Source organism: Scleropages formosus, chromosome 4 (assembly GCF_900964775.1).
Source record: "Scleropages formosus chromosome 4, fSclFor1.1, whole genome shotgun sequence".
Taxonomy (NCBI): domain Eukaryota; kingdom Metazoa; phylum Chordata; class Actinopteri; order Osteoglossiformes; family Osteoglossidae; genus Scleropages; species Scleropages formosus.
In genome coordinates, this window is record NC_041809.1 from 20,932,879 (window position 1) to 20,993,826 (window position 60,948).

A 60,948-nucleotide genomic window follows, 5' to 3' on the forward strand; every position below is an offset into this window, starting at 1 on the left:
AGTGAGACCAATGACAGAACCCTCTGACTGATTCCTTGCAAAGGCCAGATGTTATCAGCAACGTCAGTGGTAGAACCTCAAGGGAACGGAACTGGAACCAGACCAGTGAGCCAGATGACCTTTCGCATGTGGCAAAGGGGTGTGTGTGTGTGAGAGATGCTGCGAGGAGGCTGGATTATCACACTGCTGCCAACCAGGTGTTCATTTCATTAACAATGGTGGCCTGCACGTCACCGTGCTACCCAGGCAGCTTGGCCCTCTCATCGTGCGCAATTAGGATCCCCTCCATTCATGTGTCACTGGAGGAGGGTGGGGAATGATGGTGGAGGTGGGGGGGTTCATTAATGCTCTTTTTGTTTAAGCTTTTGCTTTGTATGCACAATCAAAGATGTTCTGTGTTTGAAGTGGGAGTGAATCACACAAAGGTGCTGGGTGGACCAGAGGAAGCTGGATGGGGGTGGGGCACAGTGGCAGGTATCGCAGTGGCAGAAGCCTGGAAGGGTATGAAAATCTGATTTCAGAGCTCACTGGGTTGGGAAACTCAAGTACTGAACTACGTTCAGCTCAAAATTAATTTGTATATTCTTTCTTTTGTATTCCCCCCCTTCCACAGTAGAGTGTTAACACAGTTCATTTACAAGCTGTGTTCATTCTGGGAGCTGCAAATATTAGATACACTATTTGATGACTGAGAGGAGCACAAAGTGAAACACACAGGATTGCTCAGTCACCAGGGAAATCAATCATTTTTGCTGAGCGTGTGGATAATGTAGAAGTCCCATTCCAAACACACAAGTGTATTTCATCCAATTTCTGCAAAAACCAGCACAAAAACACATTGTCTGAAACTGCTTGTTCCACGCAGGGTCGCGGGGAGTCGGAGCCTAACCCGGCAACACAGGGCGTAAGGCCGGAGGAGGAGGGGACGCACCCAGGACGGGACGCCAGTCCATCGCAAGGCACCCCAAGGGGGACTCGAACTCCAGACCCACTGGAGAGCAGGACCCGGTCAAACCCGCTGTGCCACTGTGCCCCCCAGCACAAAAAAAAGCCACTTCATAAAATTCTGTCCCTGACATTTGCTATGACGGCGTGCTTGATGAGGGCATGATAATCGTTCTCTTTTGTGAACCCGATCTCTTTTCAGTAGAAGGTTTCCACAGGATTACATTTACATGTGCATTTATTCATTTAGCAGACATTTTTCTCCAAAGTCACATACATCTCACAAAAAATACATTGCGTGCATTACATTAGCAGAAAGAGAGCCTTGGATGCAGATGTGTGATTCTAAAGTACAGTTAGTTTGACTCTTTCCACTATATGAACTAACGTACCTCACATGAGTAGCTGCATAAAAGTTTATCCGAGTAATCGACAATTCATAATCACATTCCTAATTAATTTTTTAAATTAAACATTTACATTGCATGAGTAACTATTTGACAGTTACGATCTCAAAGTTACAGCGTGTGAACATTTACACATTCCATGAACTTAAGAGAAGTGGGTGCGGTGGTGCAGTGGGTTGGCCTTGGTCCTGCTCTTTGGTGGGTTTGGGGTTGGGGGTTCGAGTCCCCCTTGGGGTGCCTTGCAACAGACTGGTGTCCTGTCTTGGGGGTGTCCTCTGGCCCTACACCCTGTGTTGCCAGGTTAGGCTCTGGCTCCCTCTGTAGAATAAGCAGTTTGGACAATGACATGAACTTAAGAGATCATAGAAGAAGTGAGTTTTAAGACCCTCTTTAAATGCAGACTAAGGTTCAGCAGCCTAGTTGGGGTGTAGCGGATGATCAGCTCTTGTAGCTATCTGGGAGCAGTTCCATTTATGCTTTTGTAGGTTCCATTTATGCTTTTATGCTTTTAATCACAACAAACTTGTGTTCTCTTGGATCTCATTGACTTACTGTCCAGCCTCAGCGCGAGGGTTCATTTCAGCCAATGCTGTCTGTGGGAAATAAATAGATCAGCAATATTGTGAAGGCATTTCCTGTGCTTCTTACTGTCTGGAACACAAGTTGCCTTCAGGAAAGAGAAGTCTGTGGGACGATTAAAGGAGATGAAGCTTAAGGGTAAGCGCAAGAATGGGATGCAATATCGGATGCTGAAACAAAAGAAAGACCATTTTAATTCATACAAAATGCCCCTCTGTCTCAGTCCTAAGAGAAATCAGTTTGAAAACTGGTTTACGGGAGCAGATGATCACGTGGTACATCTGAATAGCTGCTGTGGAAGATTTTGTGAATGCTACTTTTTAAAATATATTTCTGTTTTTTGCTCAGGGCTGCATTTAATCCTTTGAAAAGCTAACATAGCCTTTTTTCAGGTGACACTATGTATTTAAATAACAAAAATTATATTGTATGCTTAATTATAATGTATGTCTGTAATTTTCTCCACAATGGAAAAATATCCTACAGTCTGACATTAACTCATAACCCATGCACTGTAGTTATGATACACAAATTACTCTGATTTTTTTCTACTGAACATAATCTTGCATAACCTTACAGGTATACTTGCAATATTTAATTTAATGTTCAGTATTTTCAAAACCTGAAATCCATCCATCCATCCATCCATCCATCATCAACAATCGCTTGTCCCAAGCGGGGCTGCAGTGACCCAGAGCCGTACCCGCAACACAGGGCACAAGGCTGAAGAGGGAGGGGCTGCACCCTGGATGGGACGCCAGTCCATCGCAAGGCACCCCAAGCAGTGTTCGAACCCTGGACCTGCCACACAGCAGGCACCGGCTGCACCTGCCACGTCACCACGTCTCTCTCAAAACCGAAAATGAATTATTTATTTTAAAAAAAGGCATATCTCAATGACATTATAACCATTATGAAAAATCCAAGTAGAGAAAAAATCCAACCTGAAGTAAAACTCTCACAAATGGGTCAACCGGGAAATTGTGTAGGTGCAGCTGAGAATGGCGGCCAGTGACATGTCCACTTAAGAGCTGACCATTCACCTACTTGTTTTGATTCCCTGAAATGCTGTTTTTTTTTTTAGATGACCATGGTCTTGTACTAGCTGTGAAAAGGTAATGAGCTGAAAATGTTTTCCAGTATATATATTAGAATATTTTTAACTAATCCCCTAAGGAGCAACATAAAAAATGACACACTGTAAGACCTTGATCATAATGTTCTTAAACATGGTTAATTAAATATAGAATTAAGGTTTCATTTTTTTCTCTGAGATATTAGGATGGTCTCTGGTGGATGTCGTTATGAAAAACATGTCACTAAATTTTGATTACTGCATTAGGAACATGATTCCATTTCTTCTGAAAACAGAGCATGAATAAAACAACTAGCCTCTTTCATTGCTGTCAAAAGCTCATTTGATCATTTCAGCTTGAGTGCAGATAACAAGTTTGTTTATTGGGTGTAATTGCCAGTTTTTTTTTTGTGAATAGCAAAGTGCTTTCTTTGTAATGATGCAACCGAAGTTAAATAAACATACCTTGTAAACAGGGGGTGCAGTGGTGCAGTGGGTTGGACCGGGTCCTGCTCTCTGGTGGTTCTGGGGTTCAAGTCCCGCTTGGGGTGCCTTGCGATGGACTGGCGTCCCATCCTGGGTGTGTCCCCTCCCCCTCCAGCCTTACGCCCTGTGTTGCCGGGTAGACTCCGGTCCCCCGCGACCCCGTATGGGACAAGCGGTTCAGAAAATGTGTGTGTGTGTGTGTGTACCTTGTAAACAAAAACAGAGATAGTCATAATGGTTATTAGTACACAAATTAAAAACCAATAAAACATGATATTGCTGTTATACATAAGACTCAGTGTTCCTTGTGCCTGAGTTTATTACCTGTATATGTTTCAGTGAAACTGCATTAATTAAAGTTATGTTAGCAGCAGTGTCATTAAAATAATTGAAAGTTTTTAGATTAATATAAATGTTGTTTAGATAAAGTTCATAGAATAGCACAGCAGGTAGGGCTGCTGCTTCACAGTGCCTGGGCTGTTTGGGTATAGGTTTGTACCCAGGTATTTGCATTAGTTTCCTCCAAGTGCTCTGGTTTCCTCCCACAGTCCAAAGCCATGTGTTTCAAGTGAGTTATTGAAGAATTTAAATAGCCTGTTTTACGTGTGTGCGTGTAGCTACCCTGTGATGGACTGCTGTCCTGTCCAGGGTGTACTCTAATTGAGCCCTGTGTCTCCTGGATAGGCTCCAGATCACCATGACTCAGACTTGGACAAGCGGTTAATGTTCGTGAGAAAGGATGTATACATAATGTTTTTAATAATATTTATTTCAAATATAAGGTGAACGAAAAGGTATACATTTGGATCAGGCAGTGACATAAGACCACTTTCTGTTTGGAAGAAGATTAGCACTAAATCAATATCTAACTCAGTTGTCATGGACAAGCCAAAAGTAGTTTGTGTAACATATCGCCTAATTAGAAGGTCGATGATTTATATAACGTCCTGCTTACTCATTAGCTTCTAAACAACAAGAACTACACCAGAGCAAAAAAAAAAAAAAAAAAAAAAAAATTAACACATTTTAGAGTGAATATTTTTACTGCAAAGGCACCTTCACAAAAGAATGGAAATATGCATTGTGGGAGGCAAAATCAGTACAGTGTTGAACACTTTAATTTCAATCATTTTAAACTCTTGAGTCATTTACAATGGTATTATCGTAAGATTCTGGGCAGGCCACAGACTTTGACATCAGCAGAATTCGGCAAAATTAAAATTTCATTTGTTTCTCCATTATTCTGTTTTGTTCGTGAACAAGCTTTCGCCTTTGCACTGGGAACTGAATATTTATTCAAAGCACCTCTCCATCGGTGGGGGAATTTTTGCCTGCCAATTATGTGGATTTATTGTTTTATTTTTAAAGGTGCTCTAGGGAAAGTAATAATGAATTCAATTTTAAGGGGGGAGGCAATGTCCATATGTGGTTTGCATCATTAGGGGAGGATATCCTCAGAATTTTAAATAACCTTCAGCCATAACATACCAACAGGACATTCCTATTTTACAGCACCATCAGCTTCACATTTGTGATCAGATTTGCACCAGTCTGTAGCCAGCGGTACTTTTAATGGTTTACAAAAAGTGTCACAACTTCAGGATTTCAGAGGCTTCGCACACTGGCTACTCCATTAAGGCCAAGGATCTGGTGACGATGCCATTGACAGCTTTGTTCATTTTTAAACATCATAATTTTTTTTTACCTTGTTCTTATTTTGTCAGTTGAACTATCCAATCAGCTTGTGCGGTGGAACTTTGGAAATTCATTATTTTGCTCATAATGTGTGGATCATTTCTGGACACACTCTGTGAGACACATGTCCGTACAGACATATTGAATACATTTACATCTATTAATTTAGCAGACGCTTTTCTCCAAAGCGACGTACATCTCAGAGAAATACAATTTGTGCGTTACATTAGGAGAAAGAGAGACACAGTTGCAGATGTGTGATTCTTAAATAAACTTAGTTTGTTAGAATACAGTTAAAACACATTCATACAATAGAAAAGTTAGAATACATTCATCGTGTTTTCATTTGTCACTGTTTTGCATACCTCATATATAGCATGTTCTCTGCATAGAATGTGTTATGAACAGTAAGTGGCCAGCATGCACAAAAGCTAATATTTAATCACTTTACTTTTCAAAGAATACATTTAGGGATCTATATATATAATATATATATATATATATATATATATATATATATATATATGATAGAGTGCCTCAAAGGTGACAAAAAATGATCCTATTATAGTCATATTCGCATGATACTTGATTCCATGTTCCAGCACCAAATGCAGTGATGCTTGTTATTTCTGTCCACCTTAAGATTATTCTCCATGTATAGTAGCCTATAGCTCTATATGGAGTACATTTTCCTTATTTCCTTCTAAGTAACTCTCTTGGTTGTCACAAATGTGTGTGTAGCTCCTCCACCACCCCTTCTGTTTCCCCTCCACTCTATGAGTTGTTCACAATAATTTTCCCCAGAAAAGGGTAAATGGCCAGTTTTGGTATTTGATTTTTTACACTGATTTGCCCTAAATTTTCAGTGGAAAGGTGTGTTCACTTCAAATATTACAGTAGGCAATGTGTCTAGGGTGGATGAGGAAATTGTGGTTACATTAAACTGCATATGGAGTAGCTGGTAGTGTAGTGGTTACAGCTGCTGCCTTTGGACCCCAAGGTCACAGGATTGAATTCCACCTCCAACTGTAGTACCCTTCAGCAAGGTACTTACCCTAATTTACTCCAGTAATAGTAGAGTTGTATAAATGGGTGAATAATTGAAGGTAGCTTAACATGGCAAGTTTCTTTGGAGAAAAATGTCAGCTAAATTAATAAATGCAAAGCTGTGGAGAGTGCACTACTGATACCTAATTTATTCATTGTGACTTTATTTGAAACTCAAACTTCACAGTCCTTTATGTGAACAAATTTAGAACACACACATCTGAATTGCAGCCTCCTTTCTTAAAGGTTAAGTTATGCCATCACTGACTACGCATCAAACATGTGCATTGATGACCTTTTTTCTAAAGTAAAACTATGTGAAGTAATATGGAATGTAAGGCAGATATCTGAAAGAACATCACTGTTACGGTGTGTTATGAGATCTCTTTGCAAGCCTGGCGTGCATTTGAAGGTTTCCCAGAGCGTATACTCATTAATGTTATGAAGTCATTTTTCAAGGGAACTGCTCTCCCCCAAATAAATGAGCAAACTTCATCCAGATGTATTTTATGGACCAGAAAAGCAGCATGACCTCTCAATTTCAATGGGCATCCCTTTGAAATAAAACATGGCATGATATAGGTTTTATTGCTGGTGTGAGAGATTATCTGCTTTACAACTGTGTTGATACTCAGGATAAAGGGATACATGGCGTTACAGCAAGGCAAACATCCATTTAGGGGATTACTAGATCCCTCAAACTGTTCTGATTGATTTTTGAGATGCTTTTCAGTCCAAGACTTTCATCTGAAAACTTGGTGACCATTACAGGCCTTTTTGGTGATCCCTGCCATGAATTCCTCTGTTTGTTGGGAATCGTTGGATCTCTGTTTCTTTACAGGGATCATTATTGATTTCAGTAAGAAAAGCCTGGATGTTGTTTGTAGGTTGAATGTGTAGCACTCTAAAAGAAAATGCTTACTGCTCGTATTTCCCAGAATGCTTTCTTCCCGGTGTAGATGTATGCCTTATTACGTTCCCAATATGCTTTACTCTACTGACACCGAATACTGTATCTTGGGAGGACAAACACATTGATTGCTGGCCACATCTTCAAACTGCCATACTTTAAATAGTCAGAAATGGCTGATTCAAAATCCGAATGAACATAGCTGTTCTAAAGAATCAGGTCTACTGTGGACGTCCTTGTTAATCTCTGTCTCCCATTAGCCGGATTTGAACCTACGTGCAAAGGCGCAGGTCAGGAGTTGGGTGCAACTATCATTAATCCCTATGCCCCTATGTCGGAAGGCAGAGCATAGTTTAACTTTACAATGAACACTAGGAGCCGTTTCAGCCTCATTAATATGCATTCACTCATAAAATGCAGCTCATATCACTTTGTCACATATGCAGTTATTATTTGACCTTCTACATTGTTCTGTAAATGTTTTCCTTGCGGAGGTGTTTTCATAAATCAGCTGTGGTTCTTTCATCTGTGTGTTTAACCTGTGTTTGTGCCTTCATTACAATACTGTTACTGCAAAAATTCTTAACATGACTGTGAAATGGATGAGAACCCCGTTGGAACATGAAATCTTGCACCATGTGCTGAGTCACACTGTCGCTAGGAACTGTGAGTAATGCCATTCTTTAATTATTCTCATCATTGCTGACCGTGATACAACTCTTGTGCATTCTGTTTATACCACTAAGCATGCTATTGTACAGATTACTGTCATGATTCATTAGAAAAATTCTTAGCATGATCATCGCTGTAAAATTCAATTTGTGTGGTTGCTGCAAATAACAATTTATAGAAAGAAATGTATGGAAAAGTGTTTTGAAGACGAAGCTTTTCATTTGCTGTTCATTAAAAATCGTGTTATTATTATATTGATAACATAGTAGTCAGATCTGTATGGCCATGAGAATTAATGAAATCGTTATTATTATTTGTGTTTTTTGTATATGTGCTTAACAGAGTCAAGCAATTTCCAGTTTCAGTATCATTTGTGATTACTGTCATCTTCCTCCTTTTGTTACACCCTAATCCACTTTATTTGGTACCCACACCAGTTCCGTTGTTGGAAGTGGCCTTTATTGGCCTGTCTGTGGTCTTTTGGGGAAGGTATGAGCATCGATCGGTTACGCTTACGCCGCACACACACACACACACACCTGAGCGAGCCAGAGAAAAGCAGCTGCGTTCAATTAGGAAGCACAATTGTGTCTAAATTACCAAATGAAATAGAGCCAGGGTTCGGTGTTTGTAAAGCACCTATCAAATTACAATATAATTTCCTCATTCCCAGTCTGCTTCTGTACACCTCAGACAAACTGTTTAGCCACTGAATATGTCACACTCTGCACTGCTTCGGAAAACATGAAGACCACTTCAGGGACTGTAATGAATTCTGTTACGAAAATAATTGCATCAGGAAAGAAACCTCAAGCCAAATTTCAAAGGCATAGACTACCTTCCGACTTAGAAAATAAATAGATAAATCTTGTACGTCATTCGACGTACACAGGGTAAGATTTTACTTTCCGTGCACTTATATGAAGGGCTGCACACTAGACCTCAGCACATTGCATGTGAAGCCCCAGAGAAAACATCTCACAATGCCCTCATAAATTTCCATGACTCGGGATCTCCTCCCCAAACACCACATCGATCCATAGAGTGCCAATATGGGCATTTCATTGGGGTTTTCAAGTGGCCCCCAGCACCCCGCCCAGTGATCGGTGTTTCGTCCATGACAACTTAAGAAGGCTCAACAATGATCAGCCCATTAGCCAGCAGCTTTAACCTTTTTTTGGCTTTCTCTACAGAAGGTAGCCTGTTCAATTCCCAGAACGGAGCAAATCTATTCCACACTCAACTTTGAACTGCTTCTGTAAACATCAAATTGTACAGTTTATGCTGTCATTAGGTTCCCTTTCAAACTTTTTACGTGAAGCATTAGTTGCAAAAGAAGTCATCTCCCTTCAGAGAATTCAGAGTGTATTATATTTACCTTTTATTTTGTAACCGAGAAGCATATTTTAAAAGGAAGCCAACCTTATACATTCAAGAAGACCTTAAAATAGCAGATTTATGGATCGTAGGTGCCTGGTGAGGGAGTTATTAAAAGAATCAAGATACCCCCAGGACCCTGAAACTTATTCATATTGCTACATAATGACGGCATAATCAAATCAGTCAGTCAAATTGAGGTGATTTTTCTTCTATCATTAGCACCTCATCAGAATGAATGGGAGCCGAAGAATGTATGAGGAATACAAATTGAATTTTTCTCCGAGAGAAAAAACCTGTTTGTGCTAATCTATTTGTGCAAATGGCTTTTTGGAGCTTCCTGCAGAGTGACAGAGGCTGGAATGAGCTCAGCTTAAAGCTCTCATTACAAGGAAAAAAGGGCCAATAAACACAACAGATACTTCGGAGAAACAAGGTGAGAAAACATATTATTATTTTTTTTTTCCTTGGCTCATTCTCCTCACTGTTGGTTGGTTGGTTGGCATAGCAGCGGCCACGTGCCGAGCAACACGAGTGAAGAAAAGTCAAGACGGAGACAGGAAACAATAAATCTCAGGGGTGAGGCTTTCAATTGGATCACACAAACCCGATGCAATCACACCAGCGCAATATGTGGTAAAAGACAAGCAACTAAAACACATCGATGCACACGGTGTTGACTGATGGGTAATATTGCGAGCCTCATTATTGATATTCTGTGATGTGCTGGATGTCATGTTGCTCAAAGGGGTTTGGTTAGGCTGTGATTTTATTGCTTCTCCAATGTTTTCATCCTAAATGGCTTCCTTCTATTGCCCATTTAGACATTTGTATTTTTAGCGAAGCAATCCCTCTCGGAAAACCTGGAGCTGGGAACCTTGTGCTCTCTATTTTCAAACACCACAGCACTTAGCTACCTAATGCTTTATGCCACGCACCATGTTTTTCATTTGTTACATTAAATTGATCAAATTTGGGGTTTTATCGCAGACCATAACATGGAGTTTTATTTGAGGGGGAAGTATGAGCGAAGCAATTTTGATTTATGATTTTTCTTTTGTTTTCAGAAATTCAGTTCACTGGGACTATACATTTATATTTGAGGTAGTTAAGTGTCCCATAAATTCTACGCGCACACACACACACACACACACACCATCTAAAACAGTTTGTCCCATACGGGTTCGCGGGGAGCCAGAGCCTAACCCGGCAACACAGGACGCAAGGCTGGAGGGGGAGGGGACACACCCAGGACGGGACGCCAGTCCATCGCAAGGCACCCCAAGCGGGACTTGAACCCCAGACCCCCTAGAGAGCAGGTCCTTAACTTTTTATAAACAAACTGTCAAAGTGTGAAAAATAATTTCAGATGTGTGTGTGTTTCTGTACATGTCCATTACACATCTGCTTAGCAATGGAATAATGTACTGATTTTTTTTTTGTACTTCTGCAGTAATACCAAACAGCTACATATATGTATTCCTCACAGTTTATGTTACAGATTGCTGAACAAGAGTACCAAAATAGATTGAAATTACTTTTTCTAGTGCAGCATACACAATTTCGTAGAATAATTCAATCTGTAAAACAGGTGGGAGTTTCAAAGATTGTGTGACAATACCATGAGGACGAGAAGAAGTTAACAAACCTCATGCATATATGATTAATCAGTTGTGGAATCTCAAAAATGTTTGCATCAACAACAGAGCATAGTTCTAAACAAAACAGCTTTTTCAGTTTAGCTCTTACTAATAACTTTTTAGTATTCTATGCCATTCAAAGGAGTGAAGTTTGATGATACTCTTTTCTGGTGCTTGCAGAAAATTGTACAAAAAAAAAGTCACAGTGCCGCAAGGTGGCAGCTCAAATTTGAAACGAAAAAATTCTCATTGCATTAAAATAAGAGAAAAATTGGATACAGTTCAGCATTTCAGAAAAAACACTGGAACTGCGCAGGACAATGATCCCATTGCAACCATCGCCATGGCAACCACAGTGCAACGTGGCCTCACAGAAAGTCCTTTTTAGTGAGCTCACCACTAGTACAATGGGGACGAACAGCAAATCCCCCCTCTTGCTTGCCTCTGCATTTCCTCTAATTAGGTATTTCATCAATGCCTCATGTGCTGTTGACATGTTGATAATGTGGTGTCCCATTATCATTAGCGCACAAGACTGGGATGTAATTCACCGTTGACTGTCTCTGTCTTATTTTCCACAGATAAAATGCAAGTGCTGACTCAACAGACGATAATTCAATTAGAAGTAATGGAGGAAGCTTCGGACTCAGCCTGCAAGAGAAGCGATATCGACTTCCAAGTCCATCCACATGGAGTCCCAACTTTGGAGTCATTAAAGACCACTTTTCCAGAATTCACGAGACCAACAGAAAGGCATGACTGCATTCTTTTTGCTCTCTTCCAGTGAGACACAAAGGAAAACATAGTAAACACTACATTTCCACCTCTCTGACTTTATTAGTGTGGTCCAGATAACAAATTACATACACACACACACACACACATTTTCAGAACCGCTTGTCCCATACAGGGCCGCGGGGAACCGGAGCCTAACCCGGCAACACAGGGCGCAAGGCTGGAGGGGGAGGGGACACACCCAGGACGGGACGCCAATCCATCGCAAGGCACCCCAAGTGGGACTCAAACCCCAGACCCACTGGAGAGCAGGACCCTGGTCCAACCCACTGCGCCAACGCGCCCCCAAATTACATACATTTCCTCCAATATAGCCATGGGATTCTTATTAATAAGAAGTATTTTATTTTCATGAGGCTGTTTAAAGAATTATACTATATTATACTATATTATATTATATTATATTACATTGGGGGGGCGTAGTGGCGCAGTGGGTTGGACTGGGTCCTGCTCTCCGGTGGATCTGGGGTTTGAGCCCCGCTTGGGGTGCCTTGTGACGGACTGGCGTCCCGTCCTGGGTGTGTCCCTTCCCCCTCCAGCCTTACGCCCTGTGTTGCCGGGTAGGCTCCGGTTCCCTGTGACCCTGCATGTGACAAGCGGTTTCAGACGACGATATATTATATTACATTATATTAGGCAGGGGGGCACGATGGCGCAGCAGGTTTGGCCAGGGCCTGCTCTCTGGCAGGTCTGGGTGTTCGAGCCCTGCTTGGGCTGGCGTCCCGTTCTGGGTGTGTCCCCTCCCCCTCCAGCCTTGCACCCTGTGTTGCTGAGTTAGGCTCCGGCTCGCCGCGGCCCCATTCAGGACAAACAGCTTCAACCAGCGTGTGTGTATTATATTATATATTGGAAACATAAAGCATTAATAAAAGAATGAGTTAAAAAAAGAAAATTTCACAGCTGACAGCTACTGACCAAAATGATGAAGTTTCTTGTGCAGGTCTGACAACAGGTCTTTCTCTGTGTTCCAGCCTTAAAATTAAATTCAGTTTTAAAAAGAAACCATCCAGGTGGTAAGTACTACTTTTCATCCATCAGTGACATGAGAGAAAACACTTAGCACACACACACTGGCTGAAACCACTTTACACAAGCAGGATCATGGCGAACAAGAGCCTAACCCAGAAACACAAGGCGCAAGGCTGGAGGGGACACACCCAAGACGGGACACCAGTCCATCGCAAGGCACCCCAAGCAGGACTTGAACCCCAGACCTGCGAGAGCACGGGAACAGGCCATACCCACCGCACCCCCGACAGAACACTTAGCAGTGACACATAATGTACTAGTCATTTATTTATTCATATGGGCTTTTCACCTTCTCTCAAGGTATTCCATGTTGCAAAATCCTGTTGGCATGAAGATATCCTGTTCAAGTTCACCCACAGTGTGTGAGTGACACAGAGAGAGTGTGTTCCACCGATGTATAGATGAGCGACCCATTGTAAGTAGTGTATCTAGCAGTGTAAGTCACCTTGGTGAATAAGGTGTGTGGGCTGATAACACTACATAGTGTTCACTGGAAGTCGCTTTGGACAAAAGCGTCTGCCAAATAAACAAATGTAAACCAGAACTAGGACTAGAATGAAACTAGAATGAAACTGGACTGAAAAAGTAAGACGACAAACAAAGTGAGAATTTAAGTAAACAGGAGCAGCAGTGTTTTTTTTAATTGATTGATTCACCCCTAGTATATGCAATTATGTAATATGAATATAATATCTTTTTTTAGTACAGGCTACTTTCGCTATCAGATGTGGCGTTCAGAGAACGTATGAAGAATCTTATTCATCGTGACAGTGATAGCTCTAATTTGTGTGCAGTGATTTTACTGTGCTTTTATCTTATTCTTACACAAGGCTTTTATGTTAAATTTACACAGGGCTAGAGGGCGTTCTAAAATACAGCGAGGGGACATCGCATCCCAAAGCTAACTTTAATCCAGCTGCTTAGATGGGTACAAGGAGTACGTATCAGCCAGCAGACTCTGACTCACACATCCCTTCCCCGAATCCGAATCAATACTACGTAACACAAGGCTGAATGGCATTTCACAATGAGCGCCATCAGACATCACTTGCGGCACTTCCCCCTTGGTTTTTACTCTGTCACGCTGCTTTTGTGTCGCTGAGCACAATATGATGTGCACCACTCCAAAATCCAGCTGTAGCCACAGGGCCACTTCCTTCTACCCTTGTGTTGACATCACCTGTGACCACTCAGTAGCCCAGGTGCAAGTACAGGGGTGACAAAAAAGCGCTCTTGGACAATGTCCACCATACCAGCCTTGCCACCACCTGGACACTCTATCATCAGCAGGCGTCAGGGAGGTGTGAAGATGCTCTCATGTTGTGTTCCTTGTTAATTCCGTCGAAGCACCGAATTTTGAAGCAGGCCTGCCAAAAAATTCATTGAGCGCCAGGTCTAATGCCTCATGACAATTTATCTGTGATATGCCTAAATAGAAAGAATCTGAAGAAAGATTGTTACATTAATTTTGCATAGGAGGTATTATCCTGAGCAGATGCTGTCTCTATTAGACACAAAAGTAGCTGAAGCAGCCGGGGATCCAACGCGCTCATGTCAAAGGGTCCCACTCGCTAATGTGTGAGGGTAGAGCGCCTCCTAGAGGCCGCACATGAGTACGACAGCTGCGCTGAGCGGCGCGTCTCTCCTTGCGAAGGGTTACTGTGGGTATTGTGGGTATCCAAACAAGTGAATAAATAATGAAATTAATCAAGTCAAATAATTTTGGACAAAAAAAGTAACACTGTAAAAATGTTCATGTTTTACAGCCATGATTTAGCTGAGTCTCAAGGAAAACACGTTTCCGCGTGGAACATGAAAAAGATCATGCTGTGTTATTCCATCGTATTAATGTTTACACATCCGTAACTTCTTTTTAAATCACTTATATTGAAGTACAAGGATTTACTTACGCTGTGCGCCTCACGTTCAACAGAAGGCACAGCGAGGACGGACAATCGATCGCCGCCGATGCACAGTGCGCATGCGCGATTTTCTTCCGCCCACTACGCGTTATACGCTTGTTCGCACATACGACGATTCTCATGTACGACCAGCCCTGTTAAGACGCTTGAAACCTACAGATACGTTATTAGAGTCAGTAAGGGATACATTTGAACCTTATTTAAAATTTAATTGCACCAAAGAAATTATTTATTTTTCTGTCTATAAAAAGTGTTTTTTAATAAAAAAATCTACCAGTACATAACGTTTACGCTGTCCTGATGGTGTTTCCTCTTGCTCTTTATAACACTGCTTGCTACCAAAACGCACGTACATCAGACAACCTATATCTATTACGTCTTATTATGCTGCTAAAATAACTAAGAAGAAAAGTGGAAAGTTAGATACACAGTAAAGGCTGGACGAGGGGTAAGATAAATATGACAGTAATGTCCCATGTTTCTCGTCTCCATACTCTTTGCTGTTTTCATTTTTTTTTTTTTTTTGTTCCCGATGATGTGGATTGATAATGTTTTATGTGTCCTCTCTTTATTTTCATCCCAATTAGAAGTCCCCCAGAGAAACAAGAAAGCACAGTTGCACGTGCTCGTGACTTTTTAATTACGTCACATCGGTCCACATTTTTGCTTTTTTTTTTTTAATGGATTTTTAATTATACTATACGGGGGAAATAATCACACTACTCGTTTCCCTATAAGAAACACATTTTGGTCCAGAGTGATCATCATCTGTACAATCACTTTCTCCTCAGTTATAAATGAAACTATGTATCAAGAGTATATAATAATATATTTAAAATATGTCTGCTTCAACATTCCAAACAATTTTTAAAAATTACTTAAAAGTGCATAGCATACAGACAGTTGTACATGCATGGAAAAGCTCCATACTGGATCCTAGTATCACTATTTTTTTAAGCCTACCATATACTTGTTTTCTATTTCCCTTAATATCTTGGAAAAAAATTATGAATACTCAGGTGTAATTTTACTTTGCAGGTTAAGGTGTAAGAAACTGAAATCTTTAAAAAATGCTTTTCAAAAAGTATTGAGTGTCAAGGGCAAGTAAAATTCTTTCTGAGTGAAGGTTATTGAAGACCAGCTCATACATACACATCCGTTGAAGATGTAGTTGTATTGCCCAGAAAAGAAATTAATACAGTTGCAGTGTGCAGTAATAAGTGTGTCACCTTAAATTAAGTAATGAGAAGGAAATTAAGGAAAGGCTGTTTTGAGTTTGTTTATAATGTCTAACTTGTTCTTAAAATGGCTTGATATTTGGTCTGTAAGAAATCTTTGAATCACTTCTTTTTAAGTAGTGTGACATATCTTTGCAGATGAGCTCTCTGTGAGCCTCTTTATGTGAAATCGCATTGTAAGGATTAACCATTCACTCACTGAACTCCAGCTTTAGATTCTGCCCTTTAACATCGACCGTATGTTCAGTTCCACCCCATGGGGTTCTCTTCTTTAGCCGTCCAGCCACTGAATGACACTGGCCAGTGTAAGGTCACTCGGTCACACACATGATTCACACCTGTTCGGACGGGAACCCCTGAAAACACCCATTCAGCTTCATTGCTGGACTGCTCTTCCAAATCATCAACTGCAGGTTTTTGTTTGAGCTCATGTCAGTGTACCAGCCAAGTGTTAAATATCAGCACCTGAAAAACAAAGGGACATTTTTTATTTTTTTTAAAAAAAAAACAATCAACAAATAAATAAGTAAGTAAATAAATTAGTAAAAACATACAGAAACCTGGATTACAGCACATCGGCATCAGGGCTTCTGAGGATATTCAGGAGTCAAGACGACAGCAGGCAACAGAGAAGTGAAAATGGAAATTATAAGAAAATTAAAAATCAAATTTGAGAAATTAATCACAGTTTAAGAAACAGCACATTTTTCCCCATCTAGAGAGCTGGATTATAAATGTCATTGACAGAAGGACAGCACCGTGTGGGAGAAGGATGAAATGAGGGTATTTTGTCTTTTGGATGGTAAAATTAAAACAAAATAATGACCTGAGAATTAAATTCAATTATGAATCGTGAATTATGAGTCATGAATCCACATCTATTATTACACAGAAGATGGATGTGGTAGGTAAGACATGTTTGTAACCAGGATGTTAGTGATAAAATTAAGAATACCGTATCCAGGTGGGATTTATTTAATGTGATCCTGGGACAGCCTTGTTTGACCTGTGTTTAGTTGGAATGGCTAGGTAGTCAGTCCTGTGGGCGAACAGGTACACAGACGCAGATTAAGGAACCAATACCATTTCCCTGTGCAATGCACTAGGGCTTAAATTCAAGACATTCAGAACACTTTTGGAGAAATCCTCTTATCTGTAAAAGGATTCCTAAAAGAATGAATACAGTTGTGTTTAAATGCCACTTTTATATGGGATTTTTGTATTCTTCTCAGAAGAGAAGTAAATGAAAAGGTTAGAAAAGAATCCATCACAAGCCAGTTATGTGGGTGAAAGAAAAAGGTCAGAGAAAGTTCAGATACAGATGAATAGCCAAAGTATTTCATGACTCCGTAAAAAGTATAAAGTGGAGAATATAGTGCAGGTAAGTAGACATTATGCATCGAACTGTGGGTGCAATACAGCCTTGAGCAGGGGGTCCTGAAATTCTCAAAGACTGTGTGAACAGCATTATCTCATGGTGGGTAACAGTAATCAATTATAGAAAAAGAGACATTTTATTTGTAAGCCTAAGGATATTGACCTCCTGTGGAGTATAGAAATGAGTACCACTGGTGTGGAAGGACTCGTCACAACAAAGATCCTTAGTTCAAAACGCATAAAGGCAGTTGCTGTTTCACCCCAGTAAAAAAACCATATGAGAGTGTAACTATATGATAATTGTAAATCACTTTAGACAAGAGATGTAAAATAAAATGGCAAAACATAAGTTTTTTTTTCTCCTTCAAGCATTTTTTTCTGAAAGGACCCATATCAGCTTTGCTACAAAGACCACCAATCTTCTCGATAATTTCCAGCTTTGCTATAGTCCAGTTTTAACTGGACAAAAATGGATATCATGCAGTCAGGAAAAAAATATCTTTGCTCTTGTCTGCTTTGCCGTCAGCAACGTTGCATTCAATACCCACCCCAAACAAAAGCACTAATGCATCCCACACGTCTATAAAAAGGTGCATTATTCCCCAGTATCTATCCATTTATTGCTCCTCTTCCATACAGGTAGGGCGGCTTTAAATAGGCCCTTTTACGTTTAATGGATTTTTATACAGTGCCATACAATACGTCTCGCTTGTGTATTCCATTAAAAATCACCGAACATGACCTGAAGGCTGGGCTCTACAAATAACTGCAAATGGATGAGGCTTTATAAAGCATTAGGGTTACCCGCAACAAATCAGAAAGCCTTCTGAAAGAATAGTTGTGTGCCACTGAATAGATGCACGTTTATTAAATGCACTTCGATCCCTTTTTACTGCTGCTTAGTTTTCTTGAACCTTCTACAACAAAAAGTAGCACCCATGCACAAGTAATCCGAAAGCTCTGTGCACTTCGGTTTGGAGGGAAACGATTTGACTGTATATCAGCAGGTGGCAGCTTTTCCCACATAATAGTAAACCATAAAGACATGTACATGCTCAGTACAATTAAATTATGTTAATCCATAATATGGTTCTGTAAATGAAAGACATAGCCTTCTACAATTAAAACCGCTCCTAATTTTTTTAAGAAAAATGTTTATGTACAAGAGTTGTTCTACGGAGCTGATGCATGCAGTACAAGAATCAGTGTCTATATCAATGCAGGTATTTTATTCTGTACAGTGGAACTGCTGTTTGTACCATGTTTTGGAACAGATACACACTTGAGGTCCTGAATTCCAAAAAACTTCTGTCCCTCAGTGGTGTCAGTCTGACTTTTTTTTCTGTCTCAACTCAGTGCATTAACATACATGTTACCCTGGATACAATGATTGCTATTGTATAAGAAGGGTTCAAATGGTGGTGTTTGGACACCTCTTTTTTAATAAAAGGGCTGGATGGAGACGGACATTCCTTCAAGCAGCTTTTTAACAGTCACACTTCTTCCACAGCAAAACTAATTACATATACTTCCTTCTTATTCTCTATCACAGTGAAAATCTCAGCCAACCACAATCATCCATTAAGGTAAATCTAAATCACAGTTAAAATCACATCATCAATACAATAATAATTATTTATGCATTTAGCTAATGCTTTTCTTTAAAGTAATTTTCAATGTTAAGCTGATTTACAACGATTTGCCTATTTATAAATTTTACTGGAACAATACAGGGTAAGTACCTTGCTCGAGGGTTCTAGAGCTGAAGCAAGATTTGATGCCAGGTGCTTTCGGTGCAGAATTCTACTCACCTATGCTACCTGGTACTCCATAACACTAACCTTAGAAATAAAGTACATACATGTAACTATTCACTCAATAATTAAAACCATACAAACAACTTTAATATCATGAATACTTTTATACTAGCTTCATACTTTAAACATCCGGATATGGCACGAACATGGATGTGTTTTACTGTAATGTCTGGACATGGACAAAATTAGTGAGAATTCAAAGGCAAAGTGTAAATAAAATTGCTCAGTGGAGATTAACAAGCACACACACACACACACATTGTCTGCACCGCTTGTCCCACACGGGGTTGCAGGGAGCCGGGGCCTAACCCGGCAACACAGGGCGTAAGGCTGGAGGGGGAGGGGACACACCCAGGACGGGACGCCAGTCCGTCACAAGGCACCCCAGGCCCACTGTGCCCCCAAGATTAACAAGCACACACACACACACACACACACACACACACATCTTCAGAACCGCTTGTCCCATACGGGGTCACGGGGAACCGGAGCCTACCCGGTAACACAGGGCGTAAAGCCGGAGGGGGAGGGGACACACCCAGGACGGGACGCCAGTCCGCCGCAAGGCACCCCAAGCGGGACTTGAACCCCAGACCCACCGGAGAGCAGGACTGCGGTCCAACCCACTGCACCACCGTGCCCCCTGATTAACAAGCAAATTGCTCAAATTATACAATAAACGTGAGACAAAGAGAGACACACAGTGTTGTTACGTGCACAATAAGTGGAACAGGCGTACGGGACCAGAGCAGGTGCACAGAGGTGTGACAGAGACAGAGCTTGAACACGGGACGAGGACAGAGGCACAAAGGACTGGTTCTGGCAAGACAGGAACAGAAATACACAGAGAATGAGACTTCAAAGAAACAGGTAATAAACAAAGATCTTTTGCTGAATGCAGGAAAGGCAATGTAATGCTGATTAATAATCTGCAACCTGAAAGTACTCCTTAAACTTTTTACTGGGCTGGTCAGTAATTTGGGATCAGATGTGCTGATGGGGCTTCCTGGGTGGAGCGGGAGAGGTGTCGCTCGTAATCATTCGAATTGTTCTTTAGGGTCGCGATAATACTACATAAAAACTTAATTTTGCAATCAAATGACCATCTAATGTCAAACATTTGTTGGTAATGCTACACAACGCCTCTAACAGCGAAGTCTCCATGTGCTTTGAAGAGTGAAAAACATGGGCAGTGATGTTTTTGAACTTTTTTCCTTTATGTCATACATAACTGAGCCCAGGGGCATATCCACGTGGTGGCCATGGGTGGCCGGTGCCACCCCTGACTGAAGCTCGGCCACCCCTCTGGCCACCCCTGTTGTGCAAAGCACTCTGACCACACTGACAGGTGACTTTTTTCGCCGCTCAAACTTGTATGACGCACATAGTGTTCCGTGCGGCGCTATTAGGCTGAAGAGCTGTGAACCGTCCACACGGAACAAACCTCTGCGTGTACGAGGGAGGAGTAGGAGCGGTAAAATTCAATTTCGGTACCGTTACTGGAGCCAAGTCCAGCGCAAGTGAGCAACGCAAGGGGATACGGTGATGAGGAGAGTAAAATCAGTGTTGTTTACCTACATTTCATTTTGTGAAAGTTTGTTTAAAGTTGAGGTACTGCAATGTTTCATTATGAGAAACAAATCTTAGCTTACCATTAAATATCGCATAACTTACTGCAACTGCTAGCTAGCTAATTTTTAAAAATAATGTTACCGCACATAAACGTTACCACATCATGATACGCTTACATTATGAGTCTGTCACTGTTTTTTGGAAGTAACCATTCAATTTAATGATAACAGAAGTGTTTCTTGATCGGTGTGTTTGTCTCAACTGTAGAGAGCATGAAAAGGAAAGCAGGGGAAGATAGGAAGATTCTTTCCTTTTTTTGTCCAAGTTGAGGACTAGTAGCAGTAAAACTGAAAATGACAAAGAAGCAGGGAAATTAATGCTACAGAGGGGGAAGAAGCAGGGGAAATGTGTGCTCCTAAGAGAGACAAGGAGGAAGCAGAGATACAGTCCGAGAGGGAGCTTGTGGAGAAGCTCTACAGAGACAACACACATCAGACCAGAATCAGAGATGAGCAAAAACACTTGTGTAGTCAGTCGTTGCCCACCAGGTACGTAGGTTACATCAGTTGTATCTGCAAACATATAAAAATAATTTCCAATACCTAATTTGCATCATTAGCATCTAAATATACAAATAATGTAGAACAGGATCGTATCAAATGATATTATAATGTTTTTACAGACATTTCTAAGTACTGTCACTAATTTCATGTATACATTTGTAATAAATTCTGTAGAATTTATAGAATTTCTGTCCCTAGAATTTGCTTTTGATACAGCATGTCACGGTCAGCTGTGATTTTTTTTTTTGGCCACCCCAATGAAATCACTGGGTCTTACCTGGCCACCCCTGAAAAAAAGTTCTGGCTACACCCCTGACTGAGCCGAATTATCAACATTTCTCTATCCAGGGTACATCTTGTGTCACACCCTGTGCTTCCTGCTTTGGCTCCAGACCTCTGCAGTCTTCATGGAGCCTTGAAGAGTGTGCACAAGTTGCTCACCCCTCCTGCAAGTCCAATGGGATTCTATGGGGCGCCTTTCTATTCCAGAAGGGGCAGTTCAACCGGCCGATAAAGAAGCGGAGTCAGAGTGTACAGTAACCATGATCCTGTGTTGTCAGGCAGCACATCTGTCGCAAGATGCGCACTGCTTTAGAAAAAAGATATGCTAAATGAATACATGTAAACACGAATGTGCGTTCATGAAAATTATTCCTTCCTCTCAGCAAACTGCATTTTTCGTCTTCTTTTGCGATATCTCTTGGATCAAGAAAAGGTACACACCGAAGATCAGAATGTTAACACCTATTAGTCTGAATTGATTACGCTGTAAAGGTACAGAACAAGGACATTCTTTTGTTCTAGTTGTTTGTTTTCCCAAAGAAAAGAAGCAGCACTTATATAATTCCAGCCTACTGTATAAGGAAACTACTTTGAAAAGTTTGCTTTACCAGAGCTTGTTATCCCTAAAATCCTCACATCATCATCTAACCATTGTTCCCCTTCTCATCCTCCTACCTCTCATCTGACCCTGCTGCTGGGATGATGCAGCTAAAGCTAATTTGTAGAGCACAGTTGGATGGGATCTTGTCCATGCCCTCCGTGGTTTTCCACACTCGGTGGCAGGACATCCTTGACCTTTTCCTCTTACAGCCCTGGCTTCTGGGAAACCTAGGATATTATAATGCTTTTGGTCATTTCTGACATGCAGCAGCACTATGCTGTGGCAGGGCAATTCCCTGTGACTCTGTGAGGGGTATGTAGTTTGGTGCAAGGGGTGAGGGGAGTGTGCTGGGTAGGGACCACTGAGTAACACTGAGCTGAGATCAGCAACACATTCATATTAATTCACTTGGGTGACACCTTTCTCAAAAGTGACTTATAATTTTAAGTTATTTTGCTCATGTACCCATTTATACAGCGGGGTAATTTTTAATGGAACAATTCAGGGTAAGCACCTTTCTCCAGGGTACAACAGCAGGAAGTACGATTTGAACCTGCAACCTTTGAACCTCCAAGACAATGTCTCTCAGCCAGGGGTCTTAAACTCAAAGTCTCAAAACTCTCATGCTCGGCATGGGGGCCAACACAGTCCTTCTGCTTGGCAGTAATATAACAGGGAAACAGAACTTTATTATTAAAGAACAATTTTAAACCCTCCTCTTTCACATAGTGACATCTGTGCATTACATTGTAGCGCTTGGAGCAATCTATATCCACAGACAATTAGCATCCACACATGTGCGTCTCTCTGATCACCTTGGTGTTTCGTGATGTGTGAAAATGCTTTATTGTACAGGGACGCCTAATGTTATATTCTTTCAAAACTGATATTTTTTCTTTGCAAATCAAGCAGGTGGCATTTCCATTATACTTGACAAAAAATACTTGGGTCAATTTTTTTTACTTAATAGTCTCTGATCAAGATTAACCTTTCTTTTTGGTTTCAAAAAGACCACACGGGGGGGAAACTGCAGCTAGCTGTTAATTTCCGGAAGGTGCGCAGTTGAGAAAATTCGCTTGCTTGCTAAGTTTTAAGAGCAGAACAAAAATCAGCACTGAAAGTACATGCGGCAAAGCACTTTAATTGAATGTGGGTGTGCTTTCAAGCGAATGAGATGCAAAGCGGAATGCATTGACACTGTGTAACGTAATGATGACTGTATTACAACATCTTGTTGGCTGGTATTGGCCCATGGGCAAGTAGTTTGAGACCCCTGTTCTAACCACTAGGTGGGTGCTGCAGAGGGAAAGACAGAAAACAGTTTGCTTCTATACAGAAAACACAACTGCAGAAAGAAGTCATTACTCTCTTAGTCAGGAATGTATTGTTGTGTCAGAAAGTTACCCTGTCAGCACAGTATTGCAGCTGTAACACACCCTTCGCCTTTTCAGGAATCCACACAGCAGAAGACGGGGAACTCACACGTTGCTCTGCACGCGTTCGTCAGCCTTGGAGACTTTTCTGTAGCAGTAGATCATCTCTACCAGGAGCCAGAGGGTCAGAAATATCAGCACTGCGTACATGGTCATCTCAGAGTACATGGACGTGATGTCTCGACTGACTGTCCCACAGCACAACAAACATGACATAACATCAGCACACAGTGCAGTTAAACATGCACCTAACAGCAGCTTTGTCATTTATCTTCACAAAAATCAAAGTGTTTTAAATGACACATTCAATGTTAATTATAGCCATGACTGTTCATAGCTTTGGATTCTTTCTCAGTGTTGATTAAGCGCATGTGGTTATTTTAGTTTACCTCCTTCAACATTAATTTGTGTTCCTTAGTCAGAAAAATAGTACTCAGCAAAACTGCCATTATGAATATTTGCAGGTGTTTAATAAAGTCTGTCTCCCAGCGACACCCCCCCCATTATGAAACTAACACCAAAGTACTGTTTTTGAGATTATGCTAGTACTAATGAGGGGGCCGCGGGGGCGCAGCGGGTTTGGCCGGGTCCTGCTCTCTGGTGTATGTGGGGTTCGAGTCCCGCTTGGGGTGCCTTGTGATGGACTGGCATCCCGTCCTGGGTGTGTCCCCTCCTCCTCCAGCCCTACGCCCTGTGTTGCCGGGTTAGGCTCCGGCTTGCCGTGACCCCACTTGGGAGGAGTGGCTTCGGCCAGTGTGTGTGTGTGGTATTAATAGTGGATAAGGTACATTTCTTTTTCATAATATTGTTAACTGCATGTCACTTCTAAACAATTTAAGGCTGGGTAATTAAAGCAAGGTAGATTTTACTGTCTTACCTTGCTTTTTCACCTGCACTGTGATTTCCTTGCTGAGAGTGAACACAGGTTCATAGTTGTCAAATTTAAACTGGCGGTACACGTTGCACAGGTAAGTTCCACTGTCATTTAGTGTGGTGCTGATAATCCTGATGGACAGATCCTGAAGGTCCTTGGTGCCATTCCATGCCAGTCGGCCCTTCCATCGGGTGTCCGGCTCCTGAGGTAGCCCATCGAATTTAAAGATCTGGAGCAGGTAAGACACAGAGCACATTGTGGACTAACCCATATTACTAGGATTACTTGTGATGCCTTTGAATTCGAAGTTTATAATGGACTTGCTGTACTTGTCACATATCCAGTATTTGTTTCTATCTCATAGAGTGGTAAATTGGTTTAATTTTATTTTTGTTACATATCTTCAGCTCCACTGGACTGAATTTTAGTCCAGGCTTTTACAGGCTAACTTCACCACTTCAGGCAATGGATAACTGGGTGGAAAGAAGGGTGGCAGATGACTATATAAAGAATTGCAGACATGCCACATAAACAAATTAGGGATGCACCAGATGGCAAGAGAAAACTGCCTTGCAATAGAAGACATTTTTGTTTAGATATCTGATTTTTCATATTATGCAATGCATTTTCAAGTGATATTCACTCAGGTTGCTGCTGCCTTTTTTCTCAGGAAAAAAAATATTACAGAGACAGAGAAAACAATGAGAAAACATCTTTTGATTCTGGGAATCATTTACAATTAGAGGAGACCCACTAGAATTCTCTCTTTATCTGGTGTGACGTAGAACCAGTTCACTTGTGTCTTGGCATTGACCTCCTCCCTCTTCATGCAGGAGATGCAGGTCAGTTTGATGGGTTTGCCCAGGACCACCTCAGTGTTCGGTGGCATATCTACACACACCGGGCTGCTCACCTGCACTGGAGACAACCAGCAGCCAACAGGGCAAAGTCATGCTTCTGAGCCAAAGCTGGGCATTATTTCACAAGCACAGACACTGAGACAGTAATTTTTTGAACGGTCATACAGAACTCTGGAGCTGAAACACAGAGGCTATTGGGTTTAAATCCCAGGTAAAGAAATTAAGCAAAAAATTCTAAGCAAATTAAGCAAAGATTATATCTATATTATTCTGATAACTGTTTATTCGCTGATAGGTAAAATATGAGCTGAAGAAATCGCCTGGTATTAGGAAATCCAGTAGGCAAGTGAATAATTTAATGCCATAATTTGCTCCTCATGATAGCTGGAAAGAATATTCTGGCTTTTAAATTATCTTTTCAAAACTGACAACAGCCAGTAACCATGAGGCAACAGTAGGAAATACAAAATGTAGGTTCATACCAAGTTAACTGTGAAAAACTGATATTTTTTATCTGGAGATGCATGGTGGTTAGAGCTGTCACTTGGTAATCATGAAGTATTGGGTTTAAATCCCATTCCTGCTGCTTTTGTAAGACTTATTTGGCTTTTTAAATAGCTAAGTAAATTAACTTAGTGGACAAATCTAACATTGTAAGTTGCCTTGGACAAAAATGCCTAATAAATACAAATATAAAATGATATTCCAGGAGCCCCCATAAATACAGACTGAAAGCAAACTAGTGTGAAACATTTTTCCCCCAATTTATTGAAACAACTGAATTTATTGCAAAATCAGATGATGAAAAACCCTTTTATAAATGTTTAATGTAATATCCAGCCAAAAACATGACTTTTACCATCATTTATGAAATCGGTGTTTTGCATTCCTTTTTCCCATTAAAGCCACACACACACACACTTTCCAAACCGCTTGTCTCATACAGGGTCGCGGAGAACCGGAGCCTACCCGGCAACACAGGGTGCAAGGTCGGAGGGGGAGGGGACACACCCAGGACGGGACGCCAGTCTATCGCAAAGCACCCGAAGCGGGACTCGAACCCCAGACCAGCTGGAGAGCAGAACCGTGGGCCACCCCACTGCGCCACCCCACTGCGCCACTGCACCCCCCATTAAAGCCACCTTGACTAAATTTGAAGCACTGGGCTTTAAATGAAACATTAATAGACCTCGGGAAAGGATTCCTATTTAAATGTCTCAATTTGACACCCAGCAGCTTCTACTCACGCATTTATCTGATCCACAGATAAGTTGTGATTTCTCTAATAAATCAGAGATAGGGAGAAAAAAATTTTTTGTTGTTTGTGAGACATGTGAGGCTGTCCATCCAAAGATGCTACACATTCCATAGAAAAAGAGCTCCTTTGACTTTTTTGCACACTTTTCAGATCTGTAATGGTAAACCATGTGAGCGCTTTTTTCTCACTAGTTTATTGGGAATTATGTCAGGCCTGACATATACAGAACTGCTTGAAAATACATGAACCCCTTATGTCCCCTTAGTTTTACCACAAAATGGTTATTTAATCAAAACCAGAGTTTCTCATCTAACGTAATAGGCGTGTTATTACTCATTCCATATGTTGCTTTGGAGGAAATCATCCAAACCAAGTAGGTAAGTAGAACCAGGTATCTAAATCATAACATTTACTCATTTTATAAGTTTAAGATTTAGACTACTTTAATATTTTACATAAGAATAATGACCATCCCTACAGGGTTCACATACTTTCCTCAAACACAGTGAGAGTGTACAGACATTTAGCTTTCTACTGTCAATTATGGCACTAACTCCATTAATGTAGAGTAACAGCAATACATTCTATGAGATGTATAATTTATGAGATTTACCTAAGGGGATTATCTAAAATATCAGTAAGACATTTTCATAGACAAAATATGTATCAGCAATATATTATATATATATATATATGATTTTTTCCCCCCCCAATACATTATCTTATTATTACTAGGGTTCAATTGTGTTAATTATGGAGTGAGTACTCAGCAACTAGTTAAGCTTTATGGGTCACACATACATTCATTGGACATTAAAATATCATGACAGTATTTATTAACAGTTTAGTCGGGACTCACCAGCGAGAACCAGCAGGGCTACGGAGACCAGAAACTTCTTCACTGCGAGGTGCATCTTCTTCAGATGTGTTGGCTGAAGAAATTCTGGTATTGAAAAAAAAAAAAACTGCTTCCCGAAAGATACAGCTTTAGTGTAAAAAAAAAAAAAGAAAAAAGAAACAATGAAAAAAAATCCTTAAGTAAGGCTATGAACGGAAATCCGATATCGAGAAGCGAAGGTTGTTCCTCAACACCACGGACAGCGGCTCAGTGCCTCCGGGTACCATAGCGCTTCCTTTCATCAAAATTGTGCCTTGGATGGATGGAAATCACGTGCCTACATGTTTTATTAAGAATAACAATAAATAATAATAATAAAGAATGAGGAGCAAAACGTTATGGCTGAGTTAAAACTAACTAAAAAGCTGTTCAGCACGAGGCAACAAGAATCAATAGCCTTCGACGACAGTTTGCCAGCTGTTTCATCGCGGTTCTTAATGAGAAATGATGATGATGGGTCCTTTAGTTTTCGCCCGTGACGTGACGTGTGTAACTTCGTGTCCCGTTTAGCAGAGCTTTCCTGGACAGTCGAGTAAATGGTTCAGAACAGAATTTCCACGGACTCGCACTGCGAGTCGCAGTCTGAAAAGTGGAAGTAAGTGAGCTCTTTCCCTAAGGCTTAACTACGCGGTACTCCGAAAAGATGAGACCAGAAAAGAAGTTTATTTTTTTTGAGAAGAATAGTCCCTGCGCAGATCTCTGAACCCCACAGCAGAGTACGTCAGTAGTCTGCTTTTCGAGTGCTGGCGTTTGTTTTCTCAGTGTACCGTGTTTGCACATTTTATTAATGCGCATGCGCAACAACTCCCCCACCCTTCTCAATTGCACACTTCTCCGAAACACTCTGCTACAGTACATTAAGCATAAGGGTATGCTTACAGTGTACACACAGTACACTCACACTGTACAGTAGCTATAGAGAGCACCAATACTGTTCATTATGCACAGTACATATACACACACACATTTTCAGAACCACTTGTCCCATACAGGGTCGGAGGGAACAGGAGCCTACCTGGCAACACAGGGCATAAGGCCGGAGGGGAAGGGGACACACCCAGGATGGGACACCAGTCCGGCGCAAGGCACCCCAAGTGGGACTCGAACCCCAGACCCACCGGGGAGCAGGACTGTGGTCCAACCCACCATGCCACCCGTTACAGTACATATATATGTTTCTTATTTCATTTATACACACCTAAACATCACTTTCAACATCACTGGATTTTGCATGTTCTCCCTGTGTCTGTGTGGGTTTTCTCCAGGTGCTCTGGTTTCCTCCCACAGTTCAAAAACATGCTATTTGGGTTCACCCATAGTGTGTAAGTGTCAGAGAGTGTGTTTCACTGATGTATGGATGAGTGACCCATTGTAAGTGGTATCTAGCAGTGTAAGTCACCTTGGTGAATAAGGTGTGTGGGCTGATAACACTACAGAGTGTTTATTGGAAGTCGCTTTGGACAAAAGCGTCTGCTAAATAAATAAATGTAAATGTAAATGTAAATTTTAACTTTTACAGGCAGAACGGAGGTGCAGTGGGCAGCCTGGGTGACTCCCAGTTCCTGAGCTGCCCGATTGGTTTGATCCCTGGTTAGTCTGCACGAAATTTGCTCTTTGCCCCAGTGCTGGTGAGGGTTTGTGTTCCGGTTTCCTTTTGCGGTTTAAACATGTGTTTTACGTTGATTGGTTGTTCTAATTTGCCTGTTGTGTGTGCGTGTGTGTTTCTGTGTGACCTTTGTGTGTGTGTGGGGCTACCATGCCATGAAATGTCCAGGATGTTCCCAGGCTAGACTTGAGATCCTGGCTGATGTGATGCAAAATTATAGAGCTGTTAGGAGATCAAGAGAGAACTGGGCCCAAAAAAAATTCACTTTGACACTCTTCATCAGTACTAAAAGAGGTCCCATAGAGAGCGAGAGAGACAGTGCTCAGTTCACCACATTGTAATCAAAATAAATTTGGACCTCTCATGAGTTGTACCACCAAGCAGCCAAAAACTGAGGAGCATAGTGTTCTTCCTGGGGTATAAGGAGGTGGTCATGTTCTCTAGGCACCACTGTGCGGATGCTTTGATTGTCTTGTAGGCCACAACCAAAGTGTTGGACCTGGTATGGGCAGCTGCACAAGAGAGATGTGCAGGGGAGGGACATGGGAACAATTTGGCAGGCTGAACACAACTTGTGCCATGGCATTCTGGGTAGGCTAAAATGGTCTTGTGACAGAGGCTGGAAGACCAGACAGGAGTCAGTTGCAGTAGTCCAGATGGGATATTACCATGGTCTGGACCAGGACCTGCATACAGTGTGGTGCAAGAAAAAGGTGGATCCTGTTGATGTTATACAGGGGGTATCTACAGGATTGGGTTATGGTTTCAATATGTTTGCACTAACATGGTGAACTTAATTGCAAATCACCGAGTAACTCAGTGAAAGAGCAAAAAATCGAAAGTAATGAACAGTGATTGATAGAAATGTGATAGATTAAAAGTACATGTCTTTCTTTGCAAATGCGCTGGAGTAAAATTAGAAAGTAGAAATACCAGAAACTACTGCAAAAAGTATAATCCTTCCTGAGGTTTACTTAAATGCAAGAAACGGGGCAACGGTGTATTTCTTAAGCATAAAGTCCATGGGAGACTGAAATGTGAGATGCAAAATTCAGATTGGAACAGAGAGGAGGACAGACACAAGGAGTAGTAATCAGCCTTTTGACTTGGAACTCTGAATGATAACCAGGCCTTTCCTTCTGCCTGGGGTTTTGAGTTAATTAACCAGCAGGGATTTCTGACTAAAGAAAAAGCACAGCAATAACAAACGTTTCATCTTCCCCCTCCTTCCGTGCTGTTTTAATAATTTGTGTTAAACTGCACATTTTCAGCAGAATAATCTCTAATTAAATGGACATCAGTACAGAGATTCAAATTTCAAACACTGTTTTCCTCTGTGCTGAAGACAGCTTTGCACTTCATGAGCTGTGTTTGCTTTTCATATTGTCATTATTTACAGGCTTGTCCTGATAATCCATTCCCAATATTTACCTACTTAAATTACCAGCATCACCTGGATGACTTTTTCTTATTGTTGAGTTTTCATATATGTTTGAATAATTCTTCACAAGAAGTGACTTAATGGCCTCTTCCCATGAGCATATTTTGAGGTCTAATCAATAACCTTTTCATTCCCTCCAAATGGAGAGAGCACATTTCTTAATAATAGTATTCCACTTAGAATTTAGGAAAGCAGACTTTAACAAAGAGTGATGTCACCTCTGCGCTAAGCAGAACCTCTGAACAGAAAAACCAATTTTCATCATTTAAGGCAGCGACTACTGTTGTGTGCATGGCTGTCACTTTAACACCTGAAGGTTGCTAGTTTAAATCCACCTCCTGCTGTATTACCCTTGATCATAGAACTGACCCGAAACTGATACAGATTACCATTCTTTAAAAGTGTTTAAATTCCTGTAAAAATGGATTATAGAACATAGATTGTCACAGCAGACAAAAAAATTAGCTATGTGAACATTAATAAAAGGGTCTTGTGTGGCTGGGTTGTTAGTGGTCACTTGTTGGGTTCAGTTATACTACACTCAAAAGTGCAACATTGTCTCTGATTGTTTAAAAAAATGAGAACAATTTTATGTAATAACTACCTCCATCTCTGAGTTTTAGATTCTTAGAAATAAGCTAGGTGTTCCAAATACTGTAGAAACATTTCAAAAAGCGCTCTGCACCTTAGATTCGTTAACCTCACGATCACTATGTGCTGCACTGACACTGCCGATCAATTTCTGTACAAATAGTTTTAAAAAAATCTATCACTGCAGCTTCATTGCCACTTACAGACAGTTTTTTTAGGGCATGTCATGTACTTTGGAATAGTTTTTAATGGAATGTGATGGTATACCACATTCCACTTGTGTCCCATTTGTAAACTTGCAGCTGCTGCCACTAGGAGAATGCACAAGATGTTCACTCCCTTAGTCGTGTCAGAGATGGGTTCAGCGATGTGACTAAGTGATGAGAAGGGCATGATGATGATTAAAGCGAGCAATTGCAGCATTCGCCACTTCTCCATGGGGCCGTAGCGGGGCCCAAAACACAGAGGACGAATGGAAGTCCTAGGGGCTGGTTCCTCCAGGAGACGAGGGATCCATGGTAACAGCTACGTAAAGTAACAAGACTACTGAAACCTACTAGCCCTGAAGTTCTGCCTGTGAAAGAACTGGGGGTGGGAGAACCATCTGCTGAGAAAAGATAAGCACCTAGGTCATTTAGTGGCTTGTTCACTGAAAATGTACCATCTTACAAAAGTGTTCCTTTTTCCTGCAGCTGTGGAAACATTGATTAGACACTGGACATCTTGAATTACGCATTAGATTTGATGCAAATGTCATGTAATGGCACTAAAAGAAAAATTATTGCTGTTTTTCCATCACTTTGGCTTTATTTCTGTTGGTTCTGTTTAGGTAATTTGTTTTAGTGACATAGGTTGGAATCCTGAGAGCCAGATTTAGATGTAGAATGTTCATTTAGGCACCAGGGTGTGATGGATTGGTGAAGCATGTCCACCCATGTGAAGGGTTTCATCATTTTTTTCATCAGGTCTAAAGAGGCAGTCACACTCTGGCATGTTTTTTTTTTTTTTTGTTTTTTCTTTAAAAAGAAGATATTGGCGACAACGAGGAGTTCAATTTAACCCCTGCTTATACACTAAAGAGACTACGTAAAACTTACATTATTTTTACTACACAGGACCCTTTAAAATTTGAGGGTAACCTACATACATTTCTCATTACAGCACATTTCTTAAAATAACCAGGTGCACATCAGAACAAAATCTCCTTACTTTGCAGAAAATTGGTGCTATTGAGCACTGCTATTCTGTGGCCTACATAGCCACACAATCAATTCTCTCTGAAGGATGCACAGAACAGCTGGGACCCTGCCTTCAGTGACATCATCGGAGAAGTTCAACAGACAGGTAAATAATTTGCTAAATGAAAATTTCTTGAAAAGCTTTCAGGAGCGATGTGCCAGTGCATAGTCCAACCATCAATTTCTTTTCCCTCCTTAAGTTTTAAGGTCTCTGTCTGGATGTCTGATCGCTACTTACAACTCAGCGTCTCTAAAACTGAGATCCTTCATTTTCCAGGTGGTCCATCCTCTTGTAAAGAACTCTTTATCAAACTGGAAAACTTGCTCATTTTACCTTCCTTATCAGCTAACAGTCTGACTTGATTGACTCAAGTTTGTCTTTTTCTCAACATATCAAAACCATAACCCAGGTTCTTTAGATATGTACTAAATAACATCCACGGGATCCACCCTTAACTCACAACAGACTCTATGCAATTCCTGGTCCAGGTCATGGTGATATCCCACCTAGACTACTGCCACTCCCTCCTTTCGGCCTTCCGGCCTCTGCCATCAAACTTCTTCAACTGATACAGAATGCTGCTGCACGAGTTGTGTCTGACTTGTTGAAATGCTCCTATTTTAACCCCCTCTTTGTCTTTCTCCAGTGGCTTCCCATAGATGCCTGCATAAAATTCAAGACTCTAGTCAAGACCTGCAAAACCATCAATGGATCTGCTCCCAAAGTATCTACAAGACCTGATCACTTGCTACACCCCAACCAGACTGCTACACTCCTCCACCTCTGCTTGGTGGTCCCATGCACAAGACTTCCAAAATCAAAAGCATATAGGTTTTTGGTTCTGGCTCCCATGTGGTGTAAAGACCTCCCTCTCTCACTCAGAACTGCTGAATCTCTCTCTACATTTAAGAAGGGTCTCAAAACTCACCTCTTTCACATTCACTTTTCCCCTGATCTCGTGAGTGCTCGATAAACATGTACGAGTTTATGTTTAATAATTTTTAATGATTAAAACATTTAATAATTGAAAAGCCTATATGCAGCTACTCGTGTAATGTATACTGGCTCATACAGCGGAATGTGACAAATGGATTGTACTCAAGAACCACACGTCTGCATCCAAATCTCTCCTTTCGTTCATGTGATGTACTCTTTGTGTTGTTCTTCGAGACATACATTGTTTTGTAGAAAAAAACATCTGTTAAATGGATAAATGTAAATGCAAAATAATACCGGATGCAGATGAAGCAATGGCTTTGGGTAACTGGTACTGTTCCTGCTAGTAATGGTGTTATAGCTGCCCAAAAGCTGGACGTGTTGGTTTCAATGATCCTGGGTAGATAGATCCTGACAAAAGAGGCTGTCAGTGCAACACAGAGCTTTCCCTGCCCGTGCCCTCAATCTCCTCAAGGCTTGTTTTTCACCAGAAATTCTGAAGCATACTTACACACAAAAGATGTTTTGTTCTTACTTTCTCAGCCTTTGCTTTGTGATTGATTTATAGTAGCAAAGCTTTCCTGTGCATGTCATGCATCCATATCTACCTTGGAGTCTTCTTTGCTAGAGGTCCTTTGTTGTCTCTCAATTGCTGTGAAAGAACTGTGCGGTTAACCAAAGTTGTAAAATTGAAAAGCAAAGTCATCAACATGTCACAGGGCACAGCAATTGTGTCCATTTTCACCAGGCTAGTATATTAAAAGTGTGCTTCACCGGCACCACTGGACTCCTTGTGTGACACCTTTCTGATGGACCTTTCAAATTGAGGAGATCCACAATTGCACTAAGTGATCTCCTTTTCCATCAACAGGCCACAGCATTGGCTACTTCCCAGGCTTCACATTATGTGGTTTCCTCACACTATTTTCTTTGCAAGTGAAATTAAAGTGAGTTATTTAGTAGCGCACTTAAAGGACTAAAGCAACAGAAGATCTGTGATGGTTTGGAGTAGACAGTCTGGGAAATGGAGTTCAGTATTTGAGAAATGGGCTGGTCATTTAAGATCACAAGGTATACATCTGGGATTTTTTGGGTCAGAAATTTAACCCACATTCCAGTGATTCTACTCCCAGGACTCACATGATGAATGCATATGGCAGCTTTGTGCTTCCAGCTTACCAGCCTATCCTGTGCTGAACAAGGTGATAGTCGGTTCAAGAGGGGAACTGGAAAATGCAGATGGCATGCATGTCATGGACAGCCAAACTGGATGGCAGACTTGAAAATGGTTTAAGAATGGTTTCCGGGGACAACAACTTCCTCCATTAGTAATCACTTTAGTATATCTGGACACACTAATTGCACAGCACCCAGGGCGGAGTCCATATCACTTAGTTCCCTTCAAGATTTCATAAAAAATCATTAACTCTTATATACTGCCTCTCACTCAGGAAGCATTACATTGTTTTTTTTTTGAAAAGCATACTGAGCTGTATATTTTGCATGTCGGTCAGAAAGATTTTTTTGCAAAAGAAGCATGTTAAGCATAGCACCTCAACCACTGGGCAGAGACTCGGCTGAGCGTGTCTGTGATATTAACATGCAGATATAGCAGAAACATGTTAATGAACCCTTCACAATGTTGCACTTCTGACTCACTCACTCCCTATTGATGACCGCTTATTCTAATGCAGGGTCATGGAGGTATGAAGCCTATTCCGGAAGTGTAGTGTGGTGTAGGCTAGGTAGGACATACCTCAGGTGGAACGTCCACCTATCACAGCGTAGCCAGACACATTCACTCACACTGTTACATACATTAGACAATTTAGAATCACCAACCCGTTTCAAATACATTTTTCGACTGTTAGAGGAAACCCGCAAAAACATGGGGTGAACATGCAGACCTCACACAGACTGAGAATGGGTTGATCCTACAACCAGTCCCACAGTACCCGACACCCTACCTGCTTCACCTAAATGTTGCCCGTGCACTGCTGAAATATTCCAAAATGTAATTCTGCTGCTCAATTATTATGCCTCACTCACTCGCACAGCAAAACTACTCTTCAGCAATCAAACCTAAAAAACACTCTTTGCACTGGGTATCAACTACGAATATACCATACTATGAAATATGTGTACCTTGCTGATTTTTTTCTTTGTCATAACATAGCTCATACATAAATCATGTGGTATAATCCATCACATGATTTACCTTTCAATGTTATGTTAATTAAAACAATAATAAAACCTTAGCTACCTTTATTGTAATAGTTTACTTTTAATGCTATTTTTGTCTTTATTGCTATTATTGCCAGCTCCGTAAAGCACTGTAAATTAAAAGCAATGAAACACCAATAAAAAATATGGTATATACCTTTTAAAATTTTGACTTAGGCCACACATACAGTAGTATAATGGGACTGCAAATGAGCAAAGTTATGATGTCAAGGGAAGATTGCATTCCCTAGTGAATAAAGTAATAAAATACCAGAATACTCACTCTTTCCTTCCTTGGACAAAATACCATTAAATGAGACTGATGAGTATGGCAAACATTTGTGTAAATTAAAAAGAAAAATGCTTTTGGTTTTCACAGATTCTGAAAATATATAAATGAATAAATAGCTCATTTGTGCAGATACTACAAAAATATACCCTACAAAAACCCAAACAAAGCTGTAAACCATGCTTGTATGGCTGTGTGTTTTTCAGGACTTGTATGTGTGGATATTTGGTCATTGTTTCAACTGGTAAATTGATTTATAAATAAAGGTAAGAATTAACAGTGAAATTATTCTTTGCAATCGTTTACTCCACAAAAAGTCAGAAATGCAGTTGTCTGTGGTGGGAAAAAAAATAAGCATGCCCACGAGCTTCTGCAGCTGGTCTTGCCCACTTTGGCAGAAATAGTTTCTTGCAGATATTTCCTGTAATTGTCCATCAGTCTCCTATGTGGACTTGGAGAAACTTTGCCTGCTCCTCCTTAGAGAACTTCTTCAACTGTGTGATGTTTGAGGACCTTCTTGCATTTATTGTGCACTTCTAGTCCCCCCCAAAACATTTCTAAGATCTGGGCTTTGACTTGACAATTCCATAACCCTCTATTTGTCCTTGACCTATTGTTTTGTGGATTTGCTTGAGTTTTTAATGTTTCTACCTTGTTGCAAGGTCCATGTATGGTTTGGCTTCAGCTTTTTTTTTTTTTTACAACTGGCCTCAAATTCTCTCCAGCTGTTCTGTGATACAATGTGCGATTCATGGTTGACTTTGCGATGCCAAGCAAGCCCTGAGGTGGAAATGCAGCCCCAAACCATAGCACTTCCACCACCATACCTTACAGCTGTAATGAGGTTCTTCTGGCCAAAGGCAGTCTTTGGTGTTTCCAGACCTGATGTTGTGCACTGTGGCCAATCAGCTCTACCTTTGTCACATCCATCCAAAACTTATTGATCAAATAGTCCTGATCTTCACCTAGTCATGTATGTACAGTATATTCATTTTTAGAGGTTTCTTTTTTCCTGACCTTGTATGTGGGACAAAGTTGTGCAGTCTCTTTCGGATGGTTGACTCAAGCACTTTGACACTACCTGAGACAAGACTGGCCTGTTATGGTTTGTTGTGGAGATGACAGAAAGTTTATAACAATCCATTTAGTGCTTTATTCAAGTTTTATCAATGAAAGATGAAAAAAAATATATATATACTGAGCCCAGACATTTAAAAGGAGTCGTGTTTTCAGTGTGACAGCAAGTGACCTTGTGGTTAAGGAACTCATTCCTAGTGGTTTTTCTTATTCAAAGTGTAAACTGTGTAAGTGGCTTTGAAACTGGCTATTGCATATCCAAGTCAGCAGAATCTCATACAGCAGAAACCGGTCATCCAGATTCAGTGTTATTATATATCCATCTAGTGGTTATATTTCATATCGCAACACAAGCTTAAAAATAAATTCTGTATTGTCCTCCAGTGGTCTCCCCAACTTTACTAAGGTAATGTGTTCCTACTAAACCGTTAACACCCATTTATTTAAAATATCAACAATTAAAATTGAACTAAACTATTGAACATTAAACTATTCAACATTATTGAACATTCAAGTATTTAAATGGACACAGTTGCTTCAGTTGTTAACATTAGTTACCATAACACAACATAACAAGGGAGTGTCTTATTTAATTCTGAAACACTATTTACCTGCACTCATTCAGCTCTCTTTTGGTGCTCTTATACACTTAAAAACAATTAGAAACAGAACATACATACATGATACTAAGTGTTTATGTATTAATTTAACTTTTAATGAAAAAGCAAAATAGAACAATAAATACAAAAGAAATCATTGAAAATAGTGCAAATGAATTTGCAGTCACTGAACAAATTGACATGGTGTCTCCCAATGCCTGGGCTGTGTAACTGGATGTGGGTTCGATCTCTGCTCAGTCTGTGTGGAGTTTGCTTGTTTTTGTTCGCACTGGTTTCCTTCCACAATCCAATGACAAGCGTTTCAAGTGAAATGGTGTGTGTGTGTGTGTGTGTGTGTGTGCGCACGCATTACATTGCGCAGCAATATGAGTGAATGATTGTAGACAGTTTAGTGAAGAATAAAGAATCTAACACTGTAAGTCACCATTGGAAAGGTAAAAGCTAAATACTAGTTAGTAATCATTGTGTTTTGCTTCGGAGAAGAGTGTCTGCTAAATGTAAATGTCCTGTGCGGCTCAGATGGGAAATGTGTGAGATCCAAATGAGAACCTCATAAATGCAAAGAAATGCATCCTAAGACAAAGAAGGGGTATCAAATGAAAATTATTGTAAACTGAAAGATTTGTAGCTGAAACTGATGTATCTCAGGATATGACTGTATTTCAACGTATTTCTTCTTGCTAAGCATAGCAGTTTAATATATCGTGTCACAGGATAATTATGCCTTTAGAAATCCCTTATGAAAAGCTTGCCTTAACTTTAGTCAACGATAAATTTACTCGTGTTTACTGTAAATTTACTCTAAACTCTGACAGAGGTGGGATACAGTCTTTCTAACACCAAGCAGATGACGCCGATGATATGATCTGCTAAGATGAGCAGAAATTAAAATTTAGCTTTATGACAGTGGTCTTTGATTATTTTTTGCTGTGGCTTCTGGTTTTCAAGTAATTTGAAATTAAAACCTTCTACAAACCTAAATAAAAAGTACGGGATTCTCCAAAAGATACATACCAGAAAGGGTTCATTCTGGACAAAGTTCCAGCTTATTAAAAGTGAAATATGAGATGAAAGCCAAGCCAAGTGGATCACAGCAAGGAAAATATGAAAAAGCAGACGGTGTTCAGATCAACAGAGCCTTTCCTTACATTCTTAACATTAATTAATTGTTTCTATGCATATGTGTGTGTGTACTGTACATAACAGATGTACTCTCCAGTCATCTCCAGACTCTTTGCCTCCTTACCCTCTGCATGACCAGGATTAATTAAGGTGCTGATGGCAGTAAACAAACTTCAGCCCAAAGCACCCAACACCTGCATGGTCTAAGTACTCAAATGGTTGTTAGTTCAAGTCCCAGGAGAGGCCATGCTGTTATACTCCTTGATACTAAACCTAAAAATCTGACTTTTTAAATGGGTCAAGTTCTGCGGATAAAAATGTGGTGAGATAATAAAAGAGTAGTGTGAGAGAAAGTGAACTTGGTCAAAACAGATTTGAATTGCAGGTACCTTCCTCTCGCAGGAGATCGCTATCCTGTCCAGACAAGTCAGGGAAAGTAAAAATGATGTTAGCGGAGCACGAGGCCCTGCCGAAGCTGCTTCTGTTACCATTTCGGTGACTGTGGTGGACCGCTACCTTGCAGGAGGAGACGGGGAATGAGAGTCTGAAGCATGCTGCTCGTACCTGTGTGTTCATAGGGTGAGATCCTGCAGCCGAGAGCGATGGTGACCTTCTGGTTGAGTCTGCTGTTGAGCTCATTTGTGGTAAAAGGTAAGCTTCTTCCCTTGAAGCATGTTTATGGAATGCAGGTTGGATGATTCGTAGGAGTCTTTACTTTTCCCTTTGTGTCTCAATTAAACATGTCATTCATTGGTACGAAATATCGGCCTCACAATAAATATCAAAATACCTTGTTATTGAGCTTCCCGTACTGTTGCTCAGGTGATGGTGCAAATCTTAATGCCATAGTTGCAAGCAGATTCGATTTCAAATCATGGAGGCCTGTGGTAATATGAGGTTTGGCATTAGGCCCTTGAGTTTTTAAAGGGAGAAGAAGAATCAGTCTTGTTAAAATGGTATAAATTAAGCCTATAGTTTGGAAATGTTAGTCAACTGGGTATTTAAAAGCAAACAGTAGGTTCACAAGTTTTGTAATTTCAGAATCAGAATCAGAATGGGTTTTATTGGCCAGTGTGCTGATACACACAAGGAATTTGCTATGGTTCTAGATGCCTCCAGTATTTACAGACAATCAAACAAACAGACAAACAGCTGACACAGAATTAGAGAATAAATAAATAACATATTTACCGATTATACAAATACAAGAGTATAAATACTAGTATAGACACAAAAAGAGTAAATAAATAAGGATTAAATTACAAAAAGTGGCTGGATTTGGTTGGATTAAATGAGGACTGCTTTTAGACGTGTTTGGTCAAACCAGAGAACAATATGACTTTAAGAGCATTTGCTGAACTGTCACAATTGTAAGTGTTTGCTAGTGCTGCTATTGCAGCTACAGATAGACAGACTGATTATTGGGCTGACCTGTTCACTCCACACCCCCAATCCCCAGGCACTGCTGTGAAAGTCCTGGCTACCATGGGGAGGCAAGCCAAACTCCCGTGCCAGTACCAGTATGAGGATGGGGGGGGCATCGAGGAGCTGTCTGTTCAGTGGAAAGGGCCGCAACAGCAGTTGTTATGCCACTTCATCAAACATAAATCCTTCCGAAACTGCACACCTGGCTATGAGCTGGACTACGCGCCCGGCCGCATCACCCTCCTCATCCGGCACGCGGAAACGGAGGATGCTGGACCCCACATCTGCTCGGTGAGCAAGCGACACACATTTTCGGACTTTGTCGTCCAGCTGAGCCTCAGGACGCGTAAGTAGCCCGATGGCTATTCTCCTCTGTGAAATGCAGGCCTTGGATGCTTTGGAATTAACGGGAGTAACACCTGTTGTTGTGCTCTGCAGAGTCCATCACTGAAGCCCCAGAAACAAATAAATGTCAGTCAGGTACTGCACATGGCCAGCTGACTTTGGTTTTTTGCCTGTATTCAACTGAAATGATTCTGTTAGACTGCTAAGCCAAGCATGCAGCACACACTGGACATGGTGATGAACGTTGCCTGTGGAGAGACTAATGTTGTGTTTAATCTGCTCTCCAGGTGACACAGGGGCTCATCTTCCTCTCTTCAGCTGCTTTCTGCTCATGTGCTTCTGGGGATGACACAGAGCAATGGGATCGCCAGGGGACTGGTTTAGATCGAGAAGCGGGTTTGGATCTTTCCTTGTTCTGCAAATATCCGTTCCATATGCCGTACCCAAACAAACACAGATGACTGTATCAAATGCATGACAATGTGGAAACTGAGAGTTCTGGGCCTTTGATTTACTTTTCATGGCTCAGATAGCACGAAAAGCCACAGAGTAACATTCTCGAGTGGCTGAGAAATAGAAGAAAATGCATTTGGATGATGTTTCACTGAGATAAATTAGAGGTGTGATTTAAGACTGCGGTTTAGCCATGTGCAAAAACCAGCATCATGTAAATGACATCAAGCTTCTGTCAGTTTTACTGACATCACGGGATTCTCAGTGAATGTGAGGAAGTGTTAGGGGCGGAAAGGCTAGTGATTTCATTGCCTCTTATTATGACAGCTTGCAGAAGCACAGTTTAGAACACTGCAGTTGCTTTTCAGGGATTAAGCATTGAAAAATAATGTACTTCAATGTCTGTAATTGTTTTTTTGTTTCGTGCTCTCCTCATATTGAGTAGATGTGTGTGACTGGCTGCAGGAAAATTAACCACTTTTCTTTGTGCTTATACCGATTTTTTTGTTATCTACATAATTTAAGCATTGATAAACTGCATGCTACAAACTTTATGAAAAACCTAGGATGCTGGTAAAGCGCAGAAGTGAAACACAACAAATTCAACCGACTTAGCATCAATAATTCCCCCTTCAGTCATATCAGAAAAATGCGTAACCATTTTTGCATTCTTGAAATAATATAATACTGATGGAATTTCTCTCTCACTTTTGTTAACCACTTGCTCTGGTCAGGGTTGCAATAGTCTGGAGCCTAACTTGGAATCAGTGGGCACAAGGCCTTGGATGTGTGTGTGTGTGTGTGTGTGTGTGTGTGTGTGTGTGGCAGGGGGTCACCAGGGTTAGGGTTAGCCACATACACACATTCATAAACATTGTCACACATTTTGGGCATTTTAGCAATGCCAGTTTACCTGAATTGCAAGTATTTGGGCTGTGGGAGGAAACCAGAGCACCCAGAGAAAACCAAAGCAGACACAGGACGTGCAAACTCCATACATGCTGAGTTCGATTCAAGCCTACGCCCAGACAGCCCAGGTGCTGTGAAGTGGCAGCGCTACCTGCAGCACCACCACGCTGCCCTGATGAAATGTCTGCTCCTCACTTACTTCTACTCCAGGCCAGTCAATGTTCACCGCTAGAGGTCCCTAAAGGCCACATTGTTTTTATAACAAATTTGTCCAAAAAAGAATCTCATACATCTGAAAAGCATATACAGTGAGCTACTGAAATCTGAAAAAATACAAAAAGCTGTAATTTAAACAATCTTTGATCCATCTAGGTTCACAGTTTTGTGTTAGTGAAACATTTCTTATCAAAAAATGTATTGAACCGTATGAAAACTGCAATGAACTGCTCAAAGGCCTTTGTGCATTTCTCTTATGCTTCTTGATAGGGTAGGAAAACAGCCAATGACAAGTTACTTCACTCTGATGCAGCTGTCACAATTGGGAAACAGCCAATGGGAAGTCACTTCAACATGGGGCAGTTAGAAAGTGGCCAATGGGAAGCCTGTTCTTTCAGTGATCCCTGAAATGGCTCCATCCAAAGGAAAGCCTTTTCCTTCCAAGAGTTAAAAACAACCAGTGGAAAGTTTGATTCCCAACAGAAATCTGAAGCAGTTACAGGGACCTGATACAGTGGAGGCAATGCTGTGGGGACTCCTAAATGTATCCTAACAAGACCCATTTCAAACATCCGGTCAAATCTTCCCAGCAGCAGTGAAATATGCAAGTGCTGCTCTAGTTATTACCCTGATTCAGAGGTTCTTCTAAAGGCACCAGTTCATAAAAGTAAACGGAAGATGCCTTAAGGTTACATTACATTAATTGTGGCTGCTTGGCAGACACTTTTTGTTCACACACACTTACAATGTCTGTGAAAAAATGTGATCCATTAATACAGCTGAATACTTCTCTGACCCTATTTAAGGTGTATATATAATTTATTCACCTACCCAGAGTGCACCCTGCCTTATGTGCTGTGTTTCCAGGATAGGCTCTGCACTGCCGTGACCCTGCCTTATCCAAGCGGTTGGTCAAAATGCAATAGTAAATATATATTTTGTTTTTGAGTGGACTGGAAAGGATTCACCTTGAGCTTAGACTGCACTGCAACAAGTCCAGCTTCTTAACCACAAAAATATTTACTGAAGGCAGTGCCTGGACTTGAAGCTTCAGTGAAACACCTCTAATTACATTATCATACAATCTGTTGAGGACTTAACCTTTTTCTGCTGTCAGCCCTGGGCAGTAGCTCAGACAATACGTTATAAGATTTGCATTCCGAAATATGATTTCAGGTTGAGTTGACACATGCAGGGAAATAGGAAGAAATTATGAGAATAAAAATTTGCGTGGGTATCCATTTGTCTGAGATGGAGAAATCCGGCTTCCCACTGAAAATTCAAGCTGAAGAGACAATTAGCTTTATTAATCAATGCATCAGTCAGTCAATATTTTACTCTGCCACTTGTCCTTCAGAAGAGAATTGTTTTTCTCTGAAAAACGCTTCTTTTGAGGAGAACACTGTTGAAAGTTCTTCAGCAAGACAAACCAAGAAACGGACAATTGTAAGTTGAGTTTTATCTTTTTAGTGATAAGTAATATGAAACGTAATGAAGCCAGTCTCCATTTAGTAGTACATGCTAACAGAGCACAGATTGTATTTTTAATTAACACCAGCTAATTGTCAGCATTGTTTTCTTATTGTGCCTTAGCTCCCCTCAGAGATATGATTGACAGCTTGACACATTTGCTTGCCATTTATTCATGTGCTTAAAGCAATACCATCTCAAAAAATTTCCATTAAAAATCCATTAAGGGATAGAAAACAAATGTTTTTTTTTGCTTGACTGATTTCAGTTTATGTGGAGATCACAGAGATGATAGTGTTTCCAAATCACGTGAAGATAAAGTGGGTCAGGTAGGAGGCTCGCGATGGAGTAACCTTGTTACTGGAGCTCAGTACACTTGGTGGGGGGGTGTAGATACTTCCTATCAGATATGAACTTAGTCTGGGAGACATGATGTCTTATTACATGTCAGAAAAATTAACATAACCAGATCTTTGCTATCTGTGCCTATAAAACATTCATCTTCACTCAACACTCAACAGTCTTGTTTAAAGTATCTTATCCAACTTATACCCATATGTATGACTAAAAAATTTTGCTGATGCAGTTCACGTTATATATTTTTTGCTTAAAGATACAAAAGGCAGGACTGCTTTTTCTTAAAATTTAAACCAAAGGAAATAAAAGTCCACGTCCTCATAGTTATAACACTTCCTGCTTCCCCGGCCTCTACATGTGTATGAGCATGCAGTCATGTTTTTTCAGCTTAATAGTATGTTTTACAATATCTTGTATTTAAGCTGCATGTGTCTTTGCGTTGGTGTGTGTTAGTCGGCCAGCTCCTACGTGCATTATGATAATTGAGTTATTCTTATCTTCCAGAGAGAACTTGCAAGCCTTGTATTTGCTCTGAGTTGTGTCTCCTTGCTGTCAGATGAGAACTCGGTTCGCCAATTAAACCACTCAAAGCCTCCAAAGTCCATCCAGAGCACCCCCACTCAAGTGTAACTCATGACACCACAAAAAAGAACCGGCTTGTGCCATCTCCCTGACACTGGAGGAGCTCGGTGGAGAAGCATTATCAGAGTATCGCCATGGAAACATGTACCGTTCTTCCCTCCTTTTATAAGTAATGGGTTCAGAGGCCAGTGGAGTGGGATTCACAGAGGTGGAGTCGGTAGGTTTGCCAGATCCAGATTGCGCTCAGACACAGAAGCTGTCAGCCTCCATCATGCAAAGTGCCCTCTGTCCCTCCTTATTTCCTGTTGACAAGATGAATCATTTACCTTCATCACTGTACTTCCTCAGAACAGCATAAAACAGACTTTGAATTGTTGAAACACTTGGAACATTTTTATAACTGAGCATCCACTGTAGCATTGTATCTGCTTACGTGTGTATTATTTTTTTCAGCGATGTGCTTACACTTTCATGGTAATATGAAAGAATCAAACACCACTGTCTCCAGATGTGTCAGCACACAGCATTTCGTAGATCGCTGTACAGGTTTTAAATGGCATGCATACCTAACTGGTCAAGTTACTTGCTGTTAAAACAAATAGCGAAGAAAAATGCTATTTCATAGCTTTATGTTGTTAATATCTATATTCATGACACACACACACACAGAGTCAGAAACCACTTGTCCCGAGCGGGGTCATGGCAAGCTGGAACCTAACCCGGCAACACAGGGAGCACGACTGGAGGGGGAGGGGCACATCCCCAACGGGACGCCACCACTCCCCCCATATTCATAATAATGATAATAATATTTATTATTATTAATACTTACTGTGACAAAATCATTCAAAATATCACATATTTTCGGAAGAAATTCTACCGACATAAGCAGTCTGTGACAGTTATCATAAACTTTTATTAACACTACAAAATTGTTTATGCCATGTGTTTCACGTGAACTCGTAACTTTAGATTTCCCTTACATTTATTTATTTAGCAGACACTTTTCTCCAAAGCGACTTCCAATGAACTCTGTGTAGTGTTATCAGCCCATACACCTTATTCATCAAGGTGACTTACACTGCTGGATACACTACTTTCAATGGGTCATTCATCCATACATCAGTGGAACACACACACACTCTCTCTCTCTCTCTCTCTCTCTCTCTCTCTCACACACACTATGGGGAACCTGAACAGCATGTCTTGGGACTGTGGGAGGAAACCAGAGCACCTGGAGGAAAGCCACACAGACACAGAGTGAACATGCAAACTCCACACAGACTGAGTGGGGATCGAACCCACATCCTCTCACACCACCCAGGTGCTGCGAGACAGCAGTGCTATTCACTGTGCCTCTGTCCCTTGCTTTGTCTGTGTATGAGTATGTGTTCAATTGCTCTGCATGTGTACTGAGTGTGTAGCGTGTTGTATGTTGCCTTGGATAATGGTGTCAACTAAATGCTTGTTTCAGTCTTGTCTATACTCCTTAAAAGAAAATGTTACTGAAATTCTTTTCATGTACAATTGTCTATATATCAAAAAGAATCATGCAAGTATATATACTAACCTACATATAAGATATATCGCATATACATTCCCTCTGATTAAAAAAAGCACTTAAACACAAATATGTTTATCCTTTAATAACTCACTTAGGCCTTCTCGCAGATTAATGAAGATGTGGAAGAAGACACTAAACTGTTACGTGATTAATAATGTCTTAACTATCCTTCAGCTTCACAATCCAGAGGCACTTTACCTCATCTCTCCATTCATCTGGGTGCACTTCCCGTGTTGCATGGAGCACCAGCGAAAATGACCCGCTTCTAAACTCTCTGGGGAAGCTATTTTCGGATGCTCCATGGCATGACTGGAACTGAGTTCTGCTTATTTAGTGCCATCACCCTGGTGCGGAAAAAAGATGAGTATCAGAATATATTGAGACTACATTTTGTGTTGTACTACATGTGTTGTATGCAGAGGCAGCACAATATACCCATGTTTTTGCGGTGAATTTGGAAGGGCTGACTGAGACAACGTGCAATAATGAAAAGAAAAAGTTTCAGAACGTACAGTAAAACTGTAGCAAGGAACCCTTCTATAGACTATGATTTCTTCAAGAACAAGAGGACAAATGATTTAGCCTCATAAACAAAACAAATAAATTAACATGTTCTTTCTGTTAGTGCGAGTTTTGTTGTTTCGGGTGAAAATTGTCCTTCAAAGCCTTTCTTCTCCAGTGCTTCCTTACATGTATGCCACCTTGAATCTATGATTGCCTGGCCGGTAGGCACGAAGCACAATATACTGTATATGTAAACTGTTGTTCTTTTTGTTCCAAATCTGTTATTTTTAAGAGCTGCCAACTACACTTAAACGACTTTGAATTTGTCTCTCATCATAAACATGTTAGAAATCGAAAATACCGAAATGCCAACGTTTATATACAGGTTGTAATGCCTTTAAAACTTGTATTTCTGTTAGATTTATCTACAGCAATCAGAAGAAAATGGTAAAAGACATTTTTAAGGACCTTCTCTGGTGCCTACATATTTAAAAAAAAAAAAAAAAAATCTCGTTAGCATAACGAAAGCTCAAGTTTATTATCCTTGGATCTCAAAACTTTTTGTGACAAAGGAGGAATTAGCCAGGTGGGGTGAACTTTACAGATGTTCTTTTTTAATTTACTGTTTTCCACAAAAACAAAAATACAGAATTTCCAGTTTCCTTGTGTTTCCCCAGCGGAACAACAGGGTCCTGTTTTTAATTGGCCGCACCGGAGCGGAACAGGTCTAATGAGTCCATGTGCGTCAGTGCGGTGGAAGGAAATGGGCGTGGCCAGGCAGCTCTCTGGCTCACAGCCAAAAGGTAGTGTGCACACCTTTGTTTTTCTCCACGGCCTGTCGTGACCAGATGTGTGCCCCTGGAATCCTGCGGTACACATAGATTTTGATCCTTCCTGAGCACTCAAATGCTCGTTTCAACAAGTTATTTCCCTTCTTGGACAAAAGTACTGTGAGATTTATTGTTAAAGGTGAGGTGGGTTTGGCCGGTGCCCGCTGTATGGCGGGTCTGGGGGTTCGAGCCCTGCTTGGCATGCCTTGCGGAGGACTGGCATCCCATCCTGGGTGTGTCCCCCTCCTCCTTCAGCCTTGCACCCTGTGCTGCCGGGTGAGGCTCCGGTTCACTGCGACCCCCGCTCGGGACAAGTGGTTCTTGACATTGGTTAGTTGGAGATGGCTATCGCATACTCACACTCCAGCATCAGGAGGGAGAACCGATAGCTCACCTGCTTCCGTTTTTATTTCCTTTCTGGAATTTTGATATCATTTTTGGTTTCCAACACTTGTTAGTGACCACAGTGTGAAATAGGTGAATTAAGTGGATTGTCTCATGACTAGGTGGTGGAGTTACCATGGATGGCCTGTGCTTGTGACGGTTTCCTTTTGGTGCTTCTCCTTCGTGCCGTTGTCCGAAGAACAGCTGCTCACTAGAATGCTAAGCTATTTTTCCTGTGATTGCCTCTGAATCACCAGAAATGTAACCAGTAATGGAAATTGGTGGTTTATGTTTCTCTCCTGTCAGAAAAACTCCACATCATTCTAGTTTACTTGTTTCCTTTAGAGCTAATTGATTGTTTAGGGTTTATGGTTAAACCCATTTGAAGGGGTCTTTTTTTTTTTGAATGACCTATTGATTTCAGTCAGAGGGTTTTGTTTTGGGCACTAGAGCGATACCCTTTTCCCTTGGCCTATTTATTACGCAGACGGTGGCATGAAAGTTTTATTAATGTAGGCCAGCCTCCTTCCTGTGAGCATCTGCCTTTGCACACTTCAGAGCGGTCATGCAAGAGCTGCTGCGTATAGCAGCGTTCACGACGGCCTCCATTCATCAGCAAGAGGGTAGGAAGTCACCTTATCCCCAGCGCCCCAGCACATATCCTTGATTGCTCTAACTTCTGATGCCTGAAAAGTTAAAATAATGACACGTGCGGACCTAATGAGTGTCATGCAGGCAAATCAACTTCCCCTTCAAATCATGATGGAAAATATTTCTCCTTCCTTAACAGAAGGCTTACTTTTAGGTCAAGATAAGGAGCCGCCATGCTGAAATGTTAAGAAAAAGGGATGGGCTTGCCTGATCATCACCAAAAAGAGGACAAAATGACATCTTTATGTTGGAGGATTGGTCTACCAAAAGCTATAGTGCTGGTTAGTTTTCAATTTACCACATTTTCTTCAATGTAGTTATAACCAATTACCCTGATTTTAAGTCTTCCTTTTCAAGAATGGCACCCATACTAACTTTGTAAGACTGAACACACACACACACACACACACACACACACACACACACACACACACAGAGAGAGAGACCTCTTCAGTGTACATGCTGTGGGTCACCCAGTTCTTTTCATTCAAGCTGCAGGCTTTGTAACATGCTTTTCATGCAGTTCAACCTGCAGCTCTGTAGGCGTCCAGTTGACCATAGGTGTCTGCGTGAGAGAGGAGGGGGTGAGGACTTTAACCATCTCAACCGCCCAAGAGATTGTGAGCCAGTTTGTATTCCCTGGGCCTCCACATTACAGATGGTTGCTGTGGGGCAGTGGAAATTCAAACCTGGATTCCTACAATAGGTGGCTTTTACTGACGCACTGCTAAGGAGACCCTTGATTGCTGTTTTATCAATACTGAAGTGGCCACACAGACAACAAATGAGATCCTTGATAGTGGAAAGATTGAGAGAAAGCTGCTGTCTTTATAGTATTGCTTTATAGAGAGGCAGGATTTTGTTTAACACAGCTGAACCACTTTTACTCTTATCTACCAGCTACCATTACAGAGAAACACCAGCAGTTTTACACCTGAGTACTAACAAGTACACTGCCAGCTCGGTCTACCGACATCACTGAATATATTTCATTTGAACACATTTGTCTTCAGCTGACTTTATAACGCTGCCTGTTAAACGTGTCACATATCTTTTACATTCTCAACTGGCAGATGAAACAAGAAGTGTAAGTAATATTTATATTTTGGGGCAGAAGTCAGGAATTGTGCTTTACTGATACATGCATCTTCTTGTCATTCGCTTTTCAGCAATGTGCAAATCGGTTTGCTGTACTGTAAAATGTATTCCTTTTTAATGTGGTCGAAAACTGTCGTGTATTGACAAGATATAAGGTTGAGGAAGGAGACAGACAGAATCACAACTGTCACTTCCTATCGGTAATGTGACGGGTGCTTTTTGAACTTGGCAGCCTCCTGTTGGCTCTTATCACAATGTGCCAACATAAATAATAACTGTACGCATACAATGTAGCCCAGCCATTCCTACCAATATCTGTCAGAGGTTCTGAGAAGTCAAGATTCTCTATACGGTAGTATTTCACCTGCAGCATCTGAGTCCCCAGCGATTAACGGATAGTCAGCCGTGTGTAGGAGGAAATAGGTTATCATTGCTTTGGCAAGGAAGCTGGTGAGTTGGACCTGTTATCATCATGTACCTTGGAGTGATTCTTGACTGATTAAACCTGAAGGTTATTCCTTGAATTTATTTAGGCTCTGAACAGAATGATGCTACGTATACTACATAGATGGGGACCAAAATCATTGCCGTGACAATGGCTAATATAGAAAAATCCAGGGAGGGGTTCCAAAGCAATGAAACCTGCTATAACAGCCCAAGGGTGAGCAGTAATGCTTGGATAAGAGCTCATTTTTATTGTGCCTAAAGCACTGAGAATTCTTCACACTGAAACTGTTCAGGTTCTTAGCAGGGGAGCAAGTCAGCATGTTGTCAATGTATGTGTTTGTTGTTTGTTTTCCTATTCCTTGAGGGGGCATTTTGAAGAAAAATGTGCCCTCAAGGATAGTAAAGCCTGAAAAATAGATGTTGCGGGGATGTCCCCACAAACAAAATGGCCTTTTTAATGATTATTCAGCTTTCACTAGACAAAGTTTGATTTTAATTTGTGTGTAGGTAGGAATCATGTACTATATTAAAGGAACAGTCTCTATGAAGTCCTCACAAAGGCAGGAAAAGAACCGTGTGTGTGTGTGTGTGTGTGTGTTAATGTACACATGTGCACGTTTTTGCATGCACTGCATACATCACTCTGACCTGCAAGAAATTATATTTGTGGAAAAAGTCTGTTTTAATTGAGACGCCACAAGGGCCACTTATACACAGGTCAAGTGGCACTAACAGCAAACACCACTTTGTATTAAAAGGTCTATTCATGCATCTCTTTATGGAATTAAAGTTCAACAAGAGAGATGGTATCCATGAATAAAGTCTACTGAGATGATTGTAACAACAGTCCATTTGCACTGTTGTCAGTTGCTGCATAACCAAAAAAATAAAGAAATAATTGCAGACCTAAACAACGTAATGGTTGTTTCCTTCTTACACATATGAAATGCAGAATAAATGTCAAAAACTGTCTGCTGAAACTAAAGTACTTGAGTCTCTGATGAGATGCTATTTAATTTTTTTCAAATGAAGAAGAGAGGAGGCAAATACAAAACAGCATTATGTCTCATCAGTATGAAGATCTCTTGTCTTGGCCTGGTTTGCAGTAGGCAGTGAAAGGAATATCGCCCTAGGAAATCAGATTGCCTCAGCAGATATGAATAATTCATAGCACATAAAGCCAATAGTTAGCATTTAATATTGCCTTGTTCTTTTGGACTCGAAGTGTGAATGTGGTGGTATAAATAGAATAAAACATTGTCTGCAGGGCAGATGTGCGCATTGAAGTAGGAGTTGAAGTTTTCAGTGTGCATGACGGAGTTGTAAGATGTCGAATTACTGGTCTGAGCGTATCTCAAATATTTAATCACGTATTAAAGATGCATTTTAAAGATACCATTCAGAACCACACAGATAATATCATAAAAGAGGAATATCCTCATGGGTTATTGGACGGATACAGCAGTGACTTATTATGGTGATGATGATGATGATGGTGTGTGTGTCTCAGTTTGAAGGTGTGTGGGTGTTTGTCTGTGTCTGACTGTGTAGGTGTATGCGCGTGTGTCTGTGTTTTCTGTGTGTGACTGAGAGTGTGTGTGGGAGTGTGAGTGAGAGAGAGGGAAAGAGAGAGAGAGAGAGAGAGAGAGAGAGAGAGAGAGAGAGAGTCTGGGTTAATAAGACCTTCTGTTCTTAGCAACAGCACCACGCAGGACGTTTCTCCTACAGGTTTATAACACACACCGAAGATTCATACTTTTAATCCCTTGCAATCATGGACTGTCGAAACGTAAGTAGGCGTTTATTTAATTATTCCATCCGTACATTCTTTTACCTTCTCTGAGATTTGACTGCGAGAATGTCGTTTTTCAAATGACTACATTCAGAAAATGTACTTTTTCATTACTTGTTATTTTATTTTATTTCATTCCCATTCCGTCTCGGGAAATTAACGTTGGTACTTTTTTTTAATAATACTTTTTTAATAGCGACGCTCGTTATCATATTTATTTGTTTTTGTACAAAATTTCTATTATTCAAAGATGCTGGGGTTCGAAAATCATTCATCCTGGATCAGTTTCGTATCCCACCGCGGTTTTTCACTTCTTTTTCCTCCTTGTACCTAGTATTCAGTATTACCCACAAAGTTATAAAAGCGAGTGAACTGAAACGTGACCGTGATTGTTACCCGACTTGGAGAAGTGGACGCGCTACGAGGTGCCGCACCTGTCTTGTTCTTTGCGCTTTGCCGCTGTTCGCGACGCGGTAACGGTGTAGCGGAGCGGAGTGTAGCGGTCGGAGCGCAGCGGCCCGGACACTGATTCTCCTTTATTATAGGGGCTGAGCAGACTTGTTGTGAGGCTGCGGGACTCGGTGGGCTGCCAACCGCCCACACACCTTTCATTTCACTATTATTGTTTTTTTTTGTGTGTGTGTGAGTGTGTGTGTTATGAAAAAATTCCATCATAACCGACTCCTTACAGCCCCCTCTGAGGGCAGAGCATCATCCTAAAACTGTTACACAAATAAATAATTCCTTCTACTAAAGTATATACAGATTCCTGCTTTACCTGTACTTCTTGGGGAGAAAAAAAAAAAAAAAACTGCAGTGCTATTAAAAATTATGTGCCGACTTTAATAATATTATGTATGAGCAATAAAGCAGATGTGCTCTGGAAGGGACATTAATGATTTAAGCTGCATGTTCTGACTGATTAACTGTCAGAAAAAAACAAAAAGTGGACAAACTGTCACATGTCAGAGGTGTTCTAGTATGTCCATGGTTAAACGATTCTGCATATCTGAACAACAGCCTGAGGATAGTTATGTGCTATGGGCAGTATAAATACAGTTAAAACCCATGGACTCTATTCATTTGAGCTGTTAGTCACACATCTTTATTTTCTGCCCAGGCATTTTTATTATCTATTCATGCAAATGATTAATAAGGCAGATTATTCTGGTGAAGTGTTGGGGAAAGGCTTCCACTGAAAAAGTGCAAAGCAGGATTTTCATCCCTGGACAGTTCTCAGACACTGGAAGATGGGCTACATATTTATCACACACAGTAGGAGGAGGACCGAATGAAAGGCTGCTCAGAGAGTGGGTGGTTACACTCCTACACAGGAGTGTTTGATAAGATGCTTGGGAGATTGTTATGTCGCTCACTGACATCCCAATGCAATGATTGCACCTTCTTGGTAATTGTTTATATGGTGCAAGAATGAACACGTTCCTGACACTGGGTAGGTAGAGCCTCCTTGATCCAGGGTTTACTCTGCATCCTTCATAGTGTTCTAACATTTTCCCTGCACATTCCATCTGTAAGACATTCATGCAGGTGAAATAAGGGAAAAACGTGTCCGATGAAGGTGTGAGGGCAGTCTCTGTATGCTGTATTGTACACTGCTGCTTTGCGGTAATGGTAAATATTGTGATCTGATTTTATGGATTATATAGGAGGAATGTTGTTGAAATTGTTTCTGTAATGCAATTTTCAACCCTCCACCTGACAAGTTCTCCAGACTTCCCTCATACCCAAAGTGAACAACTTTTGGGAATAGGGAGAAGTGTTCGAAGGCATCTTCTAGATTGGGTTGAGGAAACACTCCTTGATGGATGCAACCCTGGGAAAAACACAGTCAATGCTGTGTGAATATCCTGTGTGGATTTTTGTCCCCTTGTTTTACAGTCGGCTCTTCTGGTTTAGATACAGCTCTGATGCTGAAGTTTTTGGAGTAGGTATGCTGACACTTAGGACTCTCAACGCTTCCCAGGAAAACCATTGCAGATGGAAAGGTGATCGAATTGACATATCACACATCTATGCAGGGAATAAGAAAACTGGCATGTGACCTGATTTTTCTGTGGAGGCAAGACATGGCTTTGAGTTGCTGTACTGTGACATAGGACCTGAGAACACAGAGAATGAATTTTATGCTTTTGCATTATTAACACAACAAGCATAGCAACATCTGGAACTTTTCTCCGTAGCCTACCTATCGTTCCTCAACGCATGGGACTTTAGCTGTTTATTTGGAGGTGATGCTGAATCTCACAGCATCAGCAGCCATGTGCAGAAAATCTGAACAAACTTGTTTCTGCTGTACAAGACAGATGGTCATTAGCACATTCCCAAATGCTAGCATTTGTAATATTTGGACAAGGCAACCACAGAGTCGGCCTTCCCACCATGTTTTATAGGGTATTAAGATCTTAACAAACCCCTTGACGGAATGTCTTGGAAAATGGTCTTCAACCGTCCAAAAATTTCTGCACCAGGCTTTGCATGTCACCTGTGGTTCCACATACCTCCAAGTCAGAATCTATGGATTTGAAGATTGGAAGGCCTCAAATATCAGATACATTTAAAACTTTGTTTTTCACTCCTCAAAGAAGTTCCTTCCATAACAGTACGATAGCGTAATAAAAATGGGAAAATCACAGTGAAAGTTTAAGTGATTACTATGCTGAACAGATCAACACACATTTTGTAATTTTCAAAGAGCTATGAGTCCTCTTAGAATGTTGTATAGTCTAAGTGATATGTATGTTATATATACAGGTGGTCTCCAACTTATAATGGGGTTACGTTCTGTGAAACCCATCGTAAGTCGAAAATACATTTAATACATCTAATACACACCTCTGCGTGGCAGACTGGGAGATGCGGATCGCTGCCGCTGCCCAACATCGCGACAGAGTATCCCACTGCATATTGCTTGCCTGGGAAAAAATAAAAATTTGAAATTCAAAGTACGGTTTATACGGAATGTCTATTGCCTGCTCACCATCGTAAAGTTGAAAAAGTCGTAAGTCAAACCATCGTGAGTCAGGGACCGTCTGTATTTTTCTGTTTCAATTATCACAACTGTTTGTAAGTTCAACATTTCTATTTCAGAGATCACAACCATTTGTAACCATTTGAGTTACCAGTTATGGTCCAAAAGTTCTGAGGATTAGCAATCTTGGAGGTTTTCTTGGTGGAGGACAATTTATGCTCTTTTCTCACATATATTTAATTTTTGTTCCTTTCGCTGCACTGTAAGCACAGTGATTTTCTTCGTCCTGTAACATCCCTTACCTAATCTGATCCCATCATGACACTTATTCTGTTACTTCTGGTGGGGGGGGGACATTTTAACATGTCATTAATTTTACCTTCGTCCGTACCCCTTTGTGTTTCTTATTTAAAGATGCTGTCAGCTTGAAATGTTTTTAATTAAATAAGAAGCACATAAAACCATGGTTGCTTTCTCGAATTTCTAAGTCAACGAAATCTCTCCTGTGCTAAAGTTAATCACCATAGCAACTGCGAGAGACTTGTGATGGCAGAACATTCTGGAGGGCACGGCCACACTGCGACAGCGCAATACTCCGTAGTAGGAATGAGAAGGCTTCGCGGTGTTGTGTGAAGGTGCCACTGAATGGTTCTGGGGTGTGACCCGTGATCTGCTGTGCACCGGCCAGGATGCGTCTGCTCCACCACAGGATGAAGACATCATGGACATCCCCCTGGACGACCCCGAGGCCAACAAGGCAGCTGCCAAGATCCAAGCTGGCTTTCGTGGGCACATGACCAGGAAGAAGATGAAGGACGACAAACCCAGGGAGGAGGTGAGCAGCAGTGGCACCAGAGGGAGCGCTGAGGAGGCGCTCAGCAGCAACCGGCAGGACTCAGGTCAGTCTCTAGTCACGTAGGATGTAGGCTGGCGTAAGGAAGGCACACTAGAAGATTCTCTCCATTCAGAGTTTGGTATGCTGTTCCTCTAGCTGGCTTTGTCTTCCTCAAACTTCCAACGCTGGGTATTTCCACAATAAGCTCACCATCTCCATCTTATATTGTTTCGTGTTCTTTCGTTTTCACCTAACATAGTAACACGGTAAGGGTGACAGGAGGCCTGAGCAGGACGATCAGCAGGATCTGGACATGGGCACCTACATTTACATTTGCATTTATTCATTTAGCAGAATCTTTTCTTCAAAGCGATGTACATCACAGAGAAAAATACAATGAGCGCATTACATCAACAGAGGGAGAGATTTTGATGCAGACATGTGATTCTAGAGTACAGTTAATTTCTCACAATCCACCATACAAAGCAGTGTACATCACACAAATAGCTGTATAAGTGTTCATCCACTAGTCAACAATCTCTGATCAACAAAATTATTAAACATTCACACATTTATCATTCATATAAGAGATCAGAGGATAAGTGAGTCCAAAAGAGATTTAGAGTAAGAGAAGGAAGAATTTAGAAAGAATTTTAGAAAGAATTTAGAGTCAGGGTAGTAACTGGAATGAAGGTGTGAAATTATAAACCTTAAAACCGAAAAACTCTTACTATGAATGTGTAGATTGGTTTTCTGCATTCACAAATCTGTGATATAGAGGCAGTAATAAGCACTGGACTGTACCTCACCTCCATAATGGTTATACACAGCACATTCAGTATATTGTAAGACTGGCCACCATGTGGCGCTGCTGTGTTTGCAAGATATCAGAACATCTGGGCTAACAGCATCAGAGGCGCCAGCCTTACAGTATATTGACTATACCATGTGTATCTTGTGACACTTATAGGCATAACAGGGGGGATGTGTCCTCCCGCGTTCAAGCAAGCCTGTGAATATCTCCAGTGAATACTTTTAGTCCCCCAAATATCAGTGAATATCACCAAGGAATACTATTGCTGATATTTTTCGTACCCCAAACATCTGTGTATAACTCAATTAAAAGCTATTGCTAATATTTCTGGACACCCCAATACCTGACAAGTAGTTAGGCCATTGCTTTGATTTATTCCCATACTGATTTCCTTATGCAAGATCTTTAATGCAAATGAGAGAACCGTGAGTGCTGGCGTTAGCGTCACTGTAATATATTTACTGGAACAGAACTCAGTGTGGAACAGCCTGTGATAAACTGTAGTTGTGAAATACGGGTCACTTCTTACTGTGACTACTAACACATAGCAGAAAACAGCACCAGCGTTGGCAGACGGTGGTCATAAACTTGGAACATTTTCCCTCCTGCTGCTGCAAATATGCCTTCCCAATAGTAGGACAAAAAAAACTGGACATACATTGCTTTATACCCTTGTAGCAGGCAAATATTTAACTGTAGTGTATGAAGGTACTTATTTCTTTTTATCATAGCTGTGGCCTTCAGATGGATAAATTGCAGCTTTGTTGGGTCTGCCAGTGTTAAGAAGAATATGAAGGATGAATACACACATAATTTAAATGTAGTTATATACATTTTAGACATTTATTTATATATTTCCTGCTAGATCGATATTAGCACAACACTGCCCCTGTCTCAGTTTCCAGAGCAAGGTCCCAATCAATGAAACAGGTTTTTGGTGGTGGGCGAAATGGGTTTTCAAGACCCCTGTGGGACTAGAAGTGGCTGCACTATGGATTTTCTAAAGGTTGAGCTGTCAGAAGTTTCAGCCTTGCCAGGAGCAATGCTCACTCATATTTCAGGAGTAGGCATCTCATGTGGGCTTTTAAACTGTGTCACAACATGCACAAGCAGACTGACCCTCACACGTATACACACACACACACACACACACACACACACACACACACACACACACACACACACACATACACACACACGTAGCTTGCATGCGTACACTGTTAGTCCAGCTCACCATGAACATCACAACATCCTATGTGTGTCTTTACATATAAAATTATGATACATAGTGAGAGCAGTTGAGAAATATTTAGGTATTTACAGATATCACCACTATAAAATTTGTTCTAATTAAACTGAGGTTGATTTATTCTTTAAACTCCTACATTTTTGTCCTTTGTCCAACTTCAGGTTCTGCTGTAGCTGTCACTGCTTTTCCTACAGTAATAAAGTAGGTCGCTGCCTATTACCTGGAATGGGCTGCATTCATACCTTCCCCTGGTGTGGATATCCTTTGTGGCGCACTGACAGTACATCACCCAGTGACCTTCACATGGCATTGTGTACACTGCCAACAAAAGGTTTTAGGCAACCAGAGGCACAGGTTGCGCTGTCTTGCAGCCAATTACTGCAATAGTGTCCCAGTGCAGAAGTGTTCCCTGTGGATGTTCTCCATTCAGCTCCTCCGTCCCAACGGAATAGAAAGTCTGCTGTAATCATTTTCAAACGGAAAGAAGTTTTTTCCTTAGAGAGCATCTAAACTTGCCACGATTTGCAACGTTCCTTTAACAGTTTCCTAGCAATGCCTTTTTATTATCCAATCACCAGGCAACAACACAGATGGTGTTCAGTAGTGCGAGCTCAGAATTAAATATATCGATTTCATTACGTATGTAATTAAATACATAATTATGTCATATAAATTCACTTCCATCCTCCATATAGTGTGAAGTACTTAACCTCACCATAGTTTTTTTACTGTACTGCTAAGCTGCCTGTTTGTTGGTAAAGAGCTTGTGTAATAGACATATATAGATGCTTCAGAACAAGACCTCTGTTTTCTTTTCCTTCAGTGTTTCTTCCTCCCCTGGTTGCCTTGACCTGACATCTAAAAAACATGGCTAAATGTTTTGATTTTAATAAAAAAAATGCAAATGCTCATGGAAAAACCTGGACAAATTAGAGAAATTTGATTGGTATTGAGTATTTTTCCATTTCCACTGTGGTTTTCAGTTTACACCAGTGATAGGACAGAAAAGTAGCGTGTCCTCTTAGGATGTCTCTAAGGTACAGACACCTGGCCTAGATTTCTCTCCTCTTTCACTATTGGTTTGGATGTGACTCCGTAGCCTTGGGAAGGCCATGGAACAGCTTCCCAATGTAGGCCTTTCCTTAGCAAAATGGGCCTGCTTCCTCAGACTGGTTTGTACAGGAAAGAGGATATTTTTAACTCCAGGTACAATGACTGGAATGCTCAAGGTCAGGTGATTTAAAAGTCCATGCTCTAGCAGAAGCATACCTTTTGGTAACTAAAGATTCTCTATTAAAATTCCTCATCAGTGAATCACAATTAAATGTATAGAAAGTGAAAAAAATTGAATATTCAGAAATTAGAAAATATTTCCAGCTATTCAGGTTCACACAATTCACAAGGTTGCAGTTTCAAGTCCCAGGCTGTCAACTGCTATGTATGCTGAAGCATCGCATTGATATGGACATGCACAGTCTAACAAGTTTGTCGCTAATGTTTGGAGATTTTAAAACCATTTATTGATTAAGCCAGCTGGCTTTTTGATCATGTACACATCATACATGGGCTAGTACGGTACCATCACACCTACTCAAACTGATCACATAAAATGGGCCGGGAAGGCGTGACACCAGATTCGGGTTCTGCTTCTCTCCCTGGAGGTGGTCTAAAGAGATGCTGCACACAAGCATGCACAGCTCCATCTGTTCCAATGAAGAGGAAGCTCAGACAGACAAGCCCTCACGGTTCCGACACTCAGCTGAAGGACAGTACCCTTCCCCTTCGCTTCTAAGATACAGCTTGAAAGGTTCAAAATGTGAAGTCATGCTGTACTGATCATCATATTTGGCATGTCTGTTTAAGGCAAATTCACATGGCAATGCTGGGGGGCTGGAATGCTGGAAGAATGAAACCTGGTCCAACTATCCAGACTGTGACTGTTACTGGCAAACAAATGCTACAGAGCTGCTGTAGATGTTTCTGCTGCTAAGATATATTTGCTAGAGATGTATTTGCTGTTAAGAGTACTGAGTCTTCGGTAAGGAGTGCCAAAGTGTTTCTGTCATGAGTGTGGCCTCACAGGCCAGGAAGTCTCGATGTAGAGTGCCTCGGGTACCACAGACAGCCATAGGCTTCGGTGACTCTCTTCCCAGGACTTCAGTAGGACGCAGTTGTTTTACATGGGGTCCCTTTACAAATGGCTGCCTATGTTCATTGGCTCTGTCTTCTCTATTTTGCTTTTTTTCCAGAAGCAACAGGTGCGGAAGTAGTAGGGGAAGAAGACAGGTCAACGCCCGAACAGTGAGGTCCCAGAGTCTGCCGGAGTGCCCATCCCATGTACTGCAATAAGAACAGCTCCTTCGCCCAAGGCAAACATCCAGTACACAAACTAACAGTAGTTTTAGGTCTGGGGCATGTCTTTTGCTCTTTCACTTTTTCTTGCTTCCTATCCAATCAGGCAGGATATTGGTGATCTAAACTAGCATTTCCCAGCATGCATTAAAAACACACTCTTGCACTCAGTAAGAAGTAACTAGATTTTAAATGGGAACTGGTGAACTGCTTAGTACTAAAAAAATGGCATCAATTAGCAAATCGCTAACTAGTTATTGCGATAGTGTTTGTTTTTCCACTTATTTGGCTTCAATCAGACTTGCAATATATCTATGATTATGCATCTACATGACCGTACACATCAATACGTTTTCTAAAGTTATAGTGTGTTTTCGTTTGCCTGTTTAATAAAGTTGAAATGGTTGAATTAAATGGACTCTTGCATCTTTTGCGGCTAATTTGCTATTAGACGCGTAATCACTCGCCTTGGACATAGTCCAGTGCAGTTGGGTTGTGAAGCCCTGGAGTTACACATTGGAAATGGCTGAACCGCTATATCAGACCAGTTCGTAATTTATTTACTGTAAATTTACTTCCCTCCTGAGCCATAGCTTCGGTAGTTGCGGAACTTTCAATGGTTGTTTAGCCTTTGGGTAAAGAGTTTCCATTTTCAGTATCATGATTTAGTGCATGAAACTTTTGGCTTTTCAGTTTCTTGTGTGCAATTATAGACCCTATAGTTATAGTATTTGTTGCTGAACTGTTTTATTAATAATATATGAAAAGATGCTAATCTTCTAAGTATTCATTATCTATCTCTTTAAGTGGATAAATTGGTCCCAGAAACCATTTTTTGGATAAAGCACTGCTCTCATTCAGCTGTAAAATTCAACATTATCTCAGCTCATGTTTTAATTACACTAGTAAAGTCACCACAGAGGAGAGAAAATGGAACAGTCTGTAATTATATTCGCCTCACTTTCTTTCATATTCCCACTGTGTCTCTGTATATTTGTCATCTTCACAGTGGATCTTTTGCAATCCACTTGCAACCACCTCTCTGGGTTTTCTGACCCCAGAGCACAGATTGTTTTCTTTAAATGAACAGGTTTGATAATACATCTAAAAAACCAAAAACTAGGTTTCTTTTTACTGAACTGGAATTTGTGTAGATTCAGATGGTACACTATAAGGGACAACTTTA

The 60,948-nt window shown here is 40.9% G+C and overlaps 2 protein-coding genes across 3 annotated transcripts; one reads left to right on the top strand and one right to left on the bottom strand.

Moving 5' to 3' along the window:
* Positions 1 to 23,162: 23,162 nt before the first annotated feature.
* On the bottom strand, positions 23,163 to 27,368 carry LOC108936061 (sodium channel subunit beta-3-like). The gene is made up of 5 exons (XM_018755119.1): positions 27,314 to 27,368; positions 25,091 to 25,254; positions 24,340 to 24,565; positions 23,512 to 23,650; positions 23,163 to 23,325 (listed from the first exon to the last, which is right to left on the bottom strand). Exons 1-5 carry the CDS (start codon positions 27,366 to 27,368, stop codon positions 23,169 to 23,171), a joined length of 741 nt encoding a protein of 246 aa, XP_018610635.1. The 3' UTR covers positions 23,163 to 23,168.
* Positions 27,369 to 51,388: 24,020 nt separating this feature from the next.
* nrgna (neurogranin (protein kinase C substrate, RC3) a) lies at positions 51,389 to 60,138 on the top strand. 2 transcript variants are annotated; one of them, XM_018755220.2, is made up of 3 exons: positions 51,389 to 51,520; positions 55,201 to 55,411; positions 59,660 to 60,138. In XM_018755220.2, exons 1-3 carry the CDS (start codon positions 51,506 to 51,508, stop codon positions 59,713 to 59,715), a joined length of 282 nt encoding a protein of 93 aa, XP_018610736.1. In that variant the 5' UTR covers positions 51,389 to 51,505; the 3' UTR covers positions 59,716 to 60,138. The 2 variants fall into 2 exon arrangements, with proteins under 2 accessions (XP_018610736.1, XP_018610737.1); XM_018755221.2 differs by having other exon boundaries at positions 51,394 to 51,520; positions 55,201 to 55,347; positions 59,660 to 60,120.
* Positions 60,139 to 60,948: the final 810 nt, after the last annotated feature.

Excerpts from the sequence above, each read along its gene's own strand:
- nrgna (XM_018755220.2), top strand. Across the intron at positions 55,412-59,659 it reads CAGCAACCGGCAGGACTCAG|AAGCAACAGGTGCGGAAGTA; the intron begins GTCAGTCTCTAG and ends CTTTTTTTCCAG.
- LOC108936061 (XM_018755119.1), bottom strand. The coding sequence starts at position 27,368 with ATGCACCTCGCAGTGAAGAAGTTTCTGGTCTCCGTAGCCCTGCTGGTT. Across the intron at positions 25,255-27,313 it reads AGCCCTGCTGGTTCTCGCTG|TGCAGGTGAGCAGCCCGGTG; the intron begins GTGAGTCCCGAC and ends GGTTGTCTCCAG. Across the intron at positions 24,566-25,090 it reads CAGATAAAGAGAGAATTCTA|ATCTTTAAATTCGATGGGCT; the intron begins GTGGGTCTCCTC and ends TACCTGCTCCAG.